Source organism: Terrapene carolina, unplaced genomic scaffold (genome assembly GCF_002925995.2).
Source record: "Terrapene carolina triunguis isolate 2854851 unplaced genomic scaffold, T_m_triunguis-2.0 Scaffold131, whole genome shotgun sequence".
Lineage (NCBI taxonomy): Eukaryota > Metazoa > Chordata > Testudines > Emydidae > Terrapene > Terrapene triunguis.
The window spans coordinates 16,294,671-16,362,418 of record NW_020664482.1 but is presented as its reverse complement, the minus strand read 5'-3'; the positions used below and the strand labels follow the sequence as shown (position 1 = coordinate 16,362,418).

The window sequence follows — 67,748 nt, the reverse complement described above, 5'->3', positions numbered from 1 at the left end:
CCCCCCCCCGCCATTCCTTCCCCCCCATTACTGCCAGCCCTATCGACTCCCTGTTCCCAGCCCATCTATAACCTGGCAGCTGCATATACACCCCACTTATCCATCCCCCCCTGTACCACCAGCCCTGGTTGTGCCCCTAGTCTATCTAGTACCTTCAGCCCTATCCATCCCCTACAGCCCACCCAAACAGCCAGCCTATTTGCTCACCCTGCCAACTACCTCTGTGCCCTCCCACCCAACCCATCTGTTACCACTGCACACAGCCCGTCAGCCCCTTCCATATCCACCTGTGCACAGTCCATCCATGCACCCTTATAGCCCCTCCCTATCTGTCAGCCTTCCCCTTGGGTACTACCAGTCCCATCCATAGCCCCCCTCCCTGCTTTAGAGCTGGGTGAAGAGCTGCAGTTGGGGAGGGGGTCTGTCTGCCCATGCGGGAGGGGAGCAGTGACAGGTAGTTAGGGTGCCTAACTAACCAAAAGCTGGACATTTGGAGAGTGGGTGGGTTGTGGCTGGGAGAGTGAATTGCACCATTGGGTTTAATTGGAGGCGCTCAATGATTGCGATACACCAGGGTGTGAGGGAGAAGGGTCCTAGCTGGCCCCACCTGGTGGGGAGCAGGTTACCTATATGCAGAGCCATTTAGCTAAGCTTGTGTAAACAGTTAGTGCCAGGGATGTGGGGAGATTTGAGCTGTTGGGATACACTTCCTACTCCCCTTCAAAAGTGTATGATACTTCAATCCTCCCCCACTAATTGCTTAATGTATCTGGCTCAAAGGGGTAGGGGGTGGATTGCCAGTGGCTAAATGCTGTTTGGAGGGGTGAAAATAGCAATAACCGACTGGCGGGAGTTTGTTTGCTGGTGTCTTGGCACTTTTAGGTTTTTCTGTTATTCCTTCCACTCAGAGTTGCTCTCTTCTGCACATGCAGTTTAAATTGCTTCCATGATCCAAAACAAGATGCTCAAGAGAGCATGTGTGACTGTCTCTCTCCTCTTCCCTTCAGTTTTCTGAAGAGATACTAAGCCAGGACTCTTGAGAGATCATTAGGAATGTCAAAAGTGACATTTTCAGGTGTCATTAGAAAACAAGATTTAGTCATAAGAATGAATCCCTTCAAAAGTCTTTTAGGATTAACCCCGAAGGGCCAAATCTCTTCCACTGAATGGTAGCAGTTTTGATTTCACTGTGACCAGAATTTAGCTCCAAATGATGAAATTTCACCGCTGGATGTATTGGGTGAGAGAATTAGGCTGATGGAGAGAAGTGAAAAAACATGATGTAGTAGTAGTTAGTTGGCTGTGAACTGTGCAATGTGTAATTGTAGCATTAAGACTAAGGAACAGTAAAGGAGTTAGAAGTGTGAGCAAGAATTACCTACAGGGTACAATTTGTGCTATAAAGTTTTCCATCTGTCAACTGGCAAAAAAACCTGACACAATGTCTAGACGGAACAGGAGAAGTTGACATATGCTAGTGAGCGGATTAAATATTGTATTAGCATTGTGTATATGTCAGAAGGTCACACATTTCTAACAAAACAAAGCTGGTTGCTGCTGTTTAGTACTAGTTCAGCTGGAATCATGAATAGCTGAGAAATTGAAAGCTACATCTCCTACAGATTTCACTTTAGCAAAGTGCCCCCAGGGCTGGGTTGCAATTCAGATGCACAAGCGACATTATACAATGCACAGGTACATGTTAGTGTCTGGAAATCCTAGATAGTGATAAGCTGTGTCACTGTGCTATTACACCTTGTGTTATTTTAATGCTTTGTTGTAAACAGCCAGTTGAATGCTTGTATTAATTTGATATGTTTTCATTAGTTACTTGGAATAGATTTTTTTTTTCTTCTATATGAACTCTCTACCAAAGGGCACCTAGATGGATGCTCTTTACATATGTACATACAAAAGCTCAACATAGGAAAGACAAAGTAAAAAACAACAAAAGCAGCAGTACTTCTTACTCCCACCCATTGCGTGCCAGACATATGACTGATTCAGTTTAGGATGCACCGGTGCACTTTCCCATTAGCTGGAATGCCTTCCCATAGCCTAAAGTTAGCATCTTCGCTTAATTAGTGAGCCGAGTTTGTCAGAGACAATGTTTTGGATCTCTGGGATTACTCAAGCTATACTGTTAAAATTGTGACGTACTTGGATAGTCCTCCGTGTTTTGGGATGCTTAAACTACACAGGCTTTGAATAGATTCTCTAAGGCAGTGTTTCTTAACCTATTTACCATTGTGGCCTGCATATGCAGCTCTCTATGTGTTATGTGGGCCACATGCACACAATATATATGCTGCCTGAATGGCCCTGAGGATGGCACATGGGCCGCAGCTGCGTGCTGATTGGGTCGCAAGTGGCCTGCGGGTTGAGAACCAATGCTCTAAGGCTAATCTACAAGACCAAGCTTACTGGTATGCTATATAGCAAACCCTCTCTGTAGAAGGTGCATGCTTGTATTGGCATTCTTTTTCTGCTATAGCTTATACCAGTTCCCTGAATGAACAGCACTTGTTTGCTAATATATTTGTGTCTACATAAGGATTTCTGCTGGTATAGAAATGTGTGTGTGTGTTTTTATTTTATTAAAAAAAAAAAAAATCAAACCTGTAATCCACATTACTGTACCAACAAAAGTTTCTGTGTAGACTTGTAAGAATACATTCTATACTTAAGAATATAAGCTCATGTGTTTAAGTGACTGATTAGGGTATGTGCTTGTGCTTGGTGGTATAAGAGGAAGTATTTTTACTTGTATTCCAGTAAAATAGCAAAATATAAACTTGTATAACTCTAAATGTTACCCAGAGGCAAGTACAAACATGATCCTCACCTCCACTCTCCATTTGTCTCAACAAACAAGGAGCAATATCCTTATGAGAGGTATAGCACTCTCTGCACCCTTTTAAGCTTCCAGGGAGGGAAAGGGTGTTGGAATGTTAGCAGGTATCATAGAATCATAGAATATCAGGGTTGGAAGGGACCTCAAGAGGTCATCTAGTCCAACCCCCTGCTCAAAGCAGGACTAATTCCCAACTAAATCATCCCAGCTAGGGCTTTGTCAAGCTGGGCCTTAAAAACCTCCAAGGAAGGAGACTCCTCCACCTCCCTAGGTAACGCATTCCAGTGCTTCACCACCCTCCTAGTGAAATAGTGTTTCCTAATATCCAACCTGGACCTCCCCCACTGCAACTTGAGACCATTGCTCCTTGTTCTGTCATCTGCCACCACTGAGAACAGCCGAGCTCCATCCTCTTTGGAACCCCCCTTCAGGTAGTTGAAAGCTGCTATCAAATCCCCCCTCATTCTTCTCTTCTGGAGACTAAACAATCCCAGTTCCCTCAGCCTCTCCTCATAAGTCATGTGCTCCAGACCCCTGATCATTTTTGTTGCCCTCCGCTGGACTCTTTCCAATTTTTCCACATCCTTCTTGTAGTGTGGGGCCCAAAACTGGACACAGTATTCCAGATGAGGCCTCACCAATGTCGAATAAAGGGGAACGATCACGTCCCTCGATCTGCTGGCAATGCCCCTACTTATACAGCCCAAAATGCCGTTAGCCTTCTTGGCAACAAGAGCACACTGTTGACTCATATCCAGCTTCTCGTCCACTGTGACCCCTAGGTCCTTTTCTGCAGAACTGCTACCTAGCCATTCGGTCCCTAGTCTGTAGCAGTGCATGGGATTCTTCCGTCCTAAGTGCAGGACTCTGCACTTATCCTTGTTGAACCTCATCAGGTTTTTTTGGCCCAATCCTCTAATTTGTCGAGGTCCCTCTGTATCCGATCCCTACCCTCTAGTGTATCTACCACGCCTCCCAGTTTAGTGTCATCTGCAAACTTGCTGAGAGTGCAGTCCACACCATCCTCCAGATCATTAATAAAGATATTAAACAAAACCGACCCTTGGGGCACTCCGCTTGAAACCGGCTGCCAACTAGACATGGAGCCATTGATCACTACCCGTTGAGCCCGACGATCTAGCCAGCTTTCTATCCACCTTACAGTCCAAGGTGGGTACTTGTCCCATGAGTCTGCTCGGGTTCTTTATCTTCCACATCAGCTTCTGGAAGGCATAATGTGCTGTGCACTTGTTTCCAAAATTACACTCCTTACATGTTCTCCCCATTATTTCTCATCTGTCACACTTGCAACTCCCAGCTCTTGTTTTGAAGCCTACTTTCACTGTTGCCCATAAGGATCCAAAGGGACACTGAAATGAGTTTGGCAAATTTCACTATGCTGGTGGAAAAGTTGAGTACCAGAGGCAGGTACTGGAGCCATCTGTCTTCAGATTTGGGATGGCAGTATTGCATTAGTTTTCATTTGTGGGGTTTTCTTTTACAGCCATAAAGGCTACAAGCTATTTCTAACAAAGATCTAGAATTCTTCCCTTTCCAGGAGAAGTATCCTGCTCACTGCAGGTAGATAGACAAGTCGCTTGTATTTACCCATTTCATTTGTTCCTAAAAGAATTGCAGGAAGCATCTGACATTTGATGCTGTCATTTTAACTTTTGTCTGTTAGAAGGAGTACTCCTCTTCTGTAACAAGAAGATTGTGTCCAATATTAGTGTTGACAGTAGTCTTCTCTCCAAAGTAAAGCTGAGTAATGTTGTATTTACACTTTGTGTTTTAATAATTATAATTCTATTTTAATTTCCATTTTCCTAAGTGAGCTGTCATGATGTTCAACTGTAAAAAGCGACAGAGTCCTGTGGCACTTTATAGACTAACAGACATATTGGAGCATAAGCTTTCGTGGGTGAATACTCACTTTGTCAGATGCAACTGTGTTATCTGTGGCAGGGGTTCTCAACCTTTTTCTTTCTGAGGCCCACCCAGCATGCTATAAAAACTCCAAAGGCCACCTGTGCCACAATAACTAGTTTTCTGCATATAAAAGCCAGGGCCGGCGTTTGCGGGGGTAGCAAGCAGGGCAATTGCCTCAGGCTCCAAGCCACATGGGCTCTTGCAAAACCACATTGCTCAGGCTTCACCTTCAGCCCCGCATGGCGGGGCTCAGGGCCCTGGGCTTCAGCCCCATGTGATGGGGCTTCGGCTTTCTACGCTGGGCCCCAGCGAATCTAATGCTGGCCCTGCTTGGGGGCCCACATAAACTTGCTCACAGCCCCCAGAGGGCCCCAGACCCCTGGTTCAGAACCACTGATCTATGAGACTGAAAAAAAAGTAGGTCTTTTATGTTAGATAAACATGTTACAAATGACTAGCATTAAATACTTATCTGGGCCCTGCAGCATAGAAGTCAAATGTTAGTGGTTTATGAAGCAGCATTTAAACTCTTCCTTAGCCACCCTCTATACATACTTATGGCACGCTGCACTCATGGGATTTTTTGTAAATTTAATAAAACAATATACCCTCCTAAGTACTGTAGCTGATATACTGAACTCAAGCATAATGAAGTAAGGCAGAGCAGTCCTACATTCATGACCAAACCAAAAAAAACATCCTCTAGCGTAAATATTCTGATTCTCCGATTTGTCCCTAAAAACAGGTGGGCATGTTTAGCTAGCTAAGCTTTTTCAAGAGCTGAATAAATTACCAGGCTACCTGAAAGCAAGTGAAAATGGCTCATTGAGTTCATTGTTCATCATCTCTTAGATTTCAGCATTAAATTGGTTCCATTTACAAGTTTTAGGATTTTTTAAACTGTCAGCATAGTTTTGTCTAGTTTTAGTACCTGAACTTATAAGAACGGCTATACAAGATCTGACCAGTGGTCCATCTGGCCCAGTATCCTGTTTTCCGACAGTGGCCAATGCCAAGTGCTTCAGAGAAAATCAACAGAACAAGCAATCGTTGAGGGATCCATCCCCTGTTGTCCACTCCCAGCTTCTGGCAAACCAAGGCTAGGGACACTAAGAGCATGGGGTTGCATCCCTGCCCATCCTGGCTAATAGCAATTGATGGACCTATCCTCCATGAACTTATCTAGTTCTTTTTTGAGCCCTATTATAGTTTTGGCCTTCATAACATCTCCTGGCAAAGAGTTCCACAGATTGACTGTGTGTTGTGGGAAGAAGTACTTCCTTTTGTTTGTTTTAAAGCTGCTGCCTATTAATTTAATTGGGTGACCCCTAGTTCCTGTGTTATGTGAAGGAGTAAATAACGTTTCCTTATTCACTTACTCCACACCAGTCATAATTTTATAGACCACTATCATATTTCCCCCTCAGTCATCACTTTTTCAAGCTGAAAAGTTCCAGTTTTTTAAATCTCTCTTCGTACAGAAGCTGTTCTATACACCTAATCATTTTTGTTGCCCTTCTCTGTACCTTTCCCAATTCCAGTACATCATCTTTTGAGATAAGGCAATCAGATATGCACTCAGTATTCAAGATGTGAATTTACCATGGATTTATATAGAGGCATAATGATATTTTCTGTCTTATTACCGATCCCTTTCCTAATGGTTCCTAACATTCTGTTAGCTTTTTTGACTGCTGCTGCACATTGAGTGGATGTTTTCAGAGAATTGTCCACAATGACTCCAAGATCTTTCTTGAGTGGAACAGCTAATTTAGACTCGGTCATTTTGTTTGGATAGTTGGGATTATGTTTTCCAATATGCATTACTTTGCATTTATCAACATGGAATTTCATCTGCCACTTTGTTGCCCTTTTGTGAGATCTCTTTGTAACTCTTCACAGACAGCTTTGGACTTCACTATAGTGATTAATTTTGTATCATCTAGAAATTTTGCCACCTCACTGTTTACACCTTTTTCCAGATCATTTAAGAATAAGTTGAACAGCACTGGTCCCAGTACAGATTCTTGGGGGACATCATTGTTTACCTCTTTCCATTCTGAAAACTGACCATTTATTCCTATCCTTTGTTTCCTATGTTTTAACCAGTTACCAATCCATGAGAGGACCTTTCCTCTTACCCCATGACAGCTTACTTTGCTTAAAAGCCTTTGATGAAGGACCTTGTCCAAAGCTTTCTGAAAGTCCAAGCCACTGAATCACCCGTGTCCACGTGTTTGTTTGACCCCCTGAAAAAGTATAATAGATTGGTGAGGCATGATTTCCCTTTACAAAAGCTGTGTTGACTCTTCCCCAACAAATCGTGTTCATCCATGTGTCTGATAATTCTGTCCTTTAGTATTGTTGCAACCAATTTGTCAGGTACTGAAGTTAGGCTTACTGGTCTGTAATTGCCGGGATCACCTCGCGAGCCTTTTGGAAAAAACAATAAACATTCAGATATATTGTTTAACGTTTATATTGCAATAGTGCTTTGAGGCCAATCAGGTCAGGACTCCATTGTGTTAAGAGCTGTACAACATATGGTTAATGGGATCATTGTGCATGGAGGACATATCGCATCAAATATGAATATCTTAGGTAACTTTTTTAAAAAGCCTTTTTTAAGCAATTATTTGAAATGATGCCCACCCTTTCAAAAATACCTTTTCTAATATTAAGACATCAAAAAGGCCAGTACTTAAACTTTTTTTGCAGGTAAAGACATATTTTTAAAAAGATTCAATTAAGTTGGAAAAAACCTGCCAGATAAAAATTCTTGTATCTTTTTTGAATAACAGATTGAAAGTCCATACAAGTTCCTAAACCTGCAATCTTTACTCAGGCAAAACTCTCATTGAAGTTAGTAGAAGTTTTGTGTATATAAGGATTGTCCAGTATTTTTGTGAATATCTGCAAACTGTGTGAAGCATGAAAATGAGCATTTGCGATCACAATGTCAAACTATTTGCCCTGAATTACAGACTTTTTTCCCTTACATGGCTGAATGTGTCCCATGGAGGGGGATCTATGAAATTTAATCTGCGATTTTTTGATGTGTATGGTGGAGGCAAGTTAAGCCTTTATCTCAGACCTTGCACTGTTCTCTTGCGGGGGAGGGAAGGAGATCAGCGTCCAGCTGCCAAAAATGTAAACAGTTAGGAATTTTATATTTAGGAATCAGGCTGACAGTTTTGTAAGCCATGGCCTTTCCTAAGAGTAAACAAACCTCCCACCCCCAGGATGAATTGAGGAATTATTTGTGAGGTGATACATAGGAAGTGATAAGGCTAATCCTAGGTTTTTATTTGGTCATATCTGCCCTTCATTGGCTATTTCTTCATGGATTTCAGGCTCTGATTAGGGTGAGATGGTGCATTTTCTTTAAGTGCTTATTTTCTTTTTTGTTGTCAAAGAATTCTGATACTGTTTTTGAAGTCTGCACACTTTTTTCAATTTGGCAACTCTCTTGCTTCGGTAGTTCACTGTATTGATATTAATAAATGTTTAAAATTTGAATTTCAGAAAAATGATCCTCCATTTCAACTCAAACTTCCGCCCAAGGCATCTAGACCTGAAAAAGAAATTGATCCAGAATATGAAGAGAAGATGGTAAGTGTAGTTTCATAGCATAACAGATGGCTAACTTTTTGTTTGACTGAGCTAAGTAGAGACAATGGGAGGAAACAAGAAATTGCAGACAGGATGTCAATGGGAGGGAAGGAAAATGGAATCAGGATAACAATATTAATTAAATACAATTCTTGCTCTCGAAGTACATCTCTATGTGCAGGGGAATTTTCAAAGCTGGGAGATAGTGAATCATGAAACTGACTTGTTTGCCGGAGGGTTGAGGTATACACTTTGAAAGCCTAAGTGGGTGGGGTTTAACTTTCCACAAATCCATCCAAGATATTGCCTTCTCTGTATACTTTGGTTACCCCTATGTACGTGGACATGTATGCAGCCCTTAAGGATTTTTGAAAGAAAGCTGGGATACATGAGATGGCAGCCAGAGTGTGTTGTGACCTTGGAAGACACATGGGCACAGCTTACCCACACTGATGTGAACATCCAGAATCTAACAAGGGCACATGGAGGATGGACAAGACAGATGAAATGCTTGGCATATTTTTAAACTAGGGCCAGAATCTAAAATGCACATGACAAAGGGGAGTTAGGTTTGGGGGAGAGAGAAAGAAAAGATATTAGCATATATAATATATATTTATTTCTTTTTGATTTTGTGTGGCCTGAGTCCATGCAAGAATTTTGTACTGCTTTCAGAATGCAAAGCAAATAACTTCATAGCTCTACATTCTTTATACACAAATTGAGAGTTTTCACTTCTTAAATGGGAGAAAAACAAGAAGCTGGTGTTTGCACACTACATCTCAGAAAACACCACATAATTCTAAATCTGCGCAGCCTCCACAACATAACATTGCAAACTATGATCCATCAGGTCAGGTTTCAGGAACGGAGAATGCTGGACAGGAAAGGGAGAAACCCATAGCAGAACACACAAGGCCCACTCTTGAATGTCACTCACAGGGTCAGATTTTGGTGGATGCCAGTGGCCAATGGCCTGCTACATTTTCATTAATGCTCTTCTAGAGAGTGGTGGAATCAGATGGAAATGCCAGATGAGATAGGAACAGGGACAGAGGTCCACTGCCAGAGAGGCTTAAGGAAATGATTGCTTGGCTGAGTGAATACTTCATTTTAAGTGCTAAGCACAGGTCAATGTGCTATGGTAATACAAATAACTGATCCCCAAAAGTACCACCTGTGTTTTGCAAGGATATGTGGTCCGGATCCAGGCTTCCCTAAATAGTACCCTTCTGCTGCTTGGAAGCAGAGAGGGAATATGCATCAAAGAGCCTGTATTTTCAGCAGTCAGGCAAGAAAGCAATAGAACTGTGATATTATTTTCCAGGGTTCACCCCTTAATATCATCTGACCTGTAAAATTGTTGGCTATAAATCAGGTGTGGCTGGCTTTGTTCCCAGTCAGCATCGTCATCTGTCAGTTTGATTTAGACCTCCTGACCCTGGACTGCTTTATTTCCCTCTCCTCTGTTGGAGGTGTTATCTGAGTTCATTGCAGGTTCATTTGGCCCCTCAGACAAGGGTACTCCACTGGAGGTGATAGTATGGTGCAGCTTACTTCCCTCTGCCTGTCTGACCAGCTCTTCTGGATAGTGTTAGGCTGAACGTGCATAGCCATGGCCCTATCTCTTTTCCTGACCTCCCTTGCGGCTCCATGTTACAGCTCCCCCAAAGACAATAGGGAGGAAGCCGTCTCAGATCCCTGAACCCAGGCGGGCATTCTGATTGGCTTTTATGTAGGCTGCATGAACTGGGGAGGAGTATCCTTGTGCCCTCTTCCCCTGTATAGGAGGCAGGCAGAATCTAGCCCTTAGTAATATATTGTCTCATCTCTACTTAGGCAACGTTTTCAGGCATGTTAGAAGTTTATACCTCTATTTACTCACAGGACAGGCATGGGCAGCAGTAATACATGTTTATCTACATCATCCCCACAGAGAGTCCCAACCCTGTTCTGGAGGGACCACTTCTAGAGGTGGAGATGGTAATATAATCTCTGTTCAGTTTTTAGCTTGCTCCGGGTGCCAAGTAAGCAGTTTCCCAGCCCAGTTGGGCTATTTCTAACTGACAGTTTCAGATTATTTTTGCAGCTGTGGGTTGCGATATTTTGGGCTATTTCGCTGCCCTGCTGCTGCTGGCCACGCCCACTGTCAGTGTCTCACTTGCACTATGTCTCACTTGCACTGTCTCACTTGCAGCATTCACAGAAGATACTGCTGCTGTTGCCCCTTAGCCCCACTGCCCTGCTCCTCTCCGCTGTCATCTGCTCTGCAGTTGTTGTGTTGTGCTGCCCTGTTCTCTGAGACTGTCAACAAAGAGGCCAAAAGTTGTTATAGTTATAAAAGGCAGCTGATCCCTTTTGTTACCAGCTCATTTTTCCAAAGCCACCAAGGGTACGTCCACACAGCCCACAGTAGCAAGCCTCCCAGCCTGGATCCATTGGGTTAGTAGGGCTCTTCCTATTGGTCTAAAAACAGCTGAGATGAGGGTGAATCACTTTGACTGCACGTTGAAGTTGTGGCTTGGTCCGGAGCTCGGGCTCTGAAGCCTAGGCAGGGTTTTGGTCTTGAAGCCTGAGCTTCACCCCAAGCCACGACTTCAAAGCACTAACTGCATGGCTATTTTTAAGAGCGCTCTTGTGAGCCCTACAAACGCAAGTCTGTTGACCCATGCTGGGAGGCTTGTTGCCCCAGGCTGTATAGGCATATCCCAAATGTCCATGCTAATATCACTGCTGACCTGGGCTGGATTTGAACCAGCAAATAGTCTGTATCACATTTTTCATCCTCTGAGTTGTCCAGCCTCCCACAAATGTGATGTTTCATTGAACTGGGGAGAGGAGAATGGAAGCATACATTTGGGGTCAGTACATTTATATGCCTTTTGTGTGTCATGTACTGTTTATAGAACACTTCTCTTTAGAAAGAAATCATAAAGTGAGTAAGAGAAACTGTAAGAACAAACATCTAAAAACCTTAATTTGTTTTTTTTATTTGTTGGGAACAAATACTTGTGGTTAGTTATAAAGTGGCGTTATTGTTATTTGCACATTGTTCATGCAGTGCAGAATAATATTGTATGTGTATTTTTTTTTTTATTTTTATTTCTTTAAAAAGAGGTTATATAAAAGTAAATCATATGTATATGAAAACTACTAAAATTGTATAGGCCAGCAATAATAAAGACCTTTATACAAAAACAAGTCAGTAGCTATAAATTCAAGAGGGAATAATAACTGACTATAATGGTATCTGTACTGAGTTTTTTAGAAAGACTTGTTCCTATGGTGATTGTTAAACTGTGCTTGCCATCAAGATTTGAAGAGTTTGTGTGAAACTTATATTGCCCTCATGTGGCAAAAAGGATGTATCAGCATCTTTTCAGCTTAATTTTTTAATCTTCTCTCTTGCCACGGATAGACTGCTGCTGTTTGCATCTAACAGCTACCCAGCTCTTTAGAGGAATCTTCTGTAGTTTACATATTGCTTAAGAAAGTTATGATACTAATTTATGTTTTTACTTTAGTGTTTGAAACAAACACATATTGAGAGGTTAAAGATTTCGCAAAGAAATTGTTTTAAGTTATGTAATATTGCATAAGGTTTTGTAAACACTGTTTAAGAACTGACAGGAAAATAATATGGTTTTTAAAGAAGACTGCAACTAACTGTTATAGCTGTTATTTATAGTCTATTAAAGACAGTGTAGCAGGTATGACTCATGGACTTAAGAAACATTTAGAGCCTGAGCCTGCTCCAGTGGAAGTCCAACAGAAAAATTCATTCACTTCAGTGGGAGCAGGACTGTGTATTAGTTGCTTTAGTTTTTGAAACAGCAACATATTACTAGTCAATGCAAACACTTCTCAGGTGGAATCTTGGCCACAATAACTTAAATGGGGAGTTTTGCCATTGACTTTAGTGGGGCCTGTGACGGGTTGGATCACAGAAACCCCCTTGGGAGCTGCCACCCGATGTGCCAAGACTACCCCTGCTTCTGTTTTCCCTGCCAGCTCAGGACTCCAGCACCCCGTCTTGCTGAATTAGACACTCCAGTCCACTTCAACACAGACCCAGGGTCTGAATTACTTGTCCCAAAGCTGCGAGTTTACCCAAAAACAGCTCACAGGAGTGTGCTTGTCTTTAGCACTCAGATGCCCAACTCCCAATGGGGTCTAAACCCAGATAAATCCGTTTTACCCTGCATAAAGCTTATGCAGGGCAAACTCATAAATTGTTCGCCCTCTATAACACAGATAGAGAGATATGCACAGTTGTTTGCTCCCCCAGGTATTAATACATACTCTGAGTAAATTCCTAAATAAAAAGTGATTTTATTAAATACAGACAGTAGGATTTAAGTGGTTCAAAGTAGTAACAGACAGAACAAAGTAAGTCACAAGCAAAATAAAATAAAATGCGCAAATCTATGCCTAATCAAACCAAATACAGATAATCTCACCCTCAGAGATGCTTCAGTAAGTTTTTCTCAGACTGGACACCTTCCAGGCCTGGGCACAATTCTTTCCCCTGGTACAGCTTTTGTTCCAGCTTAGGTGTTATCTAGGGGATTCTCCATGATGGCTCCTCTCCTTCCCTCTTCTGTTCCACCCCTTTATATATCTTTTGCATAAGGCGGGAACCCTTTGTCTCTCTGGGTTTCCACCCCCCCCTCACTGGAAAAGCACCAGGTTAAAGATGGATTCCAGTTCAGGTGACATGATCACATGTCACTGCAAGACTTCATTACTCACTTGCCAGCACACACATATACAGGGAGACTCACAGGTAAACAGCCATCTGCAGACAATGGGAGTCATCAAGATTCCAAACCATCATTAATGGCCCACACTTTACATAATTACAATAGGCCCTCAGAGTTACATTTTATATTTCTAGTTTTAGATACAAGAGTGGTACATTTATACAAATTAGATGATCATACTCAGTAGATTATGCACTTTGTAATGATACCTTACAAGAGACCTTTTGAATGAAGCATATCCCAGTTACATTATATCACTTATTACCGTATTTTCTCTAAATCTATCCCAGTTACATTATATTGACTTATTATTATATTTTTATAAAACCATGTAGACTGCACAACGTCACAGGGCCGGGATTTCATCCCTCACTGTAAATTAAAAAAATTTTTTTTGTCAATCTCCTGTATGTAACGTTTGTATGGCGTTCTCCTGCAAAGTTCACCTGCTCAGATTGCAGGATCAGTACTGCAGTATGTAAGTTGCTTGTTTTAACATAAATAAAATTATTGTTGGTGGGGAAAAGATGCACATTTCTTCTTTTTTGTTTTGTAACTTAGAAAACAGATCGGGCAAAAAGATTTGAATTTCTCCTGAAGCAGACGGAACTCTTTGCCCATTTTATTCAGCCTGCAGCACAGAAATCGCCAACATCACCACTGAAAGTCAAATTGGGACGACCACGGATAAAGAAAGATGAAAAACAGAGTTTACTTTCAGCTGGGGAGTATGTTTTCTTATCTCTATTCTTATCTCAAAGTTCAAAGCTTTTATTTTTTCAACCAAAATTATATATTTTTATTACCTATCTTTAAATTGCAGTTGAAAAATTGTGGCTTAAGTATGCCAGAACTCCTTGAAAAAGTAATGTTGTAGTACTAAACAGGAGAAAGTGTAAGTGTGTGTGTGAGAGAGACTTTCCCCCTAATTTGGGGGGGGGGGGTTTATATGAGGCACTTAAATGCTATTTTTTGGAATTTTTTTTTTTTTTTTTTTAAATTGGAATAATTTTTAGTAATCATCCAAGAAAATATTCTTGGAATTGAACATTCAACTGAAAATTCTCTCTTATCCTTCTGAATGGTATATACTGATCAAGTGGCAGATTGTGTGGCCATTGTCCGTTTGTACCTTATGCCCCTCTGCCTCACTCCCCGCACAGCCACCTGCAGAATTTTTGCTTCCTCCTTGCACAGTACAAGCATGGCTGAGGAGGAAAGGGCTGGATGTTAGCCTAAATAATTCAGAGCTGGAATGAATATCTGGGAATAATTACTTAACGGTGAACTGGTTCTGTGGAAGAGCAGGTGATAGAATATAGATTAGCTGGATCAACGGTGATTTCTATTATAATTTACTGTTTTTTCTCAAAAATGTAGTCAGGGTATATTCCATTAGCTCTGTTGATGAAAAGATTTAGAATCCAAACTCATGTGCAAACTTTCTTCCTTGTTCAGTTATCGTCACAGACGCACTGAGCAAGAGGAAGATGAAGAGCTGCTGTCTGAGAGTCGAAAAACATCTAATGTGTGTGTTCGATTCGAGGAGTCACCTTCATGTGAGTATCCATGTTGGAAGTTTTCTGTTTGTTTTGATTTGGTTTAAGTAAGATCTCATAAGTAGATCACAACAAAATTAAAAAATTTCTAGTTAGAGGAATCTTACATTTGCAGATGTGAAAGGAGGAACGCTAAGAGATTACCAGGTTAGAGGGTTGAACTGGATGATCTCCTTGTATGAGAATGGTGTTAATGGAATTCTGGCAGATGAAATGGTAAGCAGCAAGCTTTTGGAATTTATGTAGAGTAATCATTCTATTTTGATTTTTTTTTGTGTACATGTGTGACCTGCATTAGTCCAAGGACTTTCTTCATGGATTTAAATTGCATGCTCTGTGCACTATTTTACTCTAACAGGAAGAAATACATGGAATGATAAACTTACTGAAGCAGGATATTGCTTTGTAGCCTTTTGACTAGTTATTGCATACATAGTTATAAGCTAGTGCCTATATTTGAGCATAACACATGCATAGTTGACACTGGTTCTTATTCTATATACAGTTAATTATCAGAGGGGTAGCCGTGTTAGTCTGGATCTGTAAAATGCAACAGAGAGTCCTGTGGCACCTTTAAGGCTAACAGATGTATTGGAGCATAAGCTTTCGTGGGTGAATGCCCACTTCGTCGGATGCTCCAATACATCTGTTAGTCTTAGGTGCCACAGGACTCTCTGTTGCTATATACAGTTAATATGTCTTAAAAAATGAAAATGGGAATTATTCTCTCATGATGCTTTCCAGAAAGAAAATGCCATACAAGATTTGTTAGCTAACTTAGGATGCTGCTGTTGCTGCTAAATAAATACATATTTTTTTCTTTGCATCTGGCATTTCTGATGCTCTATTTCAATATTGAAAAATTGTTATGCTTGATATATTTTATTTTGTGGAATGGAATTAACTTTTTTATACTAGATCTTTAAAAAAACAAGTCCTCATTGAAGTTGTTGACCGCAAAAGTCTATGTATAATATAGGGCAGGGGCGGGCAAACTTTTTGGCCTGAGGGCCGCATCGGGTTTCGGAAATTGTATGGAGGGCCGGGGTCGTGGCCCGGCCCCCCACCTCCTATCTGCCCCCCCACCCCCGGGACCCCTGCCCCATCCACACTCCCCCGCTCCCTGTCCCCTGATTGCCCCCGGACCCCCGCCACCCCATCCAACCCGTCCTCCTATTCCTGATGGCCCCCCTGGGACCCCTGTCCCATCCAACCACCCCTTCTCCCTGTCCCCTGACTGCCCCCGGACCCCTGCCACCCCATCCAACCCCCTCCTCCTATTCCTGACTGCCCGCCCGGGCCCCCCGCCCCCCTCCACCCCCCCCCCCCCCCCCCCCCAACTGCCTAACCCCTATCCACACCCCTGCCCCCTGACTACCACCCCGAACTCCCCTGCCCTCTATCCAACCCCTCCTGCTCCGTGCCGCCTTATCGCGCTGCCTGGAGCACCAGTGGCTGGATCCGGGCCACGCTGCCGCCACTGCGCAGCACAGAGCACTGGGTCAGGCCTCAGCTCTGCAACTGCACTACCCCCGGAGCTCACAGCCCCACTGCCCAGAGCATTGCGCTGGCGGCGGAGCGAGTGAGCTGAGGTTGCGGGGGAGAGGGGACAGCATGGGAGGGGCTGGGGGCTAGCCTCCTGGGCCAGGAGCTCAGGGGCCGGGCAGGACGGTCCTGTGGGCCACAGGGCCAAATCCAGCTCATTTTAATCACATGAATTTTCCTATTAGCTGAGTTTCTCCTGTGATTAGGGCAAACAGGATCTGGGCCGTAATATGCCTGTTTTGGTTGTTGCTTCATTTTGGATATTGATTAGAGGCAAACATTTTTCCTGGATAGGTCCTCTTGGAGTTTGCCATCTGTCCCAGTGATCTGCTTTCCCATTAACACATGCATAAGTTACTAAAGTTAGTGTTACACATGTGCATAGAAGAAAGAATAGATTTCTCTGGTGCTGATCTGACTCCCATTAAAGTCAGTGAGTCTTTCCATTGACTTAAATGGCAATTGGATTGGGCTGTAGGAGAGGATATGTTATGTTCTAGCTTCAGCAAATGAGGTCCCTTTTTACTCTTTCCACCCTTTCTGTGTAAATAAAAAAACCATAATAGATGCAGTTTCATTAACGGTGAAATAACAGTTTTGTGTAATTCAAACAAGAGATGCATAATATTATAGGGACTTGAATTTTTTATTAAACTTTGCTCTGAGCCATCCTGTAATTTAACATTGAAGTCCCTATAATTCATTTATATACAGTGGAACTCTCTGATAATAAAACTATTTTTTTTCTTTGCACAAAATGGCTGTATTCAGAATTGTAATTTGGATATTATAATACATTGAAGCAACATGGGTTTTTAATTTATCTCCATTGTAGACTTGCATGTTATGCATTTCACTATAAGCAGTTTCAGCAGCAGCATTAAATAGCTGGAAAATAGTTTTGATGTCCTTAATGTTATGATGGCACTTCATTTCAATTTTTTTCTTTACTAACGTAGGGTCTTGGTAAAACTTTGCAAACAATAGCATTGCTAGGCTATCTGAAGCATTACCGAAACATTCCTGGACCACACATGGTCCTGGTTCCAAAATCAACTTTACACAATTGGATGAACGAATTTAAACGCTGGGTTCCATCTTTACGTGCGGTTTGTCTTATTGGAGACAAGGATGCCAGAGTAAGTGAACAACTGAACGGTATTGTGCTTTGCATGTCAGAAACTGGTGTTCCAGGAAATACAATTGTTTGAAGTAGTTTCCTTGGCTGCAGGAAAAAATACTGTAGCTTTTATCCATCTTACTATGGGGAGGTGTTTAGACGCTATGCCAATAGGTGCTAAAGGAAATGCTAAAGTAGAATAACAGACAGGTATATTTAACTGTAAAGAAATTGATGAACAATGTACCCCACTTGCCAAACTCCTTCCTTGGTTGGTTTCACCTTTCTCTGGTGACTACTGCACTTTTGTATTCCCTTTGTCCCTTCTACTGATTATATTCATTACTTCTCAGCCTTGTTGTCACCTTTCCTTTGTCTCCTTTCTCGGGTTGCTCTCCCCACCTTTTCTGGGCTTCCATTATTCCTTGAACCTAATTGTAATGGGATGATATTAAGAGGAAAACTTTGGCTAATAAAGATGGAAAGATGTCTTATTTCTGTTTGACTGGTACTCAACACATGTTGATGGGCACAATAGAGATACTTGATTATAGAATCTCTGAAGGGAACTGGTGGAAGAGCCATTGTTTGTGTAATTTAAAACCTATACTGGACAGAGTGAATTGGGTGAATTATAGCAGCAGCAGCTCTGCTATAGTTGAGGTTGAGAGCTTGCTCACCGTTTAAAAGACAAATAAGTGCTCTAAAAGCCACATGCTGACTTAGATGGTCTTGAAATTCACTGTGCTTCATGCGGCATGGCTTAGTTAATGCTCCAAATTTGGGGACATTTGAGCCAGGGGTTCCCAAGATAGAATCATTCTAAAAACTACCATTTTATAAAATTGGTTCTTCTAATGTGCACACAGACAAATACCCAGGGTTCAAGCTATGGCTCTTGTCTTCCCGACGTGGATCTCAGCTACTTGGGATTTATTTTAGCGATTGCATGGCAGCCACTCCACTCTGCCTCTGGGCATGGGGGGTGATTATGCTGAAGAAATTATTCAAGATAAGTTTAAAACTACAGGTCAGCATGTTAATAGCTCAAGCCAAGGGGAATGAAATGCCCGTGTTCAGCAAGACTCAGGCTCTGTTAACACCTAAAGGGTTTCCAGGCAGTCTGTCCCCACAGCGACTACAGGTATGTCTGCACTTCAACGTAAACCTGTGCTGGAGCCCGGGCTCAAGCCTAACTCCCCTTGTGTCTACATTTCAATTGCACTGACCCAGAATCCCAGAACCTGAAGGGATAGAGGTCTGAGCTCGAGTTAAGCAGGGACCTAGGGTCTGAGCACCTGTTGCTTTGCATATAGGCATAGCCCTGCTTGGTTCAGGTCCTGAGAGTCATCTGGAAGTGTCTCTCAATTCCATGTGACCACTTTTAGTCCTTTCTGTCCCAACAACTTCAGTCCACTCTGTTGAAAATGGAAGTGTCCCCTCCTCTCGCCCTCTCTGAAAACTGCAGCTGCTCAGGTCAGCCTATTTTCTTTTGAGCTCTGATCTGAGAGCACACTCCGAGAGCCTCCTGGGTTTGTAATGGAGAGCGAACCATGACATTATAAAAAAAGATACTATTGTGGGTTTTTTTTGGTCACTCTTGATTTTTTGAACTCCCTTTGCCCATCCCCAGGATGTGTGCATGTGACAGTTGGTGTTGCCCACTTGCCCACATGTACTGGATAAATGGAATATTGTAAAGTGCTCTAAAATCTACATGCAGACACTGATTTTACTTGAGAAGTATTTTCAAAGAAACTAACAGTTAAACAGAGTGAAAATGAAAGACCGGGAAGTAATTGGGATAATGTAAACATTCTGAGCAAGACCCAAGAAAAACAAGGTGCTTGCAGTGTTTTAGCTGTACTGGTCCCAGGGTATGAGAGACACAAGGTGGGTGAGGTAATAGCTTTTAATGGATCAGCTTCTGCTGGTGGAAAAGCTCTGCATCTTGAAAGCTTCTTTTCCACCAACAGAAGTGGGTCTATTAAAGCGAATACTTTCCTCTGAGAGACAAGGTGGGTGAGGTAAGTCCTGGGTCACTTGTTCCAGATACACAGCCCCCTAACTTGAGCTGTTCATAGTCCATAGTCTTGTAAGTTTTTTTTGGCTCAGAGCCTAAGGAAGATGGGTAGCTGCAGCTGTGGAGGTGCTGTTGGAGTGGTGCAGAGGATGTGGGGTTTGGCAGCCTCCAGAGTGGAGGCTTTACGTCATTGCTGACCCTTGCTCTTTAGGGTTGTGCTCTGGCACAGCTACTGAGGATCCAGGACATCACCAGACAACAAACCTTCACAACCATTGTGCTTATGACAGAGCTTTGATAAAGAATTGGATTTCTAAAAAAGGAGATTTTGTATGTGTGGTGGTCTTTTTTTTTTTTTTTTTTTTAAAGGTCCCTCGATGAATAGAGGATTGTCCTCAAAAAAGGACCCTTGATCTCTAGAAGCTCAGAAGCAGTGACAAAGCAGATCCACAAGGGGGGAACTTAAGCACTTTCTCCTCTAGTGACATACTTAAGGGGAAGAGAAGTGGAGCCACCTGGTCCCTCCCCCACAATTCCTCCGGGGTGCTCTACGGCTCCCCTTTCCTCTACTGCATCCCAACTGGCAAATTAACCCAGAAATGATAATCTTCCCTATGCTGCTTCCAGCAGTGGGGAAGGGGCATCAATCTCATCCTTCCCCTAATGCCATTGCCTCTAGGGGAAAAGGGCAGGCCAGAGCTGTGCAGAAAAGGGAGGAGTTTAGATCTGGGTATGGGGTATCTCCCAACCCTTCTCACATTCATACCACCTATTTCTGTCCCCCCTTCAAAACATGACCCACAGTGCTTAGACTGGAATGGGGAGCTGAGAATAAGCATGTTGAGTGCATGGCATGTGATCAGTACTGAGATGGAATGGGGAGCTGAGAACAGGCATGCTTGAACATGCTCCTGGCATGCACTGCTAAGACCAGAGCCAGGACTCGGGAGCTGAGACTAGGCAAACTCAGTGCATGGCACAGACCCACGAGCGCTGAAACGGGGGAAAACGGGGATGAGAATACCCACTCTCATAAATTGGAGCAGTTCATACCTCTGACACTATTGTTGCAGGTTGTATTCACTTCTATGGGAAGTTCTTATTCAGCTGAGAACGTTTCAGTGAATGAAAGGACTGTTTCATATCTCTCTCAGCCTCCTGTGCTGCAGATGCATGTGGACAGCCCCTTCCCCATACATTAGGCCCAGATTTGGGGTAGGGACTCTGCATCTCCACTTTTTGGCTCCTTCCTGCCTCCAGCTGCTGCAGGCACTCTTCACAGCCCCACCACCATGCCACCTCCCCATCACCCCTCCAAGCTTACCAGGGACCTAGAATGGTGAGCAGGAGGGCAGAGCATTTGTGTGTTTAGGGGTGGGGTCTTGGAATAGGGGAGCTCAGAACAGCATGAGGTGTGGGGTTGGTCAGAGCAATGAATATGATGTAGGACTTGGGGCAGCATCAGAACAGTGCTAGGAGAATCTGAGGAGTTGCGGGGGGGATGTGGAGAATTGTAGTAGAGTGTGTGTGGTGGTGGGGGAGTGTTGTAGCAGCACAGGGTAGAGGGGTGGGAAGGAGGGGGTCTGAGCTCATCCGTGTGTGTGGGGGGGGGGAACTGCATCTGTGTCCTCCTGAATCTATCCCTCCTTAAAAAAAAAAAAAAAAAAAAAAGTCTCCATGGATTCATGCTAAGGTCCCTGCACTGTACCTGCATCCTTCCCTAGCTCTTCAACCGGCAGATCCCATGTGGACACCTGACTCTGAGGGGAAGAGGGCTGCAGAGGAAGAACTGAGCTATGCTGGAGAGGCAAAAAGATGAGATGGTGCAGGGGCAGTAAAGGAACTATCATGCAGCCAGTGCATTCTGTGGCAGGGTTAATGGTGGCTAAGGAGCCAGACCGGGGTGGGGTGGAGGGAGAATTATGGGTGGGTGGAGGCTGCTGAGAAATTAAATTTTCCAAAGTTTCACTAATGCAGTGTTAAGGTTGCCCAGTGGTGCCTGGTGCCCTTCCAGAATATGGAGTGTGACTAAACTTAATTCTCTGAAAGCCTAGAAATACAAAGATAAGGTACATGCCACCCCTGCAGTGCAACTTCTTTGGCAGTGCCCAACATGTCACTAACACACATGCTAGCACTCCTACCTTTACAAATGTCACGGAAAACCGTGGGAATAGAGCACATGAGCACTGCAGGACAAAGTTTGCTATGCTTGACATTAGACAGGAGCTGCCTACACTCAAATACTGAGTCTACTCCCCACAGACTACCCCATGCTTGTACAATATTACCACCATTTTGCTCTTGGCCTGCAGATTGCTTTTGAGACAGTATCTACGTTTTGCATTGCTTTCACTTAATTCTCCTAAACCCTGGAGACCACTGTATGCTACCAGACTGCTGGCAGTCCCCATGACAAGAAGACCCTATGTACCTCTGCAGATACAACCTCCAAAATTCAGTGGGGCATGCGTGGTGTCTCAAGGTACACATGTGCCTCTTGTCATGAACCAGTCACAGCTTTGCATACTAGCTCCAACCAATCGCTCCACCACTAAATGCAGCTGCACCTAACAGTGAATGCAGGTGGAGTGTGTGCAGACAATGCTGTAATTCAGATCTCTAGAACATAATACAAACATAGCACATTTTTAGTCCTTCCTCATGTCTTTGTATTATACCTTTTAAGGATACAGGGGACCGTTAGATCTTCTAGTCTGACCTTATTAACACAGGCCATAGAATTTCATCCAGCTCTTTCTGTATTGAGTCCAATAACTTGTTTGACTAAAGCAGATCTTCCAGAAAGGCATCCAGTCTTGAGCCGAAGACTGCAAGAGATAGAGAATCCCCATTTGCCTTGGCAATTTGTTAATCTTTGCACCACCATAATGGGACCATGACTATTGCCAGCCCCAAAGTGTGTGTATCGGGGCAGGGGGTAGAGTTAAAACTGCAGGTAGCTAAGGTTGCATTGCAGGGTGGCATGTATCTTAACTGTGTGTCCTGGTTTACATTTGTGTTGCCTTACCTCTTTTTATTTCCTGGTTTTCAGGGGTTTAAGTTTAGCTTCCATATTCTAGAAATGCACAAGGCATCACTGGGCAACCTTAGCTCTACATTAACGCAATAGTTGGGCATTTGATATACAGCGTTGTAGAAAACACTCCTTCACATGCTACTGAGGGGATGGACTAGATGACCTAGTAGGTTTTTCCCCTCTTCTATAATATCAAAGCACACTGAATAGTTGCATGTGTCTCATTTAACTATTTCACTGCTGATCACTTAACAGGAAATATTTCTTTTAAAAATACATAATTCTGCTTAAGAATAAACATCCACTGAGGTGAATGGGGACAACTTATGCCCTTCATCTTAACTCCAGCTGTTGATCAGTTTATGCCCTGAAACACAAAGATTGAAAGCCTTTGTTGTTTAACTTGAATTAGTGGAACTCCAGGTATTCTTTTTCATATGTGCTTAATCTTTTATGTTTTTAAATCTTGTTAACCTTTTGTTTCAATAATATTGGCAGACATAAGTGACAGCTCCAAATAAGTTACACTTGTTGTTGTTGTTGTTTAATATCTATTAATTAATAGATACTTATTTTACATTAGGCTGCTTTTATCCGTGATGTTATGATGCCTGGAGAGTGGGATGTTTGCGTTACCTCATATGAAATGGTAATTAAGGAGAAATCTGTTTTCAAAAAGTTTAACTGGAGATACTTGGTGATAGATGAAGCCCACAGAATAAAGAATGAAAAATCTAAGGTAAACTTCAATTTCAGTTTTTTTCCTAACCTTTGCTTGAGCATTTTGTAGCAAAATATTTTCAGATTTTAAATGTTAGATTATATTTTAGTAATATTCAAATACTTCCTGAAGGTCATTTTTTGAAAATAATAGCTTGATCTTTTGGGGCTTGAATTTCAGAGGTACCGAGCACATGGCGCTCTCAATGACTTCAGTTGAAGTGATGGGTGCTCAGGATTTTTGAAAATCTGGCCCTTTGTGTTTAAGCCACAGATAACAAATGCTGTTCGTTATTTTTCCTAGCTCTCTGAGATTGTACGTGAGTTCAAGACAACAAATCGGTTGCTGCTGACAGGAACTCCTTTACAGAACAACCTTCATGAACTGTGGGCATTACTCAACTTTCTTTTACCTGATGTCTTCAATTCTGCAGATGTAAGCTGGTGCCTGATATATATATATTTTTCCTAGCGTAATTCTGATGATTATATTCTGCAGAGAGGATGGATTACCCAGTGGTTAGAGTGGCCTTGGACTTGAGATATGCAGATTCAATCCTTCGTTTCATCATAGGCTTCCTGTGTAACCATAGGCAAATCTTAGTCATTTTGTGCATCAGTTCCCTAATTCCCAGTGGTGTTAAGAAGATAAATACATTGAAGATTACGAGGTGCTCAGACACTATGGTAATGGGTGCCATATAAATAGATAAATATTTTTAAAAATCATGGATACCATGTGTCTCTTCTACCTATCACTTCAATTCTGGGTAGAGCCAGTTGAAATTCTTCCATGCAGAAAGTTTTCATATGGTAAAATACAGTTCCTTCCTTATCCTTAGAGGGAACACACTGAATTTTTCATGCCAGCTTAATGTCAAAATCCACATTTTGGTAGTTCACTTTCAAACTGAGGGCCTAATTCTGCAAATGCTCAGCTGTTGGCTAGACTGGGATTTAAAGGCGTGATGTTGGCTAACACATATGAACCAGCACATTTTAAAACTGCTTTGTCTACACTAGACTTGTAAGACGTTTCAGTTACCATGTGTTAGCTAACATGTTTAAATCATAGTGTAGACAAGGCTTTAGGGCCTGTTTTCCTAGGATTTTGCTTTTTGAGTAACACTTACACCTGTGCAAAGTGGGTGTAAAATGCTGCTAAATTAAAGTGGATAAACTTAAACTGATTTTAATCTTTGCTTATATCACTGTTGCTTACAAATGTGAGTTAAACCAAGTTGTGACATATAATTTGCACAGTAAACTTTATGCCTTTTCACTTAGAATTATCACTCTTTTTCCTTTCACCATCCCTTCCCTTTGCTTTTTTTCCTGTCACTCTACTCATCTTCCTGTTGCATTGGTTCAGTTACTCCCATTCTTCTTGCTTCATGTCTCTATCTGATCTCACTTTTTATGGTCCCATTTCCTCGTCTCTCCCCCTGCTTTTCATTATGCATCCTGACTTGACACACTGTGATAGGCACTCAGATGTTACAGTGGTAGGCCTGGAATAAATTCCTAGATGGAACAGAGTAGGCATTTCTATTAAAAAGAGGTTCTACGTGTTACCAGTGGAGTTATTCAATTGGCTTGAAAGTTTATGGATGCTGTTAAACTTGCCGAGAACAATGGCCTGTGTCTTCTCTCACTGGTGTAACTCCATTGGCTTCATTTTTACATCACAATGAGAGAATGTCAACCATAATGTAATGAGATTTAACACCCTTGTAGGGGAAAAATGCCAAAGAGAACCCCCTCTTCCGCCCCCCCCCCCCAGTAGCACTGAACTTCTAAAAGGGGAACTGCACAAAAATGAGGAAGCTGGTTAAACGAAAATTTAAAAGACCGTCACAAGGGCAAAATGCCTGCAAACTGCAAGGAGACTATTTAAAGAACACCATAATAGAGGCTCAAATTAAACATATACCCCAAATAAAAGAAAAAAAAACAGTAAGAGGACTAAAAAAAATGCCACCATAGCTAAACAGCAGAGTAAAACAGGTGATGAGAGGTAAAAAAGCATTTTTAAAAATTGGAAGTCAAATCCTAATGAGTAAAATAGAAAGGAGCATAAACTCTGGCAAACCAAGTAATGCACATTGGAAAACCTTGTTCCTGACTATATGTACAAAATGATGAGGTCTAAATTAGCTGTTACCACTCAAGACAGATATTGGAGTCTTCGTGGGTATTTCCCTGAAAACATCTGTTCAATGTCCAGCAGCAGTCAAAAAAGCTAACCGAATGTTAGGAACCATTAAGAAAGGGATAGATAATAAACAGAAAATATAATACCACTATATAAATCCATAGTATGTCCATACCTTGAATACCGCATGCAGTGCTGGTGGACTTATCTTATAAAAGTTATTAAAATTGGAAAAGGTGCAGAGAAGGGCAACAAAAATTATTAGGGGCATGGAACAGCTTCCGTGTGAGGAGATATTTGCTTAAAAAGAGAATTGGGGGAGGGGGGGTATGGTAGAGGTCTATAAAACATGAATGACATGAAGGAAGTGAATAGGAAGTGTGTTTGGCCCTTCACGTAACACAAGAACCAGGTGTCACCCAATGAAATTAATATTAGGTTTAAAGTGAACATAAGGAAGTACTTCTTCATTCAACACATAGTCAATCTGTGGAACTTGTGGCCATTGGATATTGTGAAAGCCAAAAACCTAACTGGGTTCAAAAAAGAATTGGATAAGTTCATGGACGATAGGTCCATCAATGGCTATTAGCTAAGCAGGTCAGGGACGCAACCCCAGACTCTGGGTGTCCCAAAACCTACAACTGCTAGGCGCTAGGACTAGACGACAGGGGATGGATCGCTGAAATTGTCCTTGTTCTGCTGAGAGAGGAGACTGGTCTATATGGACTATTGGTCTGACCGAGTATGGCTGTTCTTATGTTAACGTGTGTGTCTGTTATTGAAAGTAAAGATGAAACTGTACATACTAACAATGATTTGTTTTTCCTACAGGACTTTGACTCATGGTTTGATACTAAAAATTGTCTTGGTGATCAAAAGCTTGTAGAACGACTTCATGCAGTAAGTAATAGCAGTGATGGTAATATATTATTGCTATAAAATAACTTTAAAACAAAAATCTAATTCTTGTCTGTTATTTCTCCTCAAATTGCTATAAAATGTATTGTGGCAAATGTATATAAATGTATTCTCATTAATTTTAGAATTAGCATATATTTATATTGTTTTTACAGTAGTATCTGCCATAATATATATAATATCTATCCGCATTTCTGTTACTTTTTCCAAATTTTTCTTTTATAACATTACTGTCTGCAATAGAAACATCAAAACTTATTAATCCATAAATAAACTAAGAATTGCAAGGCGTTTTGAAACTATTAATTATATTGAATTACTGACGTGCTGCACTGACACTGGGGTGAAGTCAAGACAGAATTTCAGTTTTATCTGAATATCCTTTTTATTGAGGTTAGTTTAGAATCAACATTTTTAACATTTTCTTTAGTGTATTAATAGAGGATGAGGAAAAGTTCACAACACTTATTTATTTTTGAAATTCTGTACTAAGAAATCTTGCTGTTCGGCTCTAATACAGTTATAATGGTACAGTATTTTTATTTTATTGGATCTGAGTAACTAGATGTTTAAAAACCCATGGCTCAGATCATTGAAGGTAGGGTCATCCGCTCAAAGGCTTTGTGCTTCTTCATTGGCTCAGGGCCTCGGTGCCCCATCCTCTTCTCCCCCCTCCGATGTTGGAGCTGAGTTACCAAAGACTCGCCCTGGTTGCAGTTGGACCAAAAGTCTGTAGGGGAGGATCTGGAGGAGCGGGAAATAATATAACCCGAGGGGTCTCTTGGGAGCCAAAATGAGGAGGACCGTGTTCATCTTCCCTCACCTTTGTCCTTGTCCTCATCCCACCCATTCTTCTCCCTGACCTGTCCAGTTCCCGCTATGTCCCTAAATGTAGACCTTGAATCCAGAAAGAGGCATCTGCAGTGTTTATCTGTGTGGACGATCTGAACTGATATGTTAGGAAGCATAAGTTCCAGTGCAACGCCTGGGCTGTCGTAACTTGTGTATTTCTGATTTAGAGTAGTGTATTTTTGGATGTGCCTATCTAGTTGAAAAGAGAAGCCCCTTATTACATTTTGTGCACTCCTTAGATACATAATTCCTAATAAAATAGAGCCTCACCCATCAGCACTTGAAGGGAACCAGCAGAATAAATTAGTCACATCAGCATGTCTGTGAATGTTGGAGCGATCACTGTGGGGTAACATTGACTGCATGGGCCAGTCTACTCTTGGCTCTGTCCCTCTCACTGCCTAAGCCATGAGAAAAGGCTACTTCAATTGCTGCTCTTCTTTCTCCTGCCTGTGGCTACATGGATGAATGTGGGGCCAGATTCCCTCTGTGGCTATGGGAGTAAAGAGGAGCTATCTAACAACTTGATCCAGAGAGGCCTATAGAAATGACTTTAATGATGCCCTCTCTTCTGCTTAACAGCGTTTCTTAAGACCGTTATCACCTGTGCGTCTATACTTTTTGTGGTGATTAAGTTATCTCTGAAGAGATAGGAGGGGTGGTTCCCACTTTGCTGTTCTGTGGAGAGATAGGGCAGCCATCTGCTCCACATCAGCTGACCTAAATGTCATAGGGAGCATGTAGGTGGCCTCTTTCTGAAGAGGTACCCTTGGGAAACTCTACAGCAGCCTTTCTAAAGTCCTTCCCACTCTCTGCATGAACTTAGCTGGCTGTTGGAACCAGTGGACAGCTTAATTTTTTCACTCAGACGGTGGCTGCAGCAGAGCTGGTCTGATGGGGTCACTATGGGAGCAATATGAGTTGCTCAGAATTTGAGCTGCGCAAATGCTGCAGAATCAAGCCAACTAATCTCACATTTGAAGCAGTCTTGTATTTATACATAGTTTACACCGACATCTTATTTTTTAGGTTTTGAAGCCTTTTTTGTTACGTCGTATAAAAGCTGAAGTAGAAAAGAGCTTGCCTCCGAAAAAGGAAGTAAAGATTTACCTTGGGCTCAGTAAAATGCAGAGAGAATGGTGAGTTATTTACATTAAGGTAAAATTGCTCTAAATTATAACTAATAATCGAATACTTTATATTAGACTCAATATATTTTTCTTCTATTTTTGTAGCCATGTCTCTACGATAGGTATGGTCAGCATATAAAGGGACTTGGTTAATTAGAAAAGCACATTTCCACCTGAAATATTTGTATCTGCTAGTTTAAAAAAAACACAATACTACTGAAACTAAAAGGAACTAGAGAAAAATTGGATTTTTCTCTATTTTGTCAATTTTTTTTTTTTTAAGAACTTGTGCATTTAATAAAATGTGTTTAGTCAGTTTCATTCTTTTGTTGATGCACAGTGGGACTATCTGAATTATGTGCTAACATGCTGACTTGATTCTCCTTCCCTGTTTTTAGGGGGCAGCTTACATGAATGTTTTTCCCCAGTACCTGCCAAAAGTGTATTTACAGTAACAGGAGTAGAACTAAATCTAAAATAGAAGCATGATGCAATTGTGCAGAGGTGTGAAATGGAAAAAGGATTTTGATTATTTTTTGTTTGTTTGTTTGTTTGTTAAAAAAAAGAAGTTTTTCATACATCTCTTTTTATGTAGCTTTCAAACATAGTGATGGGAAAACAGGAATTTCTCAAGATCAGACCCAGTGGTCCATCTAATCCCAAAGCTGACAGACAGTGGCCTTAACTGGATGCTTCAGAAGAAATGCAAGAAACCCAATGGCTAATAATTATGGAATAAACTGTTTGTAAGGGAAACTTTTTTTAGTCAGATGTTGACTTACATACTGGAGCATAAGAATTTATGTCCCTTCTAATTTTTGTCAAATCCTGCATAATGTAACGGTGGATGTTTTAATTATCCAGCTTAAAAAACAAACAAACAAAGCGCAGTAACCTCAGGACATTTTAGAGACTTACTTTTGTTTTAAATGTGCACAAACTAGATGCTGTAAACGCCTTATTTATTGTCTGTAAAACTTCAGGTATACAAGGATCCTGATGAAAGATATTGACATTCTAAATTCCGCTGGGAAAATGGATAAGATGCGGCTGTTGAATATTTTGATGCAGTTGCGAAAGTGCTGTAACCATCCATACCTATTTGATGGTGCTGAACCTGGACCTCCTTATACTACTGACATGCATCTTGTCAATAACAGTGGTAAAATGGTAGCTCTGGATAAACTGCTAGCAAAACTCAAAGAACAGGGTGAGTGGAAGCTATAGGACAATAGCTATATGAAGAGTATTAATAACAAATAAAATGGCCCAGTTTAAAAATCGTTCCCACCTATAAAGTCTTATTTGTTAGAAACTCCACAAAAACCTTTTAGTTTGTAAGTGGCAGGCAAGGCATAGAGGGAGAACTTCATAATGACGAAGAGGGGTAAGGTGGGAGGGGAAAAAATGAAAAGAGTTAAGAAAAATAAGAGTGGAATAGGAACCCATTAAGAGGGAAGTTTGGGAGATGAGAAGGGGATATGTCAGGAGAGACCAGACCTTCTGACCACCTGTCAGGTTAATGTTTGATATGGCTTGTAGGCCAATAGGCTTCCATGGGAGTTGAGGATAAGAATTGGAGAGCCAGGTCCTGTTCAGAGTGCTGGTGTTCGTGGTTGCATGGACTGGCTGGCGCCATAGTAGGTTTGAATAAACTTCTGTATATTAGATTGTTTGTTCAAGCTCCAAACATTTTGAGTCTCTTCCACCACTGCTTTTACATATATTGACAATGGAATTTTGTGTGCTGTTGTGCTGTATGTTTTTGTCATGTGATATTTTTGTGATTTAAAAAAAACATCACTTAACTGATGGAATGTCAGTACAATATGTGGGGTAGAGAATGTAGAATTTAAAGGATTTTCAGTTTGGAAGAAGCCCTATTTAAAAAACCCAAACAAACTAAAATTCCCCACAATGCATGCACTGGGGGGTGGGGTGGGGGGGCTAGTGATCTCCATCTTTTGAAAAATGGTTCTTGTAGGGGGGGGAAATCTAGTGTTTCTGTTACTGTCTTTTTAAGAATGTTCTTTTATTTCTTCAGTTGATATCAGTATACTGTTGTATAAATAGTAAAAATGACCCTTATTGGAAAAAATTGCAGAATAGGAGTTTAAAATCAATTACTGAAAAATAAACTTACAAAAGAAAATAGAACCGTTTGAATAAACTGATCATCAGTTAGGGAGGAATATTATGTAAACGTGGTATTGTATTTCACATTAATTCTCTCTGTGCACTTAACCTGTTCCTGTTTGGTTCTGTGATAAGATTTATATTAAAATTACTTTGTTTTCTGTACCAATCTGTCAGGTTCCAGAGTTCTCATTTTTAGTCAGATGACCCGCTTACTGGATATTTTGGAGGATTATTGCATGTGGCGTGGTTATGAGTACTGCCGACTAGATGGACAGACGCCTCATGAAGAAAGAGAGGTGAGAGATGTGTTAGCAAGGACTGCTTCATTATTTAAGCCAGTTATTTCGAGTTGGACAAACTCTGCCATTGGATACCTGCATGCAGTTTAAAAGTAAACTCTCTAGATTTGCCTAAGGACAAACGTACGGTCTGCTACAGTACTACTAACTCTTTTTTGGAAAATCTGAGGCAATATTAATATACCCTGAATATGTTTAACTTTTAGAAATTTAGAAAAGTGGGCTGAAATTGAATAAGTAACCTGAGGTACTTACAGTAATTGGTTGGGAATGTAGGTCCAAATCCTATAATTTTACAGTGTGCAGTAGGCTATTGTGACTGTGCAGAACCCTGCTGACTTCTGGGGCTCCATCTGTGTGTAGTGGTGTGCTTGTATTGTAAATTGCAAGGTCAGGGCCACAGTGTAGGACTTGTGGGGCTTTACTTTTTTATGATGAAACATTTCATTATAGTGACTGAGAAATTATTTGGTTTGCCTATGCAAACCTGGCCTTTTAAAGTTGTTGGTATGGTATATGGACACCAAATAAAGTCACTAATAAAATCATTTATTTGAGGATTCTGCTGTCTTAATGAGTTTCTATTTTCTTTTAGGAAGCAATAGACACCTTTAATGCTCCCAACAGTAGCAAATTCATTTTTATGCTCAGTACCAGGGCAGGAGGTCTGGGGATTAATCTGGCAACTGCTGATGTGGTTATTCTCTATGATTCAGACTGGAATCCACAAGTGGATCTGCAGGCTATGGTGAGTATCCATATAAAATAATACATATGATAGAACTCAAAGGCTTATGAAGGAATATAGTGGTAGTACTTTTCCAGCATTACAGCTTTGTTAAAGTGGTAGTGTGGATTAAAGGGAGGAGGGGAAAGAAAAGCAGGTTCCATGTTGAGTTATGCCATTTTCAAGTACCTATTAACAAAAGGGAGGGGGGAACCCTTAAATCCTCGTTCTGGTTCGAAAGTGCAGTTTTGGAAAAATCTTCTCCTGTAAAAATGGCTATTGGCAAAGAGTTTTCCACTTTAGTATTTATAGATAATTCCAAAAAGTGTGCAGTTTGATGAAAAAGTTGTAACCTGAATTATGGAAGAAATGGCAAATTTCTTGCCCCCCCAAAAATATCCACCTAAGAAAAAATACTGAAATTGTGTCTCATAAATTATTACGTTCCTCACCTTAGTCCAGCAGTATTGTTTTGTCACACAAACATTGACAATAGTCATTCCCGTAAATGCAGAATTCAATGACTATAAAAACGCGTTGCAATAAACGATGAAAGGCACATACAGTTTTAGGGGCAGATTGGCTTCGAGACACATCAGAAGAGGCGTAGCCAGAATTCTGACTTGGGTTCTAGGAAAATCACATGCTGGACCAACATCTCCACCACCTTTTTACAGGGTGCAATGAAGCATTTACCTCTGTTCTAGGACAGCACGGCCTCTTTTTGCCCTTCCTGGGAGCCTAGTACTATAGGTGCACTAGGCTAGGGTAGTTCCTCTATTGCCCAATTGGATTCTGCCCAGCTCCTGTATAGGGACACAGAGATCCAGGCATAATCTTACCATTTGGGAATAAAGATCAGCTCTGATCTAAAAAAAGTTATCCTCTTATGGGTGATACATTACAACCAAGGCCTCTAGTTTGTTTCACATGGAAGTTAAAGATCATATAGTGCTACCTATATGATTTTGTTTTGGTGGCCTTAGTGAAAATATCTTTTCACCATGTTGTTGTGAAGCATGTTGACTACTACATTGTGCTGCAGATGTAGGCTAAATTTCTGTGGTGCAATGTGTGCATCGTTTGTGAGGTATTTTGAGATTATTCAGAAAGAAGGCTGCTATATTAGTATTATGCAGGAGAGCATAAGAGCTGGAGATGGAGGCATTAAAAGGAATCAAATGTAAAATATTACAGTACAACATAGACTAACCTAATAATTCTATCTTAGGTATTTCTAAGTTCTCTAATCACTCTACTATTTAGCCACAAGTAGAAAAACCATGTCTAAATCTCTCTGGCATTAGAGTTGGGATTTGCCATTTTTCTATTGTATGATACTCTAATTTATTATAGTATCATACATACTAGGGAGGTTGTGGAATCTCCATCTCTGGAGATATTTAAGAGTAGGTTAGATAAATGTCTATCAGGGATGGTCTAGACAGTATTTGGTCCTGCCATGCGGGCAGGGGACTGGACTCGATGACCTCTCGAGGTCCCTTCCAGTCCTAGAATCTATGAATCTATTACTTATTACAATCCTTTTCTGCATTTGGGGCCTGACCCTAAAAAAATATTGAACAGCTCCAAGTATCAGTGATTTAGTGTAACACAATCCAAAATTCTTGTACCAATGATTTATGGACCACTAGAAAGCAGATTTTGTTTTGTTTTTTGTTTTTTAAATCGAACAGAAGAACAAATTCCTTCATATTTGTTTTCTTGTCATATTTGTTTGTAACTTGTGTAAATTTTCTATACTGAATCACCACAATATTTGCTAGATTAGATACAATACAATACTCAGTTACACTGATGTAAATCTAGAGTAATTCTGATTTCAGTTCATTTGCTCTAGATTTACACTGGTGTATCTGAGATCAGTCAGTCTTCCCAGTATGTATAAATATTACACTAATAGTGATTTAAAAAAAAAAATCAGTTCTGTAGACGTAATACTTATTCAATAGTAAATAGGAAACCAAGAAAATAATCTCGAATAATTTGAAGTTAGACAGTTTCTTCTGATGCTTGTGCTAAGATATTTCAGCCAAATTGCTGCTATGTTGCTATTACCTAAAAGGTTTTTTTTAATTTAATTTTATTTAGGATCGTGCACACCGTATTGGTCAAAAGAAGCCAGTTCGTGTATTCCGACTTATCACTGACAATACTGTTGAAGACAGGATTGTAGAAAGAGCTGAGATAAAACTGAGACTGGACTCTATAGTTATACAGCAAGGTATCAAATACTGTATACACATTTGAGGACAGAATTTGGTTCATTCACTTTGCACAGGATTAAAAAACCATACAGAGTGCAAGGCACTGAAGAATTAGGCCCGATGTCTGTAATAGTGGAATATTAATTGAACCTAAAATAGCAAGCTTCCGTTTAAAGGCCTGATTCTTTACTTCTTACTCAGATGGAGCTTTCTTTGACATTAATGGGAGTTTTGCCTGAGTAAAGAGTGCAGGACAGAGCACCTACTCCTAAGAAACTGAATTAGTAAAAGCAAAGTAGCTATTGAATGGTGCTTCTCTGAATACGCATGCTATAAAAAAAGGATGTGTTCCATGACAGTTACAGTTCAGTAGGTACTGCATTTATTTACATTTCTGTAATATATTGAACTGTAAAATTGCATTGCAATTTCAGTTTAAGCCCAGTGTCAGACTCCCCTGTCCTTCCTGTGTTGCTAAATGGGAAGCTGGTCCTCACTAGATGGAAAGGGTGTTTCAGGTTGGGCTTGGCATGGGAAAGGTTGAGCATTTTGATTTAAAGCCTTCAATATATTTCTAATGCTAGGAAGACTCATAGATCAGCAGTCTAACAAACTAGCAAAAGATGAAATGCTGCAGATGATCCGGCATGGAGCCACACATGTTTTTGCTTCCAAGGACAGTGAACTGACAGAGGAAGATATTACCACTATTTTAGAAAGAGGTGAAAAGAAGGTGAGAGCATAGTTTCATTTGGAACATAATTGTAAAAGAAAAGAGTTAAGAATCACCAAATCCGTTTAAATTGTAAATCTTGTTTTGTTGCTCATCTACCAAAAAAAAAAAATCAGACAGAATTTGTATTTATTGTACTAGCTGCTATCTGCCATTTCTCTATATAATAGGAAACATCTTTGAAGGGAAAAAGCTGTAGATCTGTTTAGTTGTGCTCTCATTTCCTGCTTCTCAGTAAGTTACCTGAATATGTTACAATCTAATTTTTCATAAGAGTTTTTTTTTTATTTTTTTTAAAAGCAGCAGTTATTTTTTTTTTTTTTTTTTTATATTTTAAAAAAAATTAATAAAATGTTAGTTTTAGCACTGTTTCATTAAATAAGCTTTTAGAAGTGTGTATTGTTAAACTATTGGTCAGAATTCCTATGACAGTTTTTTTAATAGATGTAAGATCTTTTTGAAACTATATATGGTAATAGGTAGCTTAGTGGGCTAATGAACTACCTTTTCAGCTCAGAAGAGTTGTACATAAATTTTGTTGAAATTATTTGGTACCAGCATAATGTATAGGAGATGTTGGGCCACATTATAACAGCATACTAAACTTTAGCTTAATAGGAAGTCTCAGTGCACGAGACCAAAGGACTGGAATAAAAGGTGTGCTTCAGATCCTAATGAAGGAGATGGGTACTACTAGTCATGAAAGATGGGTACTAACACGCATGAAAGTGAAAAAGAAGGGAGAAAACTTAAGTGAGCGATGCTGATTTATTTTTAGAAACTTAATACAGAATTTAAAACGTCTCAGATGTGTTGATAAAGGTAACTTTTTTTTATTATCTCTGTACCTTATTTTAGACAGCTGAAATGAATGAACGTTTGCAAAAAATGGGAGAGAGCTCTTTAAGGAACTTCACTATGGATACAGAGATGAGTTTATACAACTTTGAAGGTGAAGATTATAGAGAAAAACAAAAGGTAACTTTATTTTCTCATACATGTAACAATGTGTTTACTTTAACTCGTCTTATGATTGTAATTAATCAGATTTTCACAAGCATAAAAACATTTAATTAGGAATGCCATAGCTGTAAATAAGAGGCTAGGAATTCACTTAACAATTTTTACTTTGCTCTTCTAAAATTTTGCTTTATCTGTGGTACTATTTAAAAAGAAAAATTGATCAGGTTCATCTATCAAAAAACTTACTCTTTACAAACATCCATTTCAAAAGACAAAAGCTGCTGTTGTCCAAATCTTGTAGTTCTGACTGAGGCAAAACTTCCATTATGCCTCATTCTTCTTGGAAGTCTTTGGAGTTACACTGATTTTATTCCTGTGTAACTGAGATAAAAATTACACCCATTGTCTTCAAAAGAACACACAGCTTCTCCTTGGCATTAGGGAGGTTTTGCACCACTCCAGTAGTGTATAGGTTTCCTACAACTGCTTAGCTGGCCACGGGAGGATCACCCCAGCATAAGGGTGTTGTCCAGTAGTGTGTGGAGCCACCGTAGCAGCTCTGATGCCACTTCCCTCTTTGTGGCTGGTGCAGGGGACGTGACCAAAGTTTTCCCTGCACCTCCACAATTCCCATCTGTTGTTAACAGCCTCTTAGGCATCCATTGCAGGTTGGGTATGAGACTAAGGTGGCTTTGCGCCACCTTTGTGCCCCTTACCGAATTTTGTCGAGTGCTCCTTAGCAGGAACCAAAAATAAGGGCCCTTGACTTTTTAAAATTACACTCCAAAGCAAATATCTTTTTATAGCGAGGCACCACGGGAGGAACGTCATATATTTATTCTCACCTTAAGCTTCCTTGCTTACCTACCAATCCAAACAGTGGGGGTAGGGGAAACCATTTTGGAAATCTTTTCAGCATTATATTTTCCTCCTGCTAATATCTTCTATTCTGTGTTGGAACGAACCAGCTTAACCAGCACTAATAGTGGTATTGATCTTGTAGAACCTGCTTGTATGATTTACAGTTAATTCACCATTGTCAAATACATTTGTTATACCAACACTGGTGATTACTGAAGAGCTTGGCCATGATACATATGTGGAGATATACACTAACAAATTCTTGAATGCAGCCTGAGGCTCTGATGCTGCAAAAAATATTGGTACGGATAGAATCTTGCCTTCTCACAGAGCTTCATTGACGTTGGTGGAGCTTTGTAAAACTGCAGGAGTCTATCCATGCAGATGTCATTGAAGGTTCAGAGCCTTAAATGGTAATTAATATTTCAGATCTCTTTGAAGCTGTGTTCATAACTTTTTGAAAATATGGTAGAAAAATGCACCTTGCTAATTAAGGTTCTGTCGTGCTCTCAGTTGCATGTGCAGTGGGGATAAATAACATTTTCTTCTGGAAAGTCCCTTAAAAAGCACAGGGAGGGAGCAAAGCTAGCACAACATTGTCACCTCTCTTCTGTCTTTGGTGGTGTATCAGACAATAGTGGATGGAGTTGAGCTGTAGCCTTAGTATATGGCACTATCCCCTGGATATCTGTGGTGTTTCTGGCAGATTTCCATTCAATAGCTAATATTGCTTAGAATATAGCATGAGTGTGAGTAATGCTGCCAGAGGTAAGAGTAGGCCCGGAAGCAGGGCATATGTACAACCCTCCATGTAGATTTTCTAGCATGTCTTGGCAGAGGTAGTGGTGGAATGAAGGGCCATATCCCTTGTCTTCTCCACATGGCTACTTACCTATTCAGCCCCCCCCCCCCCCCCATCCCTCTTTGAGATCCTCTTTGTATGTTTGTTTAAAATGCTTTCATCAGAATTTGCCTCTTAGTGATGAACCTTGTAGTAGCATGAATTCTGTTACTAGTGCTCACAATAGAAATACTATTTGTCTATTGGTGGACACTGTCTTAATTAGTTCAACCCAAACTGACTACTATAATTGCTTTTTTGTGATTTCAGGAAGATATTTGGAGTTATTTAAACTGTTCTGTTTGTTTGTGTGTAGATGAGTATGATGGAATGGATAGAGCCTCCAAAACGAGAGCGCAAAGCAAACTATGCAGTGGATGCATATTTTAGAGAAGCCCTGCGTGTTAGTGAACCGAAAGTTCCCAAGGTAAAAGAATATAGATTTTTAATCTGTACCACTCTTTTCAACTTGTAGTAAAATCAATATGTGTTATACAGTGTAAAATGTTGCTACTGTCTGGACTATGGCAACTGAAAGTAATAGAAAATTACGTAATGGTCATATATATGTATTTTTAAAGGCTCCACGACCCCCCAAACAGCCAAATATTCAAGATTTCCAGTTTTTTCCACCACGATTGTTTGAGCTTCTGGAAAAAGAAATTCTTTATTATCGCAAGACTATAGGCTATAAGGTAATAATGACTTTTCCTTATTTCAAATGAATGAAATATATTAGCATCAGTGTATCCAGATTTGTTGTAATAGTGAGAATTGCTAAATTCTTAAGGCAAATGAAAGTACTAAAGTCATGTTAATAGGTAATTTAGAGGCTTTCTAGCAATCTTGTATTTGTGTTGACTTGCTGTAGATTTGATTACTCATCATTTTCTTGGACCTCCTGTGATGTGGAGTTAATAAGATCCAGGAAATGTAACCAAGAGAACAGTCTCCTGTTTTACAAAATAACAATCCTACTTCATTAATACTAAGAAAAGACTAAAACAGACACCAACAACGTTTGGTTCCCCTTATTGAGCCCTAGCAACTGTATTCATGCCTAATACAGGCCTTAGGACTTGCATCTCCCCTATTCAGCTGCTGAATTCTCGTCTCTCTTGCACTTGCACTAACTAGTTTTATACTGATGTGACTCCATTGACTCCAGTGGAGTTACTCTTTTATTTACACAGGTATAACTTAGTGCAGAAATCAGGCCAATTGTGACAAAATGAGAGACACAGGAAAGAGATTTGTCCAGGAAAAGATATAGTTGGAACATGAAATTACAAAGTGATCTAAAAATGTAATGCAGGAGAAGTCAGAAGATGGGATTACATGGCAACAAATATGATGTTGAAATGACAAGGGCAAAATGATGTAGTATTACCAAAATTTGGTTTTAATTAAAAAAAAAAAAATGCAGGAAATGTTTGACGGGAGGGGGGTAGCTACTTAGGAGCAAAAAGTATGGAGGAAAATGTAGGACTACTGTTAAATAAGGCGTGAGCACAATTAGAGGAGGAAAAGGTAATTTCCCAATGCATGTGCTTAACACTTTCAACAAAAAGAATGAAAAAACCAAGAGGCTTAGTGATATAAGTATAAACTAGAACTAGAATATCAACTAGAGGCAGGTAAAAACACGTAGGTAACTTAAATATATTTAAATCAGTAGGATTAGATTAAATTCGTCTGAGTTCTAAAGGAAGGAGGTAATACCACAGCCATTGGCAATCATTTTTGAGAACTCATGGAGAACAGGTGAAAGGCAAATGTAGTAGCAGTTCTTAAAGAAAAATGACGCTCCAGGAAAATACAAAGACTTAAAGGAGTTGTGTATATTAAACTTAACACCTTTAACGTAGTAAAATTTGCCCTAACATTCCACTTACGAGGTAAAGAGGGCCTGTAATATTGTATCTCCCCTGAGTGTATGATTTAGAAAAGGGGATACAATGGGATTCTCCTCTAGAGTTAAATACAATTAAAAATACATTAGGTGGCATAGATTGTAAAGTCTTTTGGGGCAGCGACCATGTCATCTCATCATTGTTGTGAAGTACCTACCACAGTTATGAACAGTGTAAAATAAATAGCAATAATGAAAGTGTTTTTATTTACTATTGACAGAGGGCAATTTGCAGAGTTCTGAGCTAAAATGAGCCTAGAAATTTTAGCAAATTAGAAACTTCCTAACCATGTGCTCATTATATAGTCAGCTTCAGTTGCATTGTAGATACACTAATTTTTATCTTTTCACTTTACTAAGCCTGATTGATGTCTCTCAAGATTACCGGACCTCACAGTTTGAGAGACACTAAGCACCTTGAGCACAATGGTATAACTATAGTGTTGGTTGCTTGAATGGGAGGGAAACATATTGTCAGCTTTCTCTATTTAATAACAGACCTTACTGGAACAGGTCAGTGAAAATAGGTATAGTCCTTTATCCTGTCTTCAGATTTAGCAGCCTATGTTGGACTCTTCAGAGTAAGGTGGGAAAACTCCCAGCATGCACTGCAATTTGCCACTTGAGCAATACTGTAATATGCCACAGCAAGAAATGTCTTGCTGACTTCAGCTGGTTATTACCTTACCATATGCCCAGAAGTATGAGGATGATACAGTTTGTAATTTTGTCATAGCTTGTGCAACTGCTGTTTCTTAGTTATATGTAAGTGCAACTGCATTTTGACTCTTACAATGCTATAGTTGAATAATATCCTATAGAAGTGACTTTTACATATTTATGTACTTTGTGTAATTAAAGAAAAAAAATTGCCTTTTGTCCATTCAACTTGATTGTCTTTAATTTCATAGTTCTACTTTGAATTATAAGAGAGGGCAGGAAGGAGTGGCCCATTTGCTTAGTATGTCATTCTTAATTTAAGACCTCTTTATCATATCTCCTCTTAAGTTTTCTTTCAATTTCTTATTCCTTTGTTCTTTTGATCTAATGAACTCTGATGTGGGAATTCAGTGGGCAGAATTATTAATTTCCTTACAGGCTTTTCTGTGATGCTCAGCACTACAGTGTTTGAATGTTTCATGGATATTCAAGAATTTACCTCCACGGTACCTTGCCTAGCATCACATAGGAACTCTGTGGTAAAAGCAGGGATAGAATCCAGTTCTCCAAAGAAGCATTTAATTGCCTTAGCCATGAGACTGTCCTTTCTCTCCCTGTGATTTTTCTCTCTGCCACTCCACACCATCCATCTTCTACAACCAAACTTTTTGCAGCCCAGAGCTGCAATTGTAGGGAAAGACCTGCTTAGACATGAGCTGGAGCATGCCCAGTGTAAATGGAATCTTTGGGGAATTCAGCTACTAAAATCTACAAATGAGCATGTGCAAATTGCAGTTTTTCAAAGGCTTATAATTTTGGCCAGGTTTTCATGGGGACAGCAAAAAAGCATGTCCTTGACTGTAGTACGGTCGAGCCAGGGCTCTACCCTCCGGGACGGAGGGGTGCCACACCGGCTCACTGTAGCACAGACAGTCAAAGCTCAGGCCCCTTTCCGCAGGGGCTGAGCGGTCCACAGTTCAGGGAGTTCAGGCCCTCAGGAAGGGCTTAGCAAACACTCAGCTAGCTCAGGCCCCTTGGGTGCAGGGGCTGAGCAACCAATCAGTCAAGGAGCCCGGGCCCTGGTTCAGGGCGGGGCACAAACAGTCACGGCTCAGGCCCTTGAATGCAGGGGCTTGAGCAACAAACAATTGGGGTAAGCCCAGGCTCCTACACCTGAGCGTTGGGTGAGGGGGAAGCCTGTTACCCGTGAGTGGGGGTGGCAGGGGGGAACGCAGGCCCACCCACTCCACTGCGTTCCAGCCCGGGGCCCTAGCAGCAGTTACTGCCGCTGCTGGTCAGTGGGGTATCCTGACTGAAACACACTGACATCGGCTCACAGGCCTCTGCAGCCTGACTGGGGTCAGCTACCCCCGGGCTACTTCCGTGTTCCCCCTCGGGGCCTACCTCGTTGGCGATGCCGGGTTCGGGCCAGTCCAGTAGCATCGGTTCCTCTGGTGCAGGGCTTGGGGGCCGGGCCGGCAGCTCTCCACTAGGGTAGCTGGTCCGGGGCAGGCTTGGCCAGTCCTCCTCGGGGTACCGGGCGAGAGGTAGGCTCGACCGGCGCGGTGGGGTAGCAGGCGGCCTGGGGCTGTCTCCCAAGCTGGAGCTCGGCCCGGGACGTCTGCTCTCTCTGGCGGCCTGGGCTCCACTGAGCTCTGCCGGCGGGCTTTTATACTTCTGGGTCGGGCCCGTGACCTCGGAGGGGCAGGCGCCGGACCCGGTGGCTCCGCCCACGTTGGGGTTAGGGGAGGTTCGGCCCTATGCGGGACGGAGGGGCGCCACACCGGCTCACTACACAGACACAAAGCCCACCTGCTGCCAAACTTCAAGTCCCTGGACCAGGGACATGTGGACACTAGAGCTTTTCAAAGACAAGGTCACCAGAATTTCACACAGCTAAAATGTGTATTTTTTAAAATAGCCTTGTTCTGAAAAACTGCTGAATTGTTTTGGTTGACGTTTTCCCAAAAAAATGTATCCCGAGGCAGCCCCCTGGCATGGAGGATTTGAACATGAATGGTTAAGTTCGGCAAAGTTATAAGCAACAGAAAATAGGGTCTTATAATCGGAAGTATTGGGCAGCCTTAATATGAGGCAGTACTTGGCTTAGCTGACCACTGAATAGACATTGAGGGTGTCCTTTTGGTGACCTAGAGCTGGCATAATTGCTCATATGCCACAGCCTTCTGCCTAGATGTTTGATCAGAGAAAAGAAGGTGGGACCAGGACATCGTTGCACCCAGCTGATCCCTTGTTGCTATAACAGCCCGTAGGGGTAATTAGCAGCTTTCAGGGGTCTGACCATCTGGTCAGCCACAGAATTGAAGGAGCACAAAAATAGCATAAAGCCTCCTTTTGCTTCCCCCTTTCTGGACTTGTGCCAAGTGAGCTTTGGCTGGAATTGAGACTTGAGTTCTAAGTCTGTTCTCTTTCAAACAGATCCATTTATGGTATTTTAATAACGAGTCTCATAACTTCAGATTACATCATATTCAAAGAGATTTTGTCAACTGGATTGATCTCCGATCATAAATGTAGTCCTGGATCTAGGTTTCTAAGGAAATAGTGTGGTACCTTGTGTCCTTGGTTATTAGTAGTGGGCCAAATTCTAACCTGTTAAGCCCAAGCATGTTCTTTGAAACTCCTGTGTGCTATAGCATAGAACTTGTTCCAATATGTCTAACTTGGGGTCTTAAGTGAGAAGGGTTTGCTTTGGCTGAGGAAAATACGAAAGCTTCCTGGCTTTTTGAAATATTAATAATCTATTAAGGAGAAAAATAGCAAGTTGATAAATACAGGTGACTTGTTAAGCTTGAATTTTGGTAATGCATCATTGTAGGCAACTAACTTTGCAGCAGTAGAACTAAATTTGTGTGTGATGAACTCACTATCACATTTAATACACCACTCTATATTTCTGTAAAAAGCTTGCTAAAATCTCAGCCAGGAATAAGGACAAAATGTGCCCTCTTTCCACTCTTTTACAGACTGTTGGTTATTGCAGAATATTACTACATTTTTCAAATATAAAAAGTAACTCTTCAAAAGTTTTATTATGAAAGTTACTTCATTAGTTCATTGTATTACTTGGGGACCAAAGTTTTGGGATGCGGATTATGAGTAGCAGCAGAATGTGGCACATACTTTTTCTTAAACTTGCCTATTCACTATGGAAGAACCATCAGTTTGCTTAAGTTAAACCTGCGAACTGGTTAACTTCCAAATGTAGTGCAATTGTTAATGAGAGTAAGAGTAACAAATATGACATTGATAGTAATTTTGTTCTGTTGAAAAAGAAAGAATACATTTTATATTTCATTCCTTGAAGTAAGGGGAAATTTAAAATCACTGTTTCTTAACTTTGCTTTTGTGACTCTTGAAGTTCAAATGGAGATGTTCAGTAGCTGGCATTTCTACATAGTCCTATATATTACAAGCCATAAAATCAGTTATTGTTTTCTCTTGCAGATTATTTTGATAGTCCTAAATTGTACCAGTCACACTGAACTCCTGTAAAGAAACTGTTTTCATATTAAAGGCCCAAATCACCATTCCTTTACTCCAATATTATGCCAGCATAACTCCATTGAAATCAATGGAGTATCATTTGTCTACTATCAGTGTAACAGAGCAGTATATAAGGCTCATCTCTTTGATATTGTTATGCAGCTGATGCAATGTGCTTGACAACCTGAGATTTTCTTGAAGATGTTTGATGTAAAATCTTTATTATAAAGATGCGTTCTCTCAGTTTAAAGCAAAACTAGTATTAAAACTAAGATCTATTTAAAAAACAAATGTCGGAGGGGTGAATTTGTGCTGATCATATTATAGTTCATATTAAATCCCAACAAACTATAGAAGTTATGTTTCAACTTAAAAACAACAAGAGAGAGAAAATTCTTAGCTAAGGCTTAAATTTCATTCTTTATTTATCCCTTTGTGCCTTGCCATCACAGAATATGTGGTATGCAAGATCACTACTTAGCAATGAGGGAAAGGACCAGAACAAAGTTCTGTGTGCCATAGATCTCCAGCAGTACCCTGTGCAGGAAAGACATGGGTGGAGTGGCTGCAGAGGAAGTGTGAAGGATCTTACTTGTGTCAGGAAGGAGATTTTGTGCTGGCTTCAGACGTACTGGGGCACATTGGAGTGTTGCCGTGAGAAGGGAACAAGCCCCTGAGTCCACATGCGTGGATCCAATAGGTGGAAACTTTTTAATAGGTCGACAGGGTAGTAGATGCTGTTCTACCACATAGGCATGTTTTAAGAACTTCACCTGCATGCATGTAGAACTCCTTTTTGATACTGATGAGTATGGAGGGAAGAAACCCTTGCTTCCATGTTCAACAGTCACATTCAAATCAGTATGTGCTTTGGAATGTAATACACAGTACAGAGGTCACAAAATCCGAAACCTGCTGCAGTCTGGGCAGGGACATAAAAAGATACCTGCCTTGCTCTACCTAAATGCTGTAATCTCCTATCTTTAAATCAGCAAAATTTCTTTTTGTAAATAGGGTACAGTGTACATTTATATTGAGTACACCTCTGTTATACACAGTGGGGCAGACACGCAGCTGGTTTATATTGTCATAGTTCCACTGACTTGAATGGAAGTGTGACAATTTACACCAGCTGAGATCTGTTCCTTTCATTGTTTGCAGGTCAGGCCCAAGATGTGCTTGGCACAGGACCTGGCACTGTGCAAAGCAGACCTAATATTTTTCAGGATCAGGCCCTCTTGTGGGAGAGGGTTGAGCAATCACATTTTTTTAAAGACATTTGTCTCTTAGGCAACAATGGTGGAAAAAATAACGTTTAAATTGTTCTATTCACAGTGGAAAGATAATAGTTATAAAAGTCATTGTCTGTTTTAGTTCCTAATCACTGGAGAAATATACCTTTATCATTTTTATGGGATCTAACAGCACTTATCATAGAGAGGAATTGCTTCACCCTTAAGGAACTTAATTAACTTAGATCCTTTGGTTGCTTACCAGTGAGGTTTAACATTACACTTCAATGAAACAAGAGCCTGTAAGCCAAGAAAAAGCAAATGTCGATGAATGACTTATGATTTGAGAGAGACACCTTGCCTGAAAGGATAATATTTTCAACCTCAACATTTCTGTAAACTGTAAATCCAGCTGAAAAAAAATGTTCCAGTAGCTATGTGGCATGTTTTAATTTTTTTTTTCTACCAGTATATCAAGGCATCAGAAACATTTCCTTTTGTAACAAATGCTCAGTGGTGAGGACTGCATCAATCCTGTCAAATTTAACTTGTGTTTATAGAGTAAATTGTGAAGTGAGATTGATATGAGTATGTACAGTACCCTTAATAACACTGTTCTTTTACTCCTTGCTCATCCTGTTATTGCTGATCTCAGGTCCCTAGGAATCCTGACCTCCCAAATGCAGCTCAGGTACAAAAAGAGGAACAAAAGAAGATTGATGAGTCTGCACCTCATACTCCAGAAGAAACTGAAGAAAAAGAAAAGCTGCTCACACAAGTAAAATGATAAAAGTAGCTGAAGTATTTAGTGCCTAGCGTTTCATCAAAAGATGACTATTAAAATATACATGGAAGACTGCAGTGTGTTTATAAAAATGGCAGTTCACATTTTTCTATTGTATACAGTAAAACAAAACTATTAAAAGGTTATGAAAGTTAAAAAAACAACACATAGACAAAATGTTTAGGTGTAATGAAAAATATCCCTCCAGTCTAAATGCAGCGATGCTTTACCCTAAAGATATTTAAATGGAGCTTTGATTTATCCAGCCATCTTGTCAAGTGTATTTGACTAGAAATTCATCAGGTGTGGGAGAGGGAAAGGAGACTAAAGACTCAAGAAAGGAAACCAAATCCACAGAATAGGGAAGAGGAGAGAGGATAAGAGAAACTGGGTAAAGAGTGAGGAGAAAGAGAGTCCAAACTGATCATCAGATTAAGCAATGTAAGGACATTTTTAGCATGTTTTATATTTCTTTTAAACAAGTAATACACTTCCAAAGTGTGTGTGCTGTATATCTGTAATTCCAACTTGGGTTTCTGGTGGTATAAATAAAATCAGAATCCTTTGATATTGTAGCTTTTGTATCCCTATCAGGGGCGAAATCTGCCTTACTCAGTGCCTCTTTAGCCCTTACTGAAGCCAACGTGTCATTAAAATGTGTTTAGTTTTGCTTGATTAAATAGCAGGAAGGTACTTCAGGAATTTGATGCAGAGGTTTCTAGCTTTTAATCTGTTAACTTGATCTATGTGTTAGGTAGTATGCAGTAGTGATGCCATGAGTTAATATTTGAGTTTCAGCACGATATACAATATCTTTAGATACTTTCTAATTTCTGCACAGGACTAAATACCATGAGATTTTTATGTGACCTCTCTTAGAATCAGGGAGATGCCTGTGTTTTGGAAAAGATGGCCTTTGGTTCTCTTCCCTAGGATTTCTTGATGTAGTCCTATATTAAGGTCAGAAGGGACCATTCTGGTGATCTAGTTGACTTTCTACACAAGCTATAGGACTTCCATGAATTAATTACTGTTTGAAGTCCAGTAGCTGAGATTGAATTAGAGTATATTTGATAGTGAAGCATCCAATCTTGATTTTATAATGTTCAGTGATGGAGAATCCACCCCAACCCTTGGAATTTGTTCCAATGGTTAATTACCCTCACTATTAAAAAAAAAAAATTGCACTTTATTTCTAGTCTGCATTTGTCTATCTTCAATTTACAGCCATTGAATCTTGTTATACCTTTGTCTGCTGGATTGAAGATCTGTTGATCAAATTTCTGTTTCCCCCCATTATGTATATACTTCTGACAACCTCAAATGCATGTGGAAGGGGCTGTGTTTGAGTTAGAGGCTTTAGCTGTCATCTTCCATGGTTATCCCATTCTCAAATTGAATTTGCCTGTGATACATTATGTATTAAATTAAGGCCATCCTGCTTGTCTAATGTGCTCTTGATGAAATCAGTGGAAATATTTGTGTGAGTAAAAGAAGCTGGATTTGGCCCATAGAGGTTAACATATGTTACCCACTTCAGTTTTTTTTTTTTTTTTTTAAAAAAATATTTTTCCCCCCCCCCCCTCATTACATTTAAGGTAGAAAGTGTAACATTCTTTTAAAAACTACATAATAGACCAAGATTAGTTATTAACATACTTGAACCATGCTGTTATACAGATGCCGTCATATATACTATCTCTGAAAATACTGCACTCTGATCTTTGATCACAATCCCACAAACTGTGAGGTGTATTTTCCCCAAGTTTTTTGGGTCCTCAGGTCTCAATGGATTCTCCTATCCAACTGCCATTCTCTTGAATATCTGCAAGTGGTACCACAACTTATATAGTGGATACATTCCCAGTCCTGTGGGTTTCCAGTATGTTTCTATCCTACCCACTCTTACCAAAGATATTTTAAAAAAAAGTCACACAGGACAGGCAAATCTTATCACATGGCCAGATAAGACATGGTCTAAAATCTCATTCATCTTAACCAAACGCCATTGGATAGGTTTGGCTTCTGCAGGTACCTAACACTGTCATTGGATGAGACCAATTCCCTGATATCTGAATGCTGGTCCTGATGATTTAGCATATTAACAATTAATTATTGAGGAGGAGAATTTGTCTGAAAGAGTAGTAGTTGTATAATCTAGAAACCCTTCCTCTGTAGAGAAATGGACGTATTGTACCAAAGGTGCTGCAATCTAATGGACAGAGAAACCATGCTGCTTTAGTTGTTTGCAGTGTGTAGCTGTGTTGGTCCTGGGATATTCGAGAGACAAGGTGGGAGAGGTAATATCTTTTATTATTTATCTTTTACCTTCTTTTTTAGAAAAGAATTGCAAGGCCACAGTTTTTGTTTACTACTCACAACTTCATCAGGTACAGCAGGGTAAAAACGTATGCCTCTACTGATGTAGCCATCAGTACTAGCTTCATTGATTAAAAAAGAATCCTGTATTGTGATCATAGGACTGTTTTTATACAGATACCATTAAGTTTGTAGGCTGAGCCTGTTCACTTGGAGAATCCACAATTTTTATTACTTGGGAATGGTATCTCTCTGATTAAACAAGTGCAGGGCAGTACAAACCACTCTTCAGGCTTGTGTTTTTTTTGCTTATTCTTGATTCTTTTAGTTGCCTCTGTCCTAACAACCAGTGCATCATCTTGGATGATGATCTTGTGCACTGTATCTCATTTAGCTGTTTTGTAGTTTTGGTTCCATTTCTACAATGCATAACTGGCTTGCTGCTTGACAGTGCTATGGAGAGTTTCCATTTGATTGCATCATGTCAGAACAGAGATCTTTCCTTGGTACACTTTTGCTTCCATCCAGGTGTGTCTTATTCATACTTTGTAAGTATTCTAAATAAGTGCTATTACATTTAGTGTTTGGTTGGTTAGGTGACTTTCAAGGGCACCAGGACTGGTGCTCCCCAAACTCCTGTCATATTTTATTTGTTGCTTGTGCCTGTTGAAGTGTGAGCTAAATGAAAATCCATTAGGATGTGGATTGAGCTTGTTTCGTTGGAGAAATACCATTTACAGGTAAGAAAAAAAAGTTGTTCTTACTGATGCATGAGGGGTTATGCACAAAAATAACTCACTAGAGATTTTTATGACTGAGTAATAAACCCTGGATAATAGAAGTGTATGGAAATCCTGAAAGACCATTAACCACTCTAATTATTATGTGACACTGTACTGAAGCATTAACAATTTGAGCAAATGGTACATTCTAAGACAAAAGTTCTAGCAAAATATTTCCACCTGCACCTGATAGTGATGTCTTTATCTCTCTGCTTTCAGGGTTTTACAAACTGGAACAAAAGAGACTTCAATCAGTTTATTAAAGCTAATGAGAAATATGGACGCGATGATATAGATAATATTGCCCGTGAGGTGGAAGGAAAGTCACCAGAGGAAGTCATAGAGTATTCAGGTTTGTTAAATTCAAGTATATCTTTTAACAGTCATATCTATATAACACTTTTGTCATATGACTTTTGAAATTACAGGGTTCGGAGCTTGGAAGAATGTGAAAGGTTAAAAGAATGTGTTCCCTCTTAGAAAACATGAAGTCCTGGGGGGGATTATGCTGTGATTATGTATTCTTATTCTGCACTAGCTGATTTTTAGTTCATGACTTGCTTCATCTACATTTGACAGTGTCATTGTACAAGGGGCTGACTTGTTTATTTTTCAGTGTGGGACTCCAGTTTTCTTGGCAGTGATTATAGAGCTGACATTGCCTACTGTGGGTATATGGACATAATAGACAGCCAAATACAGCTCTGATGTAAACAAAGACTATTCTGTTGAAGCAAATTAAATTGTGCCCATTTACTTCAAGGTTGAATTTGGCCCACAGTCAGGACATTTTCGACGTTGGTGTAAGCAAAGTAGGTGCACATGTCAGAACTGGATGAAACAAACCAAAAAGAACAGATTATTTAATTTACACTATTAGTAGAATTACTCAACCCATACAATACATATGAATCAAACCAAACTATGATGCAAATATTCAATGAGCAAAGACACCCATATTATGAAATCTCAAAATAATCTGAGGGCCAGATCCATCCCTCGTGTAAGTCTCTTGAAGTCACTGGGTTACACCAGGGATGAATTCAACACGTAAACTTTCACATCTCAGTCCAGTCCAATACTAATATAGATGGATGTGATTTCTTTTTTATTCTATTCCGGGATTTTTCCTGGGTTTACATCCTGATCCTGCAAAGAAACATGCTTTATTTTGTGTAAAGTTAAGCACATGCACAATTCTTTGCGGGATTGGAGCCGTAACTTGAAGTAGCTTTCTGGATTTGTATAATAGCCATTAATAAAAATAAATATTTGTGGTATTAACATCAGAACCGGAGTGAATATGCAGTAGCAATAAGCAAACTGAGCGCTTTGAGGAAAATATAAATGCAGGTCAATGGCTCTGTGAAATTTTTCCTCAAAATGGCAATACCACATAAATTGATGTACTAAATTAGGCCCTCTGCTTGTGGCGAAGTACACAATAGTTTTTCAGAGTGGTAGCTGTGTTAGTCTGTATCAGCAAAAACAACAAGGAGTCCTTGTGGCACTTTAGAGACTAACAAATTTATTTGGGCATAAGCTTTCGTAGGCTAAAACCCACTTCATCGGACGCATGGACTGGAACATACAGTAGTGAGGTATAAATACACAGCATCTGAAAAGATGGGAGCTGCCTTACCAAGTGGGGGGTCAATAGTTTTTTACTTTATTTCCTTGAGCATCCCTCTATTCTATTGCACCAGACAACCTCTCCTAACATCTTATGTTTGAGTGTTCTTCCCATAGTCAAAGAAGGCTGGACTCGAGTCGCTCCAGAGCTTATTTAAATTGTTTTTGGGTCTGCGGATGTCACTTAGAGGACTCCAAGAATGAGTTGGTTTGCTTAGACCCTGCTGACCTAAGACAGAGCACAAGTGAAAGACCAAAAATTGATTCCTTCACATGGCAGAATGTTGCATTGTCACTAGACTACAAGTCTTGTCTTGTCTCCACTATTATTGATGTAATATGTACTCCCTTTAACTATACAGAGTTGTGCAGGATTTTATCCACACAGACCTCATTAAAGTAAATAAACTGAAGTCAGTGTAATTTGAGTTATTTGTAGCTCACCTCTAAAGATACTGATAAACACGAATGTGTCTTAATTTGTTTTTCACATAGCCTAGTGAAATAGTGTTTGGTAAATCTTCAAATATCACGAACAGAAAATTGGCATTGTTTAATATTACACTGTTGTTATGCTATAGAATTCTTCAATCAAACAAGGACATAATGAAAATATTATTTTACAGATTTAATGTTTTGTTCCTTTAGCTGTTTTTTGGGAACGTTGCAATGAACTGCAGGACATTGAGAGGATTATGGCTCAGATTGAACGAGGAGAGGCAAGAATCCAACGAAGGATCAGTATCAAGAAAGCTCTGGATGCCAAAGTAACAGTTGCAATTTTTGTTCTTTTAATTAGTCTTGCCATTAATTTTCTAGTACTAAATTCTGCCTGCTGTTATAGTTGGATGAAGTGTCTTTCAGTTCCCTTTAGAAAGAGAGCTGTTGGGAAGCGTTGGTATTTTCCACACCAAAGTTGGCTACTTTTCAGTGGGAGAGGAAGTGATCCCTGTGTATAGTTTGAATAGTGGTTTAAATTTATAAACCTTTTTGGTTGAAAAGCAGAATAAAAATATAAAATATTGTTTGTTGTCATAAACAACTCATACTGCTTGTAACAATGAAGTGATAAACCCTTAATTTAGTGTTGTACGTCCACCAATAAAAAGTCTTGTTTTTGTTTTGCATTCAGATTGCAAGGTATAAAGCCCCTTTTCATCAGCTGCGTATTCAGTATGGAACAAACAAAGGCAAAAACTACACAGAAGAAGAAGATAGATTCTTGATATGCATGTTACACAAGATGGGCTTTGACAAAGAAAATGTCTATGAAGAACTAAGGCAGTGTGTGCGCAATGCTCCCCAGTTCAGATTTGACTGGTTTATCAAATCGAGAACTGCTATGGTATGTTCAAGCATCAATTACATGAGGCTTAGATTTTTGTAGATAATGTTTTCTGTTTCTTTAAGCAGAATTATGTGGAATTTGGACCTGTACCAGAACACTGGAGTGAGGGAAACAATTAGGTATGAGAGTGGTCATTTTGGTCTATGTTCTCACCACCAGTTCCTAGCATAAGATGTGGTGGCCTTTTTCTCAGCACAGCTAAACAATGCTTTACAATGAAATTGAAACAAACAGATTACAAAACCTGGCAAGTCTGAGTCTCATGTCAGCCAAAGAGATTAATGCAAAGATAGACTGCCCTTACAAATCTGTTGTTTGCTCACTCCACACTAAAAATAAATAATCCAAACAGCGTGTCTGTAACTGGTCTTGAATTGAATCACTTTTCAGAATTAGCTGACAGGCTATCAAAAGATGAAGAGAATTTGATAAAATATAAAATAACATTTTAATTTTCTTTTACAATACTTTATCTCTTGTATTTATATTTCAGGACTAAAATGAGAAGTCTAGTAGCTGAGTGTTTCTACAAAAACCAGTTATTGTGGCAGGTGACTTAGTGTATGTTATAGTAGGTAAAACTTAAAATTAAAGAAGGATTCTCCTGTATAATGTAGTCATTTTAAAAGTCATGACACTTTACCTAGATCATATTACAGTAGACTATTTTGTGAACAGTTGGATCGTAAATAAGACACAGTACCAATTTGACTAAGGTATCAGTCAAATTAATACCTTGCATTTCAGCTGCATTCTTTCTTCAGTCTGGAGAATATAGCCATTCTAATGGAATTTATCCACTGACTAACTAGTAGCAATGCTAGGGGAAGACTTGCTGAGTACAAATATTAAAATACCCATCAACCTCAGAGTAGGACAGTATAATCTTCTTGTGCAACTGTAGTCTCGGTCCTGCAGTCTTCACTTGGGCACAACTGGCAATGACTTCAGCGAGAGGTTTACCTGAGTAAACATTGCAGGACAGAGCCCAATATAAAAAGAAAACATAACATTATTTTAGTGAAAAAGTGTTTGTTACAAAGATGAGGACACAACTTCTAAAATAATTTTCATATTTTAGTTGTTTGCAAAAAGAGCTTGGGAAGTTTGGACACAACAGTTCCTTTGTAACAGGCCATATTGTCCTTGGCACTAGTGTAGTTGTTAGGAGGGAGGGAGGAAGAAGTAAGGGATCACTGGTATCTATCCCCTCACAAAGGCTCCTTGAATTGAACCCTCCCCCTGCCCCCAAAAAAGGGGGGGGGGACAGGGAGCAGAGCTCCTTGATAACAGAGAAAGGAGCACATCACACAGTCTATGCCTGGCCACCATAGCCTGTTGTCCAAAGCAGATCAGTGACTAGATGCTACAAAATGGCCAGATGAGATTGGTACTGTTCCATATGCAAACCTGGATATTTCTTTTTTAACCTGTTGTTCTAGTGATCGCAAACCCAGCCTCCCATGTTCATGCAGCACCATCAGGGTTTATTTATTTATAAAATACCCATCCAGGGCTTTGAACACGGCTTTGAGCAGTACGTTTCAATAGGAAAAAGGCCATAAATGCCCCCGACTACTCCCACAGCTGCTTATAATTACACAGCAAAGATGGTCTGCTTGAGATACCAACTACCAGCAACATTTTCTATCCCTGTATTCCTCATCCCCTCAACCATCCCCCTCGCCCCTTGATTACCTTCCAAATCTGCCCTTATTAACTACTGGAAGCTACCATTTTTACTAACTTAAATTTCCTTTTCAGGTAGTGTTGGATTTTAAAACTATAAACATACAGGGTCACATCTATGGTATCTAATTTAGTCAGCTAAATTATTTCTACGTGCCTGTTAATCTCCTGTGGGTAAATTTATCAGGGTAAAGCATAGGCCAGAATGTCACAAGTTTTATTATATAGTAGTTGTTCTCCTGGCCACACAAGGGGGTGGAAATGTGGTGAGTGGTTAGAAATTGAGGGACCCAAAATGTAGTGAATATTTTGGTTTAAGTAGTCTTTTTCAAACTTAGTCTATTAAAATTAGTTTATTTATTAAGCTGATTATTCTACTATTATAATACTTACAGTAATGCATGAGTATACAGGCTATAAAGGAGTAGTAACAATACATAGTGAACACAGATAAAACCAGAGGTAATGTTTGGGCTGCAAGCCCCCTTCCAGTTACAGACTATTCATAACCTTCTAATATTTTTAAACTAAACCTTCTTAGAGGTAATTATTATTTTTAACGTTTATTACTTTCATTTTTCTTAATCTCTCAAAACTCTGTCAGACTCATGATGATATGCTTAGGGTTTCATTAGTGATGTAGTTTCTGTTTTGCATATGAAAATCCTGATTTTTGTTGAAGTGGTGGTGACGTTTATTTTATTTTGCATTTTATAGCCAAAACTTGTGTTAAATAGGGTAGGCAAGGCAGTTTAATTCTGAAAAGGACTTGTTATATATTGGTCCAAGAAAAACTTCACTGTATCTTACCAGCCACTAGATGTCTCTTGAATTCCATATAAACAGCCTAATTTTCCTCCATCTTCTCTTTCCTATTCATTTCCTTCTGAAGATTTCTCTTCAGAAAACAAATATAAATTCTACTGCATTTCTTTATTCCCTAAGCAGATGGCCTACCCAGGTTAAGCTCACAAACAGAGTGAGAGCTTCTATAAAACAATAGTTTTTCTTAACTGCATAAAGACTTATTTAAGTGTTCAGGATTAGTAATTATTATCTTGCTCTTTATTTTATTTGTGTTCATGCTTCAGGAATGGAAAATACCATGACCTACTGAATCATGGTTATTCTCACCAAGCCATAATTTGTGCCTGTTCTCTGAAACTTTTTTTCTGCATTTCTCCAGAGGAAGAGCTCTCTGCCAGTCCAAGACCTTTGGACTGACAGAGAGCCTGTTTTCTGTAAATATAGGAGATAGTCCAGACTTGTCCCCACAACTTCTGGCTTGACTATGCCCTTTTACTCTCATGATAGATTCTCTATCTTCAGTGGTGCAAACAGTGATGGTTCAGTGCTCCTCCTTTCTCTGTTGCAATCCTAGTTTTTGTAGCTATGACAAGAGCGAACAAAATTCTTTTTCCTCTTTCCAACCTGGACAAGAAATATCAAATGACCTTGAAAGAAATGACCAAGGGGCATTAGAGCCTTTCCCTCAAGACTTGACTCCCTGTAAGAAAAATACAGTATATGGATTATTCCATATTAGAGCGCATGAGGTTGAAGACAAAATTCATGATGGAGATTCTAGCTTCTAGTAGAAGCATCTAATATCCTGGCAGAAGCTTATCTGCATGGGCCAATCAGATTCTCCCATCAGCAATTTCTAAGGCCACATCTACACTACAAACTTTGGTCAATGCAAGTTACATCGGCATAAAGCTGTTGCAGTTAGTATATCTCTTTTGCACCTGCATACTTGGCTCCTTGTATTGGCACTGCATGTACTCACCAGGAGTGCTGTACTGATGCACAGTACAATGCAGTGCACCATGAGTAAGTATACCAATTTTCAACTTGCCATCGTCCAGCGCATTGTCTTTTTTGCAAAGTTTTGGCAACATATGGTGGGGGAGAAATGAGTCACGCAGGGGGTGCAACTATGTCCATCCCATAATGTCATCTATGTACCATAATTTTCTTGCCTTTAAAAAAAATTCCGAATGGCCGTCTTCGCTGTCAGAAACATGAAGCCTGCACAGCTCGGCACTATTGTCATAAACGTTGCAAACACAGGACGCACGATCCTCCAGTATTTGAAGAGGCGTAAGAAGAACTGAATCAGTGGGGAACCTGAGGATTTCTTGGAGGGCAGATTGCTGTGGGACATAGTGAGAGTCAATTCAAGGTTGGTTGGTGGGATTCACTGAGCAGCTGCAGATGGAGTGCTGCTTCTGGGCCCGAGAAACGAGCGCTGACTGGTGGGATTGTATTGTGATGCAGGCTTGGGATGACTAGCAGTGGCTGCAGAACTTTCAGATGCGCAAGGCTACATTCCTGGATCTATCTGTCGGAGCTCACCCCATCCCTCCAGCGCAGGGACACCAGGATGAGAGCTGCACTGCCAGTGGAGAAGCCAGTAACGATTGCACAGTGGAAACTTGCAATGCCAGATTGCTATTGGTCAGTGGAAAATCAAATTGGAGTTGGATATTCCACTGCTGGGGCCATTGCCATGCAAGTGTGTCTCCTGCTATGCAGGACTGTGACTCAGCAATGTGCAGGACGTAGTAGTTGGATTTGCAGCAATGCGGTTCCTGAATTGTGGTGGAGCAATAGATGGCATACATATCCCTATTTTGGCATTAGACAACCTTGCCCCACGTAGTGCATCAACACAAAGGGCTACTTTTCTATGGTTATGCAGGCGTTGATACACTGGGGACACTTCACCAACATTGGTGTTGGCTGGTCAGGGAAGATACCTGACACTTGCATCTTTAAGAACAGAGGAATGTTCAGAAAACTACAAGCAGAGACTTTCTTTCATGACTCATGAATTACTATTGGTGATGTTGAAGTGCCAATAGTGAACCTGGGGGGACCCCTTGCTCCCCTGGCTCATGAAGCTATACACCAGACACCTAACAGCACCAAGGAAAGATTCAGCTACCCTCTCACCAGAGGCAGAATGACAGTTAAATGTGCTTTTTGGTAGATGCTGGTGGTGTTTACTCACAAGACTGGATCTCAGTGGGGAAAAAATCCCAATAGTTGTAGCTGCCTGTTATAATATCCCTGAAGCAAAGGGGGGAACAAGCTGCTGCAGGAGTGGAGATGGAGTGGCTGTCTACTGAGTTTGAAAAGCCAGACACCAGGGCTATTAGAAGCACTAACACAGAGCTATCTGTCTCAGGTAGGCTTTGAAAAAGCTCTTTAACGGTGAGCCACAGTAATGTGTTCTGATAGACTGTGCTCTACCTGGCCCAGCTATTTTGGGGCCTATTAGGAATTTGTGTGGTGCTATGTATGAATATAACACTGTCAATGCACCTATTAATTTTGTGGTGTTAGCTACACACTTATGCTTATTATGCTGTCATTGATCCTATGAGTTGTCACACTATATATTAAGGAGTCAGTGGGTGCTTTCAAAACTGCTAGGCACCCTGCAGCATCTGTTGTGAATTAATAAAGATGAATGATTTTCCAAATAGTAGAATTTTATTCGGTAACAAAATGAGTGCAAAGAAAAATCTGTGCAGTTTAAAAAGTTAATAAATGACTGGAACAGAACTTAACAAGGGGAAAGAACTCTTTTATGTACATTTTACATACAGTGACCTGTGAAAGCCACAGGTTCGTTATGTGTATTACTTCTGGGGGAATTTTGTGCCAAAAAGTCGTAAAATTCTGTGCACGGTATTTTAAAATTCTGCATATTTTATTTGTCAAAATAACACAATATAATCACACCAATTTTAATTATTTTGGTAATTTATTTCAAAATACCCTGTCAGCAAGTAGGTCTGTAACCACACAGACAACAACAAAGATTCAGGAAATGTGTTTTGACAAATACATTCCTTACTAGGCATCTTAATACAGAACTTTAAGTAATTTAAACTACAGTGCAGAAACTTATTTCCTGCACCCCTCAGAAGCAGTGCAAAGGCTTGGGGGGACTCGGGTAATGGAGGAGCTGAGGGAGAGGGAAGTAATTGCTGGGAAGGAGACTGGATGTGAACATGGAGGGTTGTTGGATGGGAAAGGTATGGAACAGGTGTGTGTTTTGGGTTTTTTTTGGGGGGGGGGGGGGGGGGTTGGTTAGGGGGCCTCCCCCATGCAGACCCTGGCTGACCCCTAGCCTCTCTCATTTAGTCAGGCACATCTGCCCCATCCCCATGTGTCCCTGCACCACCCTGTCCTTATGTGGCTCTGTGCCCCCACTCAGCCACCCTCCTGCCCCCGTCCCCATGTGTTCCTGTGCCCCCACTTGGCCACCTGCCTCCAGTAGCTGAGAGGGCAGCAACTTATACCCTTCATTCTGTCCTTTCCACAGGACCTGTTGGGTGGGTGTGAAGCAGTGGAGGCAGCTGAGTCCCTTTTCTTCTCTTGAATAGGTGGAAGAAGATGCACACATGGAAGGATACCTTCCCTGCACAGATTGGGTGGGAGGGAACAAGCGCCCAACCCAAGTATTTTGAATCCGTGGTAGGGCCTGATGCTACTGGCCAACCTGCCACTGATTACAGTGGTGTTAGGTTGGGAAAATAGTGCTGAATGCTGTTTTTTAAAGTCTCCCTCTCTCTCCTTTAGCATTTTAACTTGACCGTCTCAACAGAAACCCACCTCCTTGGAGCCAGGGACGATTATACATAACTTAGACCATCTATGAGATTGCTATAAATAACAGGATTCTGGAGCCGTGAAGGTGGCATAAGCCACACCCCCAATTGTGCTGAGGGTTTGTTTTATGGATAGAAGTGAGAGGCAGCTCACCCTCCCTTATGTGCACATCTGGAAACTCTGGGAGGGATTTATGCCTATTTGAGTGTAAATGTTCTAGAAGCTCCCTCTGGGGAGCGTAGCCCAATGTTGAACATTTACTCACAGTTGCACCAATGGCACAACGTAGCCCAAAGATAGCACGTAACAAAGAACTGGTGGTCAGAAGATTTTTCTTCTGATTGTATGAATTCTGGTGGTTTTTTTTTACATATCTTTCTAGTCAAATATTTAATTCCCCCCCCTTGTAACCTTTATATATGAACAGTTTATACTAAGTAAATCTTTGTGTTTGATACCCACAAAGTAGAAGTGATTAAATGGTAACAATTTAACGTTGGCAGCTCAGTAGACTGTAACTCTTTTCATTGCAGTATCAAAGAGGGTAGAAGTCCAAATGAAGTGATTCCCCCTTGGGATTATGAACATTGCTTTGAAGTATCCCACTTCAATGCAGTTCTTAGCAGGAGCTTGATTCAATGTCTGACGTTGAGGTTGTACCGTCTGTTAAAGTCAGGTTGAGGCACACAAATGTGGTATGCAATTCCTTTGCCCTTTGTCATTCACCTGACCCTGACTTTCATAGAGAAGTTATTCAGACCTTCTGTCACTCAGACTTAGGCAGTCTTAGTGTCTAGGATTTTCAGTGCACAGGAAATGTAATGTGAAGTCTTTAATCTCTTTGAATAAGTCTCCCAAGTTTACTGATATTTTCTGTGCTTGTTGTATTGCAGCTTTATGACTACTGATTGATATAGAAAGGGGGGTATTGCTTATATTAATAGTGACCCATCTACTACAAAAAGTTCAAAAAGTAGTGCTCAGTCCAAGCATAATGGCATGCACTGAAGTTGGCATAGTCTTTTTAAGTTTCCTATTGTCTGTACATGTTTAAAAGATTATTTAGCTGCCTTTTCTAGATAGACTGAAGAAATTGCAAAAGAGGCTATGTGACAGAAAAAGTACTATAAGTGGTCCAAACCCCTTCCCAAATGCTTATCTTCATGTATTTCCTACCTGATAATTGAGTTTGTTCAATAAAAGCCATGTGCACAGGTCTGCAGACTCCAGTTAGTTCTGCCATATGAGAGCAGTAAGGCAATGTAGTATCATGGCATACTTTTAAAAATAACTCCAAATACCTACATAGATACTGCATTGCAGAAAGATTCCCAGATCGGTAGATCTATTTTGTGTACATTATTTCTAAGATGAGGCTTCAGTTCTTTTCCCATTTTTCCTGTTTTGTATTTAAAAATTGTGAATGAATGTAATGCCCTCAAAATGAGGGATTCATCATGCTGGTTTGAGGCAGGCATAGCATGGGCAGGACTGTGCATAATTACCCATAGCTTAAATCCCCACTCCCCAGATATACCATACCATTGCAATTCCACTCCTGTGCCAGTCATGTAAAATCTAGCAGTTTAGTGATATGAACATCCAGAGATTTGACTAATAAACTTTCACTCTTAATCTAAGTTCAGACTTGAATCCAGGTCCTCAGATGTGAAGGGTTACTGGGCTAATGTACAGTGCCCTGTAGCTCCTTTGCTTTTTCTTAATCTTTTTTATCCTTATGTAGTATTGAATATTGCCATGTTATCTATTTTATTCAGTTTAAGTTATTTAGAAACTATTTTGTATTATTTTAATGATAAAATGTTTTGTGATCATTTCCCACTTAAAAATTGTCTTTTACTGGATTTCATAATTTCACTGGAGGTGGTGCATTTTTTCATTCATATTATCGGTTCAGGCTTTAATCAGATATAAAGCCAAAAAGTCCTTTTTAGAAAGACATCTTTTTAGTTCTATAGTCTCCAAGAGTGTGAATCAGTGGAGGCTATATGCATCATAGGGAAATTGACACTATCTGTAGTTGAAATTGTAGGATAGTGGTATCCACCCACCCCCATGTCCCTTGAGAGCTGGGTTGTTTTCCTATGTTTAGAATAGTTAGCACAATAATCTGCAGCTTCTTTTCAATTGTATAAACCACTGGAGGTAATTTGCATTGCTGTATATGAGGACTTTGAGAAAGTACTAGTTTCTGCAGGAGGTAATGAGATTCCTCTCCCCAACCCCACCAAATGATTGATAAACAGATGAATAAGCAGTAACTACTTTCGGTGCACACAGGATCCAGTCACTGCTCCTCTGTGAGGAACGAAAGCTGACCAGCAGCACTCTTCTTAGGAGAATCTTTTTGCTTCAGAAGATACCACCAAGTACAGAGAACCTTCCTCCACCAGAAAAATAGGAGGGTTGTTACAAATTGCTCTGTCTAAAATGGCCATCTATTGGATACAGAAGGCCTTGGGAAGTACTGGGAGCCAGAATGCTGCTGCAGAGGCTAAAATGGGGGGTTTCCCTCCCTATTTCATAAATCAGCAGGCTTCCACAAACTTCTGACAGTATCCACAGGAAAAAGGTAAAACCCTCAGTGTTGGCTGCTTCACATTCTGATACCACAGATATACTCAAATGTTGCTGGCCTCTCTTCTGCCATCTGACCTTATCCCTTGTTGCCTTGCATCTGGAGCTGGCAAGCTACCTCAACAAGATCTTCAGTGAAGCCATTTCCTCTGCAGTTGCTATTGGCCTCGGCCCCCTTCTGCTCAGCCTGACCACAGAAATCAGTTCCCCTGTAGACACAGGAAGGACAAAAAACAGTTCTTCACCATAGGAAATGCCCTGTTCTTATGTTAAGAAACTTGACGGGCTGCCTTCTCCCTTTCCATGGAGTGGCTGCCTTCAGGAACTCTGTTCTGAACATTGGGTTATCAGTCTCCCATTCAGGGAGGCAGATTTTCTGCTGGTGATATGAAAACCCCCCCACAGTAAATATTAAAACTAAAAGTAAAGCCAAGCAAGACTCTTTTAGGCTTTGTCAGAAGATCATATATAATTTTTTTAAAGCTAATTCTTGTGGGTCTATGTATTACATTAATTACTAATTGGGCCGGGAAGATCTTTGGGAGGCCTGTATTTCAGCACATGCAAACCTCTGATTGTCCCTTACCCCACTTATTCATTGGGGGCAGAATGACCTCTTTCACCCCACCTTTTTTTTTTTGAGTGGGAAATCGAGACATCAGAGAATAGATTATTTCCGTCGTTAGTATAGAATTTCTCTCTCCTCTGTGAAGCTTAAGAAATGTTTTTTCACTTTATCTGTCGGATTCTTCCCTGTCCCCCACAAATGCAATAAACAAGAGCATCCAGCTCCTCCGAGAAAGACAAAAAATACCTGTCTACACTATTTTTAGTGCCAAAGCGTTCAAGAGGCTTCAGGGCAGTCTTACATCTCAAATGGCTAAACTGCTTTTAGAAGAACAAACAATTCCATTTAGAATAGCTTGAGTCTGAGTAGCAGCTGTAAAAAAGGGAGCTTTTTTTTAGCATCCATAGGTCTTCTAGACACATCTCCATATACCCATGCCTCATATCTTTTTTTGTGTTTGATAGTTCTGATCCACAACCAGTGCATTTTTGTACAGAGACCATCCTTTCAGTCTTGCCACAGCTCTGTGAATTTAAAAGATTCTAACCAAAGTAGCAGCTACCATCCATAAGGATTCAAGGGGTTCATGGTGTGTTATATTTAGATAATTGGCTGGTAAAATCTAAATCTCTGATGAAAGCCCAGATTGAGGCTGTGTGCGCTCTCCGGGTTTACTGTTGCAGTAAACTGACTTTACTGTCTCAAATCTTCACATGAGTGCTGTAGATCTATCTGGGAGCTCAGTTCAGTACTGGAGAAGGCTATGTGCATTGTCTACAGAAAGCTTTAGAAAATTTGCAGTAACAATCAGAATGTTCTTTGATAGACAGGAGACTAAATCAGATAAATCTTTAGCTATTTGGCTTAATTGCTCCTTTTGCTAAATTTAGTACATTGGTCCTAGCTTAGTGAATCTTTGCTTTTTCTCTCCACTTTCACACTGAAACCAAAACTTGGCTTTGCAGGAGAACCTAGCTTTCCATTCCAGGGAATGTCAGAAAATCTCTGGTGTGAGTCGTCCTCTCTTCCTCTAGGAAGTTTCACTAACAGATCACAATTTGACCTTGTAACCCAGTATCTTTTGTATGGGGAACCCTCATGAACCAGATGTTTGCGCAGGTCAAGGGGCCAAAGAGAAACTAACACTTTGATCTGTAAAATGGGGATAATAATGCTTGCTTTTCCCCACGCTTTGGCTATTTAGACTGTAATCTCTTGCCACAACAGCCCCCTCCTTACTTCACTTAACAAGCTGGCTTTCCTGTCTCTTACCATATCACCTCACCTTCAAAAACCTACATACATAATTCCCTCATTCCTGCATCTTTCAGCTCATGTCATGTTTTTCATAAGTTTGGAACAGTGTCTTGCTTCCTATCTTGGAAGCCCCCAATCAAATCTTCCATCTTAACCCTCCTTGGAACCATTTCTGTTATGAATCCTTCATTCCTTTCTCCTCTTACCAGAAATCTCTTCGCTGTTATAAATGACGTCCTGTTTCTTGTCTCCTGTTTACCTTCTCTGTTTTAAACTGTAAGCCCTTAAGAGCAGGGGACACGGTGTCATATAAACTTATTACATAAACTTTTTAATAATAATCAATTAGTACTCCTGCTCAGATATTCTACCACTGCTTAATGTCAGTTAATATTTTTCATTTCATAACCCCTTGTGCTAATGCTTACAGAGCACCGCAAGAAACGGCCAAATTCATGTATGTGAGACGCATAGGGACACATTACTTCTTTGGTATCTATAGAAATACTGTTCAAATCACAACCATGACCAGCACCTTTTTCTGTATCTAGATGCTTTTAAATAAACAATAAAGGGTCAGGGTATCAAAACTGCTCACTCCCATTTAGGCACTTAAATGAAGTGGCCAGATATTCAAGAATGCTCAGGACCCAACAACTCCCATAATTTTTGATGGGACCTGAGCACTTCGGATAATCTGGTTCATATTGTTGGAATCGAGCACCTTTGAAAATGTCTCAGGATGGTTTGAAATCCTTAGTGACTTTCAGTGTATATAGTGATGCAGAATTTAATGTTTGATTATTACCCTTCTTAGGAATTCCAAAGACGCTGCAATACTCTCATATCATTGATAGAAAAAGAAAATATGGAAATTGAGGAAAAAGAGAGAGCTGAAAAGAAGAAAAGGGGAACAAAAGTTCCAGCGGTAAATTTATTAGCATTTACTTACCTCTTAATGGGGCATGATTCAACATTTTATTGATTTGTCTAGTTAAAATGAAGTGCAAAGTAAGGTAATTGTAACCTCCGATTTCTTCAAAACGAAAGTTTTAGTTGGCCGAGAAAGAGATTACATGCATACCATAGGTGTCCATCTCTGTCTCCCTGGAGATGTCGGTAATAACTCTCTTGAAGATCAGAACTTCAACTCTTTGATTCCCTTTAAAGGGTTTCCATATAGGTAGCATAGAGATACCTGTCTTCTGAGTGTGATGAATTCCTTGAGAAAATATTCCCCCTCCCGACACCCCAACAAGATGTAAGTAGATAGTGTTACATAAACTTTAACCTCACATTGTTATCCAGCCTCTAAAACAGCGTTTTTCAAACTTTGGGTCTCGACCCAGTTCTCGGTCGCAGCATGTCAGGCACTGGGTCGCTCTGGTCAGCACCGCCGATCGGGATATTAAAAGTCCCATCAGCAGTACTGACCAGCTAAGGCAGGCTAGTGCCTACCTGTTTCGACACCGCGCTGCGGCCAGGAAGCAGCCAGCAGCAGGTCCGTCTTATAGGCGGGGGGCCACAGGGCTCTGCGCGCTACCCCCGCCCCGAGCACAGACTCCACACTCCCACGGGGGAGGGGAAGCGGTGCCTGTGGGCAAGAGTTGTGCAAAGCCGCTTGCATGCCTCTGCCAAGGAGCCAGACTTGCTGCTGGCCACTTCCAGGGCGCAGCGCGGTCCACGGTGCCAGGACAGGCGGGAAGCCTGCCTCTGCACTGCTGACCGGGAGCCGCCGGAGGTAAGTCTGCGCCCCAACCCCATGCCCTAATCCCTTGCCACAACCCTGAGCCCCCCAAAACCTGGAACCCCTTCCTGCACCCCAACCCCTCAGCCCCACCCCACAGTGTGCATCCCCAGCTCAGAGCCCCCCCAAACCCAGAGCCCCTCATTCCTGGCCCCACCCCCACACCCCAACCCTCTGCCCCAGCCCTGAGCCCCTTCCACACCCCAAACCACTCATCCCCGCTCCGTTGGGTCACGGGCATCAACAATTTTCTTCAACTGGGTCCCCAGAAAAAATGTTTGAAAACCACTGCTCTAAAATACTAGTTACTGGAGGAAGATACTTGATGAGTAATGAATTAAATAGTTCTTCAGATGAATTAAATAGAACAAGCAAAGCCACATACACAAACCAGGGGCCTAATCCTGCTACCTTTGTTCATGATGTGTAATACTGAACCAATAAAACTCTTTGTGGGGTAAGATACTGCTGATCATGAAAAAGTGTGGCACAGTCAGGCCCTTGTGCTTATTTTAACTTTAACTTTTTTTCAGGGGGTTCTCTTTTGCCCTCTGTTGTGCACTATGAATATGAATGGTTGAAATATACATTGCATAGTAAATTAGAACCTCTGTCTTCAGATTGAATAGTCATGTCCTTCATATTTTTCAACATTTGAAAAACTGTTTGTTTTTGTTTCTTTAGTCACAGAAAAGAAAAGCAGATTCAGCAACAGAGAGCTCTGGGAAGAAGGATGCTAAGAAAGTGAAGTCGTAAAGTGGAGAAACTGAATGCTAAATATAAAACTGCCAGTTTTTCTTTCTATCTACAAATGTTAATTGCCAGCTTCTGTGTTCATGGTACTCTCAGAAAAATCTCATGGTTTAATTTTTGCAAATTTTGTATATTATACAATGCCTTTCTTTACTTAAATAATGTGTAGCTTTATATTTTATGCATTCCAGTACGTTAGTGCTGTGGCTTTCAACCTGTGGTCCGCAGCCCCTTGGGGTCTCCAGACTAAGGGGTCTTTGAAAGGTTGTCGTTACCATAGAACAGTGGTTTTCAATCTGTGGTCCACGGAGCTCGGGGGGGGGAAGCAGATTTCCAAAGGGGTCCGCACCTCCATTCGAAATTTTTTAGGGGTCCGCAAATGAAAAAAGGTTGAAAACCACTGCTTTAGTGTATCGTATTTTGTGAACATGTCTTCAGCAAAATTCACTCAGTCCTTGTTCTTTGAAGCTCGTGCTGAGCTTTTAGCTTTTATATGTTTTATATGCTGCTGCTTTAAAAGAGAACCTAGATTCTATAGCTGTATTGTTGTTTCATACTTTAAATTTATATGGCTGTGGGAAATTAAAGTGATTTGAGGAGAAATATACTCTTACCCTTTTTGTTTGTTTGTTTTGCGTTGTGTATCAGCTCTACCTGCTCTGTAGTATGTGAACATTAGCGTAACAACTGGTCAGCCAGATACTTGTTTCTGAAGTATTAGGATAGGATCAAGATATGGAGCAGGAAAAAGGATAAAAACTAGCATTTATGCTTGCTGTCAACATTACATTTAAATTGTTGTCTGAAATATTTAGGAGGGAAGATATGGCAGAAAAATATCTGTAAAAAATATTTTTCTGTGTGCTCAGGCCCTGATTCAGCAAGGTACTTAAGAGCATGCATAACTTTAAGCATGTGAGTAATCCCACAGATTCCTGTGGGACTACAAGCATGCTTATGTGCGTTGCTGGATCAGGGTCTATTGCAGTAATTCTTTTCTACTAAGCTGTACTGGTTACTACATTAAGGACTTGTTCAGGAATGAAGTAACTCAGCTGCATGTTGGTGGGCTGGTTTGCTGTCCAGCTGCAGAATCAAGCTGACAAATCCTGTTTATGATAAAACAGTTGCTTGCGCCCTCTACCCTAGTTTCAACACATCAGGCACAAGGAAACAATAGGGGTAACGCTCCTCTTCAGCGTTTCCATTTGAATGAATGGGCAAGAGTCCTGAACACACTTTCTGTGGTGTATATGCCTGGCCTTTTTCAAGATGGCTCACAGTCTCTGGTCATATTGGATTCCTTTGTCATTCCTAGATTAGCAGAGAGCAATGGGAGTTAGGCACCTAAAGATCTTTGAGGATCTGGGCCTACTGCCTTTCTTTAATTTCCCAAAGGCTGTCACTGTTTGGTTTCTAATATGGACCTCAGTGTAGTGAGAGATGCCCGTATAACTTCATTGATTAAGGCAATGTACTTTACTCAGTGCTACTTTAGAAGAGGACTACTAAGTAATTGCTAGTGTAGAATGCAGCAGCTTCTCTCTTGCATGGGTGGAGCCAATAGACTTCTGCACTGACTGGTTTTGTTTATGGGTAAAATTCAGGGTTTGTAAAGTTCTGTGATACAGGACACAGTTGTGTAAAGATATTGATTCTCCACCCATATGGCTTTGTGGAATTTACCATCAACTGGGTTGCCCTTGCTGTCAGTTCATTTCTCCAAGGCTGATGACAAGGACTTCTCAGCAAAGGCACAGCACCTCTCTCTGCCACAACCTGAGTTTGAGACAATTCAGGATAAAATGTGTGTTGTTTTTTGGTTAAGCTTTTGGAAGTTTATTGGTTTCATTCATGTTTGGGAGCAGGATATGAGTCAATTACTGAGTCTTGTATGTTGTAAGATTTGCACTTTTTAAATCTATTTATTGATGTAAAATGCCCAGATCATCACTTCACTATTATGAGGAGTTAATACCAAAGACAGCTTTGTGATAGTTGTCCATCTATATTTGTAATGTAACCCAAATGGGCCCCATAAGATAAGGGCTCTAAGACAAGGAGAATAGCTTTTCAAATAATCTTCGCTTTATGCTAGACAGCTAGAGCAACTGACATCCTACTTCCACCAGCAATTTTTTCCCCCAGGCCAGGGATGAACAAGGTGGGCTGAAAAATGGTTATGTAACAACATACAAATAATCATGAGGCATCACTATGAACAGTCTTAGGGAGCAAGACACCGCCTTTACATTAGCTCTCCAGCTCCCATGTCACAACTTTATTGCCTCAAGCTATTAAAAACAAGTAGACAACGGGGAGGGAGGGGAAGGAAATGATCTGAAGAATCAATTGAATCTTTGGTGAATTAAGTGGCTAATGTTTTTAGTCTTGCAACGAGAAAGATACACTTTTCTTCATTTCATTGCATAGAGTCATAGACTTTAAGGTCAGAAGGGACCATTATGATCATCTAGTCTGACCTCCTGCACAACGCAGACCTCAGAATCTCACTCACCCACTCCTGCAACAAACCCCTAACCTATGTCTGAGCCATTGAAGTTCTCAAATCATGGTTTAACGACTTCAAGGTGCAGAGAATCCTCCAGCAAGTGACCCGTGCCCTATGCTGCAGAGGAAGGCGAAAAACCCCCAGGGCCTCTGCCAATCTGCCCTGGAGGAAAATTCCTTCCCGACCCCAAATATGGCGATCAGCTAAACCCTGAGCATGTGGGCAAGACTCACCAGCCAGACACCTAGGAAAGAATTCTCTGTAGTAACTCAGATCCCACCCCATCTAACATCCCATCACAGGCCATTAGGCATATTTACCGCTAATAATCAAAGATCAATTCATTGCCAAAATTAGGCTATCACATATACCATCCCCTCCATAAACTTATCAAGCTTAGTCTTGAAGCCAGATATGTCTTTTGCCCCCACTGCTCCCCTTGGAAGGCTGTTCCAGAACTTCACTCCTCTGATGATTAGAAACCTTCGTCTAATTTAAAGTCTAAACTTCTTGATGGCCAGTTTATATCCATTTGTTCTTGTGTCCGCATTGGTACTGAGCTTAAATAATTCCTCTGCCTCCCTGGTATTTATCCCTCTGATATATTTATAGAGAGCAATCCTATCTCCCCTCAGCCTTCTTTTGGTTAGACTAAACAAGCCGAGCTCTTTGTCTCCTTTCATAAGACAGGTTTTCCATTCCTCGGGTCATCCTAGTAGCCCTTCTCTGTACCTGTTCCAGTTTGAATTCATCCTTCTTAAACTTGGGAGACCAGAACTGCACACAGTATTCCAGATGAGGTCTCACC

The 67,748-nt window shown here is 40.6% G+C and overlaps 1 protein-coding gene across 1 annotated transcript; it reads left to right on the top strand.

Annotated features, from left to right (window-relative positions):
- The first annotated feature begins 8,312 nt into the window (after window positions 1-8,312).
- Window positions 8,313-64,771, top strand: SMARCA1 (SWI/SNF related, matrix associated, actin dependent regulator of chromatin, subfamily a, member 1). Its single transcript, XM_026652937.1, has 23 exons — window positions 8,313-8,395; window positions 13,720-13,886; window positions 14,617-14,717; window positions 14,833-14,933; window positions 17,222-17,401; window positions 23,029-23,184; window positions 23,470-23,601; window positions 26,155-26,223; window positions 28,123-28,232; window positions 29,207-29,433; window positions 30,537-30,658; window positions 31,257-31,409; window positions 33,501-33,633; window positions 34,201-34,349; window positions 35,208-35,327; window positions 37,331-37,441; window positions 37,596-37,709; window positions 44,981-45,103; window positions 48,430-48,562; window positions 50,491-50,609; window positions 50,975-51,187; window positions 62,746-62,856; window positions 64,360-64,771. The coding sequence occupies exons 1-23, from the start codon at window positions 8,393-8,395 to the stop codon at window positions 64,429-64,431; spliced, it is 2,919 nt and encodes a 972-aa protein (XP_026508722.1). The 5' UTR covers window positions 8,313-8,392; the 3' UTR covers window positions 64,432-64,771.
- Window positions 64,772-67,748: the final 2,977 nt, after the last annotated feature.

Excerpts from the sequence above, each read along its gene's own strand:
- SMARCA1 (XM_026652937.1), top strand. Across the intron at positions 23,185-23,469 it reads TAAAGAATGAAAAATCTAAG|CTCTCTGAGATTGTACGTGA; the intron begins GTAAACTTCAAT and ends TATTTTTCCTAG. Across the intron at positions 30,659-31,256 it reads CGCCTCATGAAGAAAGAGAG|GAAGCAATAGACACCTTTAA; the intron begins GTGAGAGATGTG and ends ATTTTCTTTTAG.